This window comes from Lotus japonicus, chromosome 3 (assembly GCF_012489685.1).
Source record: "Lotus japonicus ecotype B-129 chromosome 3, LjGifu_v1.2".
In the NCBI taxonomy this organism is placed as follows: domain Eukaryota; kingdom Viridiplantae; phylum Streptophyta; class Magnoliopsida; order Fabales; family Fabaceae; genus Lotus; species Lotus japonicus.
The window spans coordinates 70,689,694-70,750,641 of NC_080043.1; the positions used below are offsets into that span (position 1 = coordinate 70,689,694).

General features: G+C 35.6%; 5 protein-coding genes across 17 annotated transcripts; 3 read left to right on the plus strand and 2 right to left on the minus strand.

Annotated features, from left to right (window-relative positions):
• Positions 1-10,646: 10,646 nt before the first annotated feature.
• Positions 10,647-13,097, minus strand: LOC130744631 (protein FAR1-RELATED SEQUENCE 5-like). The gene has a single exon (XM_057596801.1). It carries the CDS (start codon positions 13,095-13,097, stop codon positions 10,647-10,649), a length of 2,451 nt encoding a protein of 816 aa, XP_057452784.1.
• Positions 13,098-19,373: 6,276 nt separating this feature from the next.
• On the plus strand, positions 19,374-21,811 carry LOC130745600 (uncharacterized). Of its 10 annotated transcripts, none has more exons than XR_009021818.1 (6): positions 19,374-19,643; positions 19,751-19,883; positions 20,615-20,673; positions 20,763-20,854; positions 21,208-21,268; positions 21,384-21,811. XR_009021818.1 is itself a non-coding variant. In XM_057597943.1 (5 exons), coding segments are annotated over exons 1-5 (375 nt in total). In that variant the 5' UTR covers positions 19,374-19,556; the 3' UTR covers positions 21,386-21,811. The 10 variants fall into 10 exon arrangements, 5 of the variants coding, with proteins under 5 accessions (XP_057453926.1, XP_057453925.1, XP_057453927.1 ...); XR_009021817.1 differs by having other exon boundaries at positions 19,780-19,883; XR_009021819.1 differs by lacking the exon at positions 20,615-20,673 and having other exon boundaries at positions 19,780-19,883.
• Positions 21,812-28,113: 6,302 nt separating this feature from the next.
• LOC130742468 (agamous-like MADS-box protein AGL11) lies at positions 28,114-33,759 on the plus strand. 3 transcript variants are annotated; one of them, XM_057594575.1, is made up of 8 exons: positions 28,114-28,263; positions 29,022-29,216; positions 32,059-32,140; positions 32,503-32,564; positions 32,706-32,847; positions 32,955-32,996; positions 33,094-33,251; positions 33,520-33,759. In XM_057594575.1, exons 2-8 carry the CDS (start codon positions 29,035-29,037, stop codon positions 33,521-33,523), a joined length of 672 nt encoding a protein of 223 aa, XP_057450558.1. In that variant the 5' UTR covers positions 28,114-28,263; positions 29,022-29,034; the 3' UTR covers positions 33,524-33,759. The 3 variants fall into 3 exon arrangements, with proteins under 3 accessions (XP_057450558.1, XP_057450559.1, XP_057450556.1); XM_057594576.1 differs by having other exon boundaries at positions 28,139-28,263; positions 29,033-29,216; XM_057594573.1 differs by lacking the exon at positions 28,114-28,263 and adding an exon at positions 28,336-28,861.
• Positions 33,760-35,209: 1,450 nt separating this feature from the next.
• LOC130745601 (regulator of nonsense transcripts UPF3) lies at positions 35,210-44,110 on the plus strand. Of its 2 annotated transcripts, none has more exons than XM_057597948.1 (14): positions 35,210-35,510; positions 35,623-35,729; positions 36,561-36,656; positions 36,770-36,868; positions 37,097-37,176; positions 38,660-38,758; positions 39,843-39,975; positions 40,083-40,183; positions 40,548-41,046; positions 41,212-41,301; positions 41,422-41,540; positions 41,617-41,665; positions 43,464-43,606; positions 43,697-44,110. In XM_057597948.1, the coding sequence occupies exons 1-12, from the start codon at positions 35,365-35,367 to the stop codon at positions 41,653-41,655; spliced, it is 1,608 nt and encodes a 535-aa protein (XP_057453931.1). In that variant the 5' UTR covers positions 35,210-35,364; the 3' UTR covers positions 41,656-41,665; positions 43,464-43,606; positions 43,697-44,110. The 2 variants fall into 2 exon arrangements, with proteins under 2 accessions (XP_057453931.1, XP_057453930.1); XM_057597947.1 differs by having other exon boundaries at positions 43,464-43,600.
• Positions 44,111-45,294: 1,184 nt separating this feature from the next.
• On the minus strand, positions 45,295-50,539 carry LOC130745603 (putative methylesterase 12, chloroplastic). The gene is made up of 5 exons (XM_057597949.1): positions 50,007-50,539; positions 48,604-48,843; positions 48,370-48,513; positions 47,413-47,547; positions 45,295-45,861 (listed from the first exon to the last, which is right to left on the minus strand). Exons 1-5 carry the CDS (start codon positions 50,259-50,261, stop codon positions 45,589-45,591), a joined length of 1,047 nt encoding a protein of 348 aa, XP_057453932.1. The 5' UTR covers positions 50,262-50,539; the 3' UTR covers positions 45,295-45,588.
• Between the last annotated feature and the right edge of the window lie 10,409 nt (positions 50,540-60,948).

Consider the following 60,948-nt stretch of genomic DNA (forward strand, 5'->3'; position numbering starts at 1 on the left):
CTTCATGTTGTAGTTAAGGGCATAGTCAAAAAACTCCCCTAACAGTCCATCAGTTTCAGTCAATTTTGCGGTCCCCCAAAATTCCTGTACAATTTCTGGGTAAATATGGCCATAGGCAGCAGTGTTGATTGCATCCAGTGATGAAAGTGTGATCAAATCAGCATCAGGAAGTTTCCAAAGAGACAAGTCCCCTGGATCATAGCACATGTGTGGACAGATAGCTCTTGGAGGCATCTTGTGAAATATGGCAGTAATAATTTCTGCAAACAAATCATAATGTAGACAATGTATACATCAGAAAGCAAAATCGGGTTTGAACAAAAGGGGTTTGTTTGTTCAGTTTAACAATAAACTTAAAGTATGTCACCAACAAAAAGTATGTTTGAAATAATTTAAGGGAATAGCATCAGCAATTATGGTCTAAACAAAAAAGGCAATATCTATGCTACAACAAGAAACACGCATCTTAGAAAGAAACAGATTGCATGTTGAATTCGAAGATGATACAGAATTCAAACAATGCATATTTATCTTGAACACTCAGTTATTAAAAGTTGAAAATTGCACCTTTACACTCGGTTAATAGAATACGTGAGGGAATATACACCACTACATCACTATATATAGGCCAAAACGGGGGAAGTTACCAAACGGTTTGCAACCAAGTTACGGTGTGTGTGTGTGTGTGTGTGTGTGTGTGTGCGCCACATCATTCCATAAAAATAAACTGCAACTTGATTCAAGTAACTGCATGCAATGAGTGTATAAGGCAGTTGAGAGCAACATTGTAAATAGGCAAATAAGTATCAAAGCCGAAAATAGAGGATGAGCAAAGCTTTAACAAAGGCACAATATGGTTACTTAGTCATGAAATCAGATAAACTACAAATCAAATCAAGCATATGCAGGAAAATTTGGGGGAAATTTGAACCTGAAAACCTAATTAAAAAATAAATAAGTCAAAACAAGAGTCAAAACAGGAACAAGAGTCCTTGATGGTTGGATGAGAAATTCGTGAGAAAAAAATGCAGAAACCCTATCAAATGCCAAAAGGGGCTAACCTCAATTTCGTAATCTCTGCCTTTGAAATCCCGATGGTTGGATGAGGAAAGAGTGAAAAACCCATAAAAATGATCTCTGAGGTATTTATATGGCGTTTTCAATTCCTCACAATGGCCAGTAGAGTTTTAGGCGTGTGTGTAGATTCAATCTGCAGCCTTTGAATACTGTGCAAAATTCTTCTTTCCCAATGCCGGAATCATTATGTCTGACCCTGACATTTATTAAAAGTGGGATTAGTTGGGTCATGATTTGTAGTAGGAAAACGCTGATAAACTAGGGAAGGAAGAAACTATCTTCTGGCGCGTAATGGAGATGGTAGAGAATTTGTGTTTAACAGCTAGTAAGACCATTTACTTAGATATATATATTTTCAATTCAATTTCTACTCAAACAATTGTCTTGGTTCAGTGGCCAAATTTTTATAAAATTTATAACATGTAAAGGGTTCAACTCCTACATAGGACCTATTTTATATATATATATATATTTTTTTTTTTTTTTTTTTTGCAAATTCAATTCTTTTTAGAATGACGCCTTTAAACTATTTTCATGGTTCCAAGTTATTCAAAACACCAAGCTATCCAAATCGCTCGCTCACACTCGTGCATGGCTCACACAACGATATAGTACGAGTCATGCGTAACACATATTAGGGTTAGCATTGCGGTTCATTGGCCTAACACCATTAGTCCCACCGAACGACGAATCAATGCTTCGTAGGTTATGTCAGATGATGTAGGGTTCCCGCGATATAGTGGCTCACACCAAGCTATCCAAATCGCTCGCTCACCCTCGTGCATGGCTCACACAACGATATAGTACGAGTCATGCGTATCACATATTAGGGTTAGCGTTACGGTTCATTGGCCTAACACCATTAGTCCCACCGAACGACAAATCAATGCTTCGTAGGTTATGTTAGATGATGTAGGGTTCCCGCGATATAGTGGCTCACACCAAGCTATCCAAATCGCTCGCTCATCCTCGTGCATGGCTCACACAACGATATAGTGCGAGTCATGCGTAACACTTATTAGGGTTAGCTTTACGGTTCATTGGCCTAACACCATTAGTCCCACCAAACGACGAATCAATGCTTCTTAGGTTATGTTAGATGATGTAGGCTTCCCGCGATATAGTGGCTCACACCAAGCTATCCAAATCGCTCGCTCACCCTCGTGCATGGCTCACACAACGATATAGTGCGAGTCATGCGTAACACTTATTAGGGTTAGCTTTACGGTTCATTGGCCTAACACGATTAGTCCCACCAAACGACGAATCAATGCTTCTTAGGTTATGTTAGATGATGTACGCTTCCCGCGATATAGTGGCTCACACCAAGCTATCCAAATCGCTCGCTCACCCTCGTGCATGGATCACACAACGATATAGTAAGAGCGTTCGAATCCTAATTTAACTTTTTTTTTATAAGATCAACCTTAAGTCACCTACTTAAAAAACTGCAAAAGTTAGCTTATCAAAAAAAATTATAAAAAAAAACTGCTAAAGTTTGGATTTGAACCTTGGACCCATAGCTAAATTGGTGTGGCATTAACCACTTTGACAGTTATCGACTTTTGTGATCTGTTCGATTTAATAGGTATAAGTCTAATAATTTAACACAATAATCATAAAACAAGAAAGCAAATGAAAGGAAAAAAATTGAGACATGAACTCGAACACCGGACCAGCACGCGGATTTTTTAAACTAGTATAATGAAAGAACCAACGAACCAGCACGGGGACCAATGCGATTTTTTTTTCATCATTGCTTCTTTTTACCACCTTTCCGTCTTCAACTGCACCTGTTACATCAACTTACATGACCAGATATCAATGTCTATTCAACGAATGCTTCATATCTCATTGAATCTTCCATGAATGCTTTTTTCTCCTTCTCCTTGATTTTAATTTCAAAGGTGGTTTAAAAGTGGAACACGTGTAAACATCTCATTTTGCATGGAACTCCAACCATCATGTCTTTTAATTCTTCCCCTCTATAAAGTCTTCCGTTCTTTAGTTTGGATTTCCCATATCATATTTTATTCGGTTATAATGGATCATGATCTTAGCTTTTCAGGTGAAGTTGATCCGAATGGGAGTCCTTCGTATAACCCTCCTACTCCTTCTGAGCCTCCTATTTTGTCTGACGATGAGTAGAGTTCTATTCAAGAAGGTCCCATGCAAGTTGATGTTTCTGAACAAAATGTTGTTCATGAAGTGTTATTTGAATGTGAATTTGACACACAAATCACTTCAGAGTTTTTTTCTTTTAATGAAGTTGTAAGTTTCTTTATGATTATCTTTTGCTATATATGAATTTGTGATATTTATGTCTTCTAATCCATATTCAATATTTTTTATTTTATGCAGCCCGTGCCCAAATCTGGTGCTTCGTTCCTGAAAGGAGTTGGGGTTGACAAGTGGATTTTTATCGGTCCTCAGCAATATCCGAGGGAATTTTCCATGCACCTTCTTCCCAACTCCAGCATTGCTAAGATGGGGGATGGATGGAGTAGTTTTTGCGATGTTAACGATATATGCGCTTCTGATCTTCTCCGATTCCGTTTTACCAATGCAGTGAATCGAATTGCTTATATTCACAGGGTGTAGGGCTTCAAGAGCATGTTTAGGAGCGTTTTGGGTATGGGGATTTCTGGATCATGTGTTGTATAAATTTTCTTCTCCGATAGTGCATGTGATTTTATCAAGTAAAATTTGCAAGAAATTTCTTTGAAACGTGTGTTCAATTGATTTTCCCCTTCATCCTTATAATTTAATTTTTGTCATCATAGTCTCTTAATTAATTCTACCAGTAGTGCTTCAAAAGCATATTGGTTTTGGATCATTGGAAAATTAAAAAATTAAAAAATAAGTTTTAAGAAACCTCATACTCAATCAGCCAATTTGAGTTATTTTTAAAATTCGTTAATTTAATCTCCATAAATATTTGGAAATGTTAACTAAATAAACCTTTGATCTTCTCCATTCCAGTTCACTCTAAGCAGGCCGAAAACAAATTAATAATTTCATTCATTTCAACCTTCCAACTTCCAAAAGTTGCAACCATTTCAACCTACACAAACATTTCTGCCATAGTCATATATCTTCCCAAAGAAATCTATTCACACCATCTCTATTCACACCATATTTTCCCAAAGAAGTCTATTCACACCGAACATGGCTCCAGCTTTATTATTTTCTTCTATCTCCATTCTTTAATCTTAGAAATATTGTTGCAACCCTAGGTAGGAGTAAAAATCAGGCCCCAGCTTCATATGTATTGCTAGCGTGAACGTGCTTTGTGTAGTTTAGTATCATCAAACAATGTATGACGTTATAGAGTACCCATTTTCATGAGAACATGTGTAAATAAATCAATTTTACTTTGTTCAGGTTTAAATAAAATATGGCGTTTTTGAGTAAACATTTTAATGAGAATAGATATCTTATGTGAAAATAAATCAATTTATCTATTAATGAAAAAATAAATTTGATATTGTTAATTTTAGTATTTTAACACTAGTTTCTAGAGAGAAACAAAGATGCAGACATTGTTGTTTGGGGCTGCGAAGTGGATGAGATTGAACTTTATGAAAATTGTGATTTTATATACATCTATTTATTTATAATTGTCATTTAAGTATAACAATTTTGAATATAACCCAATTTATTTATCATTACTCTTTAAGTATATACTCTGTAACTCTGTTGTCCAAGTTCCGCCACTTGATGCATTAGGGTTCATGTGCTAGAATGTATTAGACATTTAGACTATATAGTACGAGTACAGTACGAGTCATGGCCTAACACCATTTAGACTATATAGTGCATTAGGTTAGCGTTACGGTTCATTGGCCTAACACCATTAGTCCCACCGAACGACGAATCAATGCTTCTTAGGTTATGTTAGATGATTTAGGGTTCCCGCGATATAGTGGCTCACACCAATTTATTCATGAGCGTAACACCATGATTAAGGTTAATTAATCTATGACAAAAGAAAAGATATTAATTGCCAAAAATAAAATATATTATTTTTTTATATAACTAAGTTTAAAAATGTTAACATATTAGTAAAAATAAAAAAAATGTCCAAGTTTAGGTTTGAACCTTGGACCTAAGGTTAAATAAGTGTAGCATTAACCACTTTGACAATGATTGTTTTCAGTTATACGGTCAACTCAACACTTATATGTCCCAATTACTAAAACAGAACTTATAAAAAACCAAGAAAACAAGTTTTCGTCTTTCCCACTGGTCTGTTACGATCATTTAATAATTAGGTGAAATTTCTTTCTTTGATACATACTATTTATAGAATAAAAGCCATATAAATTCATAACGTCTCCCTTGTCCCAGTGGTTTGCACACTATTTATTCAACCTTGTTTGGTAGGGTTCGATCCACCCAACCTTTTTTATTTTTTAACATTGTCGTATTATTTTGCTCCATCTCGTTAAATATTTACTTTGGGATTTTGTTTACATCTAATTATTTATCATTAAACTTCAAGTATAACAATTTTAAACAGAAACTTTAAATATTTTTATTGGGATTTTATTTACATCTATTTATTTATCATTAGTATTTAAGTATATCAATTCTAAATATTATCTTTAAATACTAATTTTGAGATTTTATATACATCTATTTATTTATAATTGTCATTTAAGTATAACAATTTTGAATATAACCCAATTTATTTATCATTACTCTTTAAGTATATACTCTGTAACTCTGTTGTCCAAGTTCCGCCACTTGATGCATTAGGGTTCATGTGGCTCACACCAAGCTATCCAAAATCGCTCGCTCACCCTCGTGCATGGATCACACAACGATATAGTGCGAGTCATGCGTAACACATATTAGGGTTAGCGTTGCGGTTCATTGGCCTAACACCATTAGTCCCACCGAACGACGAATCAATGCTTCTTAGGTTATGTTAGATGATGTAGGGTTCCCGCGATATAGTGGCTCACACCAAGCTATCCAAAATCGCTCGCTCACCCTCGTGCATAGATCATACAACGATATAGTGCGAGTCATGCGTAACACATATTAGGGTTAGCGTTGCGGTTCATTGGCCTAACACCATTAGTCCCACCGAACGACGAATCAATGCTTCTTAGGTTATGTTAGATGATGTAGGGTTCCCGCGATATAGTGGCTCACACCAAGCTATCCAAATCGCTCGCTCACCCTCGTGCATGGATCACACAACGATATAGTGCGAGTCATGCATAACACATATTAGGGTTAGCGTTGCGGTTCATTGGCCTAACACCATTAGTCCCACCGAACGACGAATCAATGCTTCTTAGGTTATGTTAGATGATGTAGGGTTCCCGCGATATAGTGGCTCACACCAAGCTATCCAAAATCGCTCGCTCACCCTCGTGCTTGGATCACACAACGATATAGTGCGAGTCATGCGTAACACATATTAGGGTTAGCGTTGCGGTTCATTGGCCTAACACCATTAGTCCCACCGAACGACGAATCAATGCTTCTTAGGTTATGTTAGATGATGTAGGGTTCCCGCGATATAGTGGCTCACACCAAGCTATTCAAATCGCTCGCTCACCCTCGTGCATGGATCACACAACGATATAGTGCGAGTCATGCGTAACACTTATTAGGGTTAGCGTTACGGTTCATTGGCCTAACCCCATTAGTCCCACGCAACGACGAATCAATGCTTCTTAGGTTATGTTAGATGCTCTAGGGTTCCAGCCATGATTAAGGTTAATTAATCTATGACAAAAAAAATGATTTTTCGCAAAAAATAAAATATATTATTTTTTATATAACTAACTATAAAAATGTTAACATATTAGTAAAAATAAAAAACTGTCCAAGTTTAGATTTGAACCTGGGACCTATTGCTAAATAGGAGTAGTATTAACCACTTAGACAATGATTGTTTTTTGTTTTTTATAAGACTCAAAATTTATATATTCAGTAAAAAAGAAACTTTTTCACCAACTTTTTATATTTCCCATATGATCAGTTACGATCATTCAATGCTTATTCGATTATTCGATTATCAAGAACAAAAAACCATCACAACCCACTCATAGGAGAAATCGAGAGGGTAGACATTCTTCTAAGCAGTGGACGGCGATTTTAGGGTTTTTTTGCACGGACATTTGAGACGCTTGCAGACACTCATCTCTGGTAAGATTCTTTCAATTTTACAGAATTTTCACTCCATTTTGATACTTGATATTCCTGATTTCTTTTTGATATTCATGAAATTTGGGTCGCCGATTTAGTTGTGCATGGAAAACATTGAGTTCACAAGTTTTTGTCAGATTGAATCGCTTTCCGTTTCCCTTTCCCCCTGATGTTCATGCATGTTCTATTTCTAATGGGTATTGATTTCTTTATGTAACTTGTCATTACGAATTTTCCACCCTTCTTCGGTATGATAGTGACCTTTGCCTCCAGTACAAAAGAACTAATTAAAGTTATATGCCATGGTCCATCACAAATTTTTCATCTTTGTTTAGACTGACAGCGACCTTTGACCATCTGATTATGTCTTTATGGTATATGCCATATTCATGTTCAAAGTTTCCACCTTTTTCAATACTGATAGTCTCTTTTCCATTTTTTACCACACATTTGTTTATGACAAATTTTACTTAAATTACATAGTTCCAATTGTAACTCATTTCCTGTCAAATTTAATACTTTGCCTTTTTTCACTTACTGTCAGATTGAATATTTTGCCATTCTCCCTTTCCCCTGATTTTTCATGCATGTTATACATCTAATATATTGTTCTTATCTTACTTTCCCTCTTCATTGTGATGAAAATCATATTGAATAATCTCTGTCCAATAGAATACTTTGTGTGTGTTTGTCCTTTACCCTGATTTTCATGCATGTGCTACTTGTAAACGATTTATTATGTGCTCTTTTCTTACTTTTCCTCTTCATTGTGGTGAAAATCATATGATTTACTTCATGTTTTTTTGTGCAAACATGTTTATAGAAGCAAGTACTGTGTTCTACCATGGCACCCAGTCAAAAAAGGATCCCCGAGCACGATTTCGTTGCATGTCATGAACAAGCTATGGTAATAGTCTGCATTCTAACTAGATACTATCTGTTCATACACATACATGTATATTTTAGTCTGATGATTTCTTACTTGGATTTCCTCTCTGTAGACTCACTTAGAAGTCCCTGAGACATTGGTCAAGATGGGCAATTACCGGGTGGACTGCACTTGGTATCTGACTGACCCTCTAGGTGTAACACACAAAGTTAGGTATGAAAGATTGCATGGAAAAGGGTACTTGACAACAGGATGGTCACGGCTACGCAATGTCTTTTGTTTCACTGGTGTGTGCTGGTTCCTCTTCAAATGTGTGGGCAGGTCAAGATTTAAGATTGTTATTTTCAATTCTAAGCATAAGCAAATCAAATATCATGGCTGGCCCGTGAAGACAGAGGAAGATGATGTTAATAAGCTTCGTGAATACCTGTCTGTTCCACCACCTACAGTAACACCCCCTTTCAAGCGTATTCCCAACTCCACCTTTGTGCTATTTAACCATGAATCTGAAAATCCCTCCTTCACTGTTACCCTCAAAGACCATCATGCCAAAGGAAGCCAACTGGTAACTTGTTGTTCTTTCTATATTTATTTTCATCAGCATTTTTAATTCTTGTACCATGTAAGCAAGCATATAACTCATGTTTTATGCAATTTCTTAGGACCTACCCGTGAAAATTGGGAAGCACTTAAAGAAGTTTGGATCTGATCCAGTGTTTCTGAAAGGTCCATATGAGGGTCTAAATGATAAACTGGTGGAATGCAAACTCATTCATGGCCAGGCGAAGAGCAAGTTTGGTAGTGGCTGGAGGGAATTCGTAGAAAGTATCAGCTTGCAGAAGGGGATGTCTGTGCTTTCAAGTTTCATTACATGAATCAGAGAATTGTGGACATCATGATTGCCTTTGCTGATTAGGGTGGAGTGGAGATGGAAACTGGACTGGCTGTGTTTTTTTTTTTGCTGAAATTTATAATTTGAACCTAAGCTATACTATTTGGTAACCGTACTTTTATGTTCACCGACATGTTCGGTGACGTTTTGGAACAATTTCGGTAGCTTTTGCTGATAATCTTGGTTACTGTCCTTAATTATTAGCGATAATTTTATGTTTTACTAGTTTAATTTGTCATGTTTGAAGTTGATTTCTACTGATGAAATGTGCTAACTGGACCAAAATGAAAACCTTTGGCGACTATAAAAGGATCTAAAACGCAGTTTATATTGATCAATGGGCTAACAGACCAAAAATAAAAACTTCATTGCTCGTCTTCACAACAAAAGGCCAAATCCAAAAAAAATTTGGGTTCAGCCATTCTTATTGTGAACAAAGGCAACTTTAATGCAATCAGTGATCAGCTATTTTTTTTTGGTTGTTGTAATTTTATTGTTTGATCATTTTATTTTGAACCTCACTTGTAACAGGCTCCTGGTTTTTGGGCTTGACCCTTTTGTGAGATGAACAACACTCTGACCCAAAAAAAAATGCATGAAATAAGTGGTTCACATATTGTAAAGTCTGCACTTATATTGTTTTTTCAGAAGATGTTTTTAAAATATAATTTAATAATTTTTTTCCTTCACACAAATACATAATTTGTTCCAATATCAAAATCAAACTGACTTAAAATGAAATGCTTTCAATTATTTCCTAAACTTGAATTTCTATTGTGTCTCCTATCGACTGCCGCCATCGTCGATGAGAATGTCGGGAGTAAGCCAGAAGGTCCAGCTTGAAATAGAGTTTGCATCTGAACTCCTTGGTAAGGAACCTGGACGTTTTGGTGCTGTATAAACTGTGGAAACACCTGAACTCCATCAGTCATATTCACGGCATAAGTAGGTTGCAAAAATTGAAGTCCAGCTGAAGCACGAACAACAGGATAGTGGACTTGTTGTACAATAGGCTCCATGTTATAAACCTGTACCTACCCAGATTATGTCCACGAGAAAACAATTTAATGAGAAACTTGAGTAAACACCACTGAAGGGAAAATAAATAAATTATACAACCATTCTAATTACCTGATTCACAGATTCTTGGGTCAAAGGTATTTCCTGTGGATGCTGGGGCAACAAAGTAACTCTGTTGTTATCCACATCACCGCGACCCGCATTATTCGGTGAACTCTGAGTCTGCACAGGTTATGACCAGGAATCAGAGACTCACACATTGATGCATTTAAGTAAACTTAAAAATAAGAAGATAATGAAAAATACTCATCACTTCATTCACAGATACTTGGCTTGAATGAATCATGACTGGGACTTCTCGCTGCTTAGATTTACGCTTATTTTGTTTTGTCGACACCGTGTTCTGATTTGAACGCTTGTTCTGCAAAATTTGTAAGCACAGATCACTCTAAAAAGAAAACTTGAGCACAATGCAAAAAAATTTAAGATGAATGACAAGCATTTCATTTACAGATACTTGGGTGGATGAGGAGTCATTTCCCTGCTTCCGTTGCTGCGATTTAAGTTTACTTGCCACCGAAGCCCCCTTATTCTGCCAATCTACGCTGCCAACATTTGTCTGTAAATCATTTCAATTTTAACAATTATATATCCAAATGCACAAGCAACATGATTATGATCAGACCAGGCAATAAATATGGTGAATATCAGAATCACCTCGTCGTCTGTGTTGTCCTCAATTCCTTCACTTGCAGATTCACCTGTTTCACTGTTATTGACTTGATCAGGATAAAGCAAAACCGGGCACGTACGAATCGTGTGTCCAATACCCCTGCAATTTGAGCAATGACTTCTCTTGGTGACAGTTCTGGTCTTCTTGGGGGCACCTCTACCCTGTACAACAGTTGGATCACCCACATTAAAGGCTGCACTCTTTGTTGTACAACCCGGTTTGCGACTCTTCTGAACATCCCTCAACAGCTTATAAATGTCTTCCATTACACTTGAAAAATCATCATCCTTTTCGCATGCTATTTCTGCGAGATAGTTGCATGCGGCAGACATAGCTCCTTTTCGCAACAATTTCATATTCTGTGAATGAATACTAGGCTCTGAAATTGAATACACATGAGCAGACTTGGCTGTTTTCAACCACCTCTTAGAAACTAGATTGCTTGGAAATTCATCAATATACTCACTTCTCATCCCAGCTATTATATGAGAACAAGGGATGCCATAAAACTCAAAATAACCACATTCACATACAAACTTTTTCTGGTTCTTATCATAAACAACAATATATTCTTTTCTGCGATTGCTAATTTTTCTCATTTTCATCATCACAATATTGGCCACCTCAGAACGCTCCACATTTAGCCCCAGGGCATCTTCAATTTGACCCTTGACTTCCCAAAACATGCTCCTTGTTAATATTTTGGCAGCTCCATACTCAATGCCACTAAGTGCAGTTGTCATAACAGGCTCACCATAAGAAGACTTAAAATCAGATTCCAACTCATTGTGCCTGTATTTCTTCACTGCCCGCTCAAAATTGAAAAGAAAATCCAACAAGGAACACTTACAATGCAGATAATTCTTTATGAATGAGTTAATACCTTCACATAAGGATGTCGTCCTAATACCGGCAAAAAATTTGTCTTGCATGAAGGTGCTTGCCCAAGAAGCTCTTGTCTCATACATCGTATCAATCCATGGATTGTTGGCTATACCATATTTCTCAACCAGTTTATCCCACTTCTCTCCAAACTTGTCAGGGTTTAAGTTAGCGTACACAAGTAACTTGAATTCATCTGCAAAATCAAGATTTCTAATATTTTTCAAAGCATTCTGGTGAATGTGCCATGCACATTGACGATGCGTGGTATTCGGCCACACAACTCTAATAGCATCCTTCATTGCTAGATCTCCATCTGTAACCGCCACCTTAGGATGCCTGTTAAACATTGCTTCAGTCAAGGTTTCCAAAACCCATATGAAAGTCTCAGTTTTCTCATCATGAACAAGTGCAGCAGCAAAGATAGTTGTTTGCTTATGGTGGTTGTATCCACAAAAAATCACAAGAGGTTTGTTATACTTGTTCTTCTTGTATGTGCTATCAAAGGCAACCACATCTCCAAACACGTTATAATCCATTCTACTGGTTCCATCACACCATAGCAAGTTAAGGAGATTACCTTGTTCCGATTTGTTGTACTTGAAGAAAAATAGTGGGTCACTGTCAAGTTTTCCTTGTAAATAGGACAGCGCCGCAACTGCATCACCATCTTTGACTCTTTTCCTTTTTTGCTTGTCTAGGTGGTTGGCCAAGTCCTTGCCGGTAAAGCCTACGGACTCAGCCCCACCTTTTTGGCCCATCATCACCTCCATAATATTGCGGGTCCTCACACCAAATAGGTTCATACCTTCTGCTTGAGCTTTGTCCCCTTCACTCAATTGCCGGAATTTTGGAATCAAATGAACATGCTTATATGGTGTTAATGGGTGATTGTGTTCATCGCAAAAAAAAACCACTTTCCACCTTTTACTGCTAGAAAAACAACGAAATCGAATTCTAGCAAGGCAACCCACTCTAGTAATAGGCTTAGGTTGTTTTCTTCTGCCACTATTATGCATATGCTTCTGATGCCTTTGTCCAGCCCTATTGCACACCACCTGTCGTGAGATAATCTTGCCATCATCATCCTTGTATACATCATCTTTTCTTGGAGAGAATCCACGAATACGAGCATATTTAGAATAAAATTCACATGCTTCCTCCTCATAAGAGAAATCCATCCCTCTAATGTCGTCTGCAGACAATTCAGTAATCCTTTTCATGACTTTAACTTCTACATCAGAGTTTTTTTGACTGTCATTTCCAGTTTCAAACATCTCATCGACATCCACAAAATTTTCCCCATCATTATCCCCTTCATTCACACCCTGCTTCAAACCGTTGGCAGGGCTAGAATTCAAACTATCATCCTCATCGATGATATAAAGCTCGTCATCAAACGGATTAAGCCAATTATCTCCTGAAGAATCATTCATTTTCCCAACTCTGAAATAAAATCAAAACCGACGATTCAAGACATTTCTACCTAATAAAACCATACTTAGGGTAAAAATTATTAAAAATCATACCAGTTCAGGTAGCCGCAACTTCGACAGACAACTTCGATCCCTGCTCAATAGAGTAGTGTACAAATCGAAACACCCGTATCAAAATCTTACAGCGACACAGATGAGCACAACCAAATTCATCAGTGAAAGCACAGTCGAAGAAGAATCACCTATGAAACCCTCGAAATCACACAAACCAAAGGCTACCAAAGACGACAGTTCAAATAGATGAAATGAAATCAGGAAATCAATCTAGGTGACTTCAGGAACAAAACCTATCTCATGAACCCTAATCTAATCTTTCACGAACCCAGAATGTAAATTACCTCCAAGATCTTTTTAACTTAGCTTTTGTTTTCTTTTACCTTAGCTAAGGGACCAACTTATAAATAAATGAAGTTAGGGGGTAAATTCATGAATTACGAAAGGATATTGCTATTATTCCGGATTTAAAAAAATCGAAACAAATGAAATAATGTCATTGGTCCACGCAATTCTTGTACGCTACCCATAAAAAAGTTGCGGGCACCACAGAAATTGCCAAAATATTTAATTCTGCCTCCTATTATATACCGACAATGAGATAAATTAGCCTCACCTTTACGATGATTGATTATAGAGATATTTGTTAACGCATTTTTTTTATTAAAACTATTTCCAACTCACAACAAGGAAAAAAAAATAGAAGAGAAAAAATAATAATATCCGGTGTAAGCGTAAATGAATCAAAATTCTAACATGAGACTTGGATCTTTCAAGAAAGAATGTTGATAAGCATTTGAGCTTTAGTAGTGAAGAGTCAAAATTCCCTTTGGTGATTTCTAAACCTAAAAAAGGATTACAAACACTAAAAGAATTTACAAACCTTGTCATGCCATCATTGTACGATATATTTGGGTACATGCATCCAATCATTGGAGCAATCTTTTAGTATTTTTGTGTTTTCAGCTAGAAAAAAAGGCCTCGTGAGACTATCAGCAATGATGTTGAAAGAGGAGTGTTGAATGTTGAAATGGGTATGTAATGGTGTTTAATGGAAGTGTTGAAAGTTGAAAGGGGGAGAAAGGAGTTGAAAAAATTAAACACTTGTGAAACCTGCGCTCGGTGACACGTGTCACGGTCTGGTTGGTGAATGTCAGGCGCGTGCCACACACGCGCCGACAAGGCGCGTTAGGCTGCAGAATTGGCAGAAGGTGGGTGCGTGAGGAGAGAGAGAAGGCCTGCAGTTGATACACGTGGCACATTTTTATTCGTCCGGGCAATTTTCTTTTATCCTAATCTTTCCAACTCAATTATTTCATTCAAAAAAAAAATTAAAATATTTAAAAAATTTATCAAAATTCATGATTTTTTTTCTCTATAAATAGAGACTTGGTTCGTTTGATTTGGACACAGAAAAAAAACCAAGTTTTCCATCATCTTATTATCTTTCTACTATCCCCTTTGCTTTGAAATGGATCCCAACAAGTACCATTTCAACACCCAGAATTCTTCTAACCAAATTCCCAACAATTATCAACATCCAAATCAGTCCCAACAACCAAATTCCCAACAATTATCAACATCCAAATCAGTTTCCCAACTACCAAAATCCCAACATTTATCAACATCCAAATCAAATTTCCAACTACCAAAATTACAACAATTATCAAGATTCAAATCAATCCAACTACCAAAATCACAACAATTTTCAAGATCCAAATCAATCCAACTACCAAAATCACAACAATTTTCAAGATCCAAATCAATTTCGCAACCAACGTCCTCATCCCCATCATGGATCTATGTTCAGATATCCATCTCCAACACCGCCGTCTAATGATGGTGCACCTGAATTTCCCGAATTTTCAACACAAATGACTCTTGGTGGCATGACAGCTGGTAATGAAGCCACTCCAAATGAAGAGGATTCAACTCCTACGAGCAGGAGAAGTCACTTACCAGCATGGAACACTGATCAAAATAAGGTGTTAATTAGTGGGTGGCTTAAATATGGAACAAACAGTGTTGTCGGCAGAAACAAAAAAGGAGAAACATTTTGGGGTCAAATTGCTGAGTATTGTAATCAGCATTGCTCATTCGATCCTCCGCGGGATGGAAATGCATGCCGAAACCGTTATAATTATATGAGCAAGCAAATAAATAAATGGATTGGCGCTTATGAAGGCGCTAAGCGTATGCAACGAAGCGGTAGGTCGGAGAATGATATTTTGACCCAAGCGCAAGAATTATACGCAGATGGGAAGAAGGGTCAATTTAATTTGATGGCAGAATGGCAGGCTCTCCGTGATCAACCACGTTACTGTAGTCAAGCAGGAGGAAGTGTTGGCTCAGGAAGTAGTGGATCTAAGAGATCTCGCGAGAGTGATACATGTGGCTCAAACTCTATAGGATCAATTCCCCGTCCAATGGGTAGGGATGCAGCTAAAAAAAGGGTAAAAAGAAGAGCACAACAGCTGCCTTGGAGGCGATGGAGAAAGATTGGGCTGAATACAAACAAGTCAAAGAGATAGAGGTTGAACAATTAAAGCAGATGGCGGCGATGCAACAAGAGACTAATAAATTGAGGAAAGAGGAGACTGAAGCTAAGAAAATGGAATTATTTCTAAAGTTAAGTGAAGAGGAGCATCTCAGTGACCACAAGAAAGAGCTGTTGAAGCGGTTGTCCCAAGAGCTCTTTGGAAATTAATTGTCTGTAGTGTTTGCTTTATTAATTTTCAAGTGGTGTCAAGTCTATAGTGTTTGCTTTAATAATTTGTCAGTGTTGTCAAGTCTGTAGTGTTTGCTTTAATAATTTGTCAGTGTTTTGTCAAGTCTGTACTGTTTACTTTAATAATTTGTCAGTGTTGTCAGTGGCTTTAATGTATGCGTTACCGAGTTTGAATATGCATCACTCAATTCGAATCTAGTCCTTATCCGATAATTAACTATAGTTCATATTATTTCGAATCCGTTAATGTCCACCATTGAATTTATCTATATATATGGACTCATAGAGCCACCATTGAATGTATCTCTTCCCATCTACTTCAAATTTCACAAAAAATGGATCCACCAGAGTTTGATCTCGAAGCTTACCTTGAAAAAAGTAAGAGAGAAGACACTTATATACTCAACCACTTTAGGGAGCGTCGAAATCTAATATTGGAGGATAGCGCACCTCGTGGTAGAAAATATCTCAGTAGAGATCATGCAGGGGCAAATTAAAGGCTAATTGCCGACTACTTTGCCAATGAGCCTACATACGACGATGGAATATTCCTTCGCCGGTACCGGATGCGAAAACATGTTTTCCTTCGAATCGTTGCGGACCTTTCAAGTAGTGATAACTACTTCACCCAACGAGTTGATGCAGCGAAGAAAGAAGGTATATCGCCCTTAGAAAAATGCACCACAGTAATGCGAATGTTAGCATATGGTGTGTCAGCAGATGCAGTCGATGAGTACATCAAAATAGGAGAGACTACAACATTGGAGTGTTTACGTAGATTCTGTAAATGAATCATACGATTGTATGAGCAAGAGTACCTGAGAGCACCAACCCAAGAGGACCTGCAAAGAATACTACAGGTTAGTGAAATGCGGGGGTTCCCAGGCATGATCGAGAGTATTGACTGCATGCACTGGGAGTGGAAAAATTGTCCTAAAGCATGGGAAGGTCAATTTGCTAGAGGGGATAAGGGAACCACCACAGTTATTCTTGAAGCAGTTGCATCTCCTGATCTTTGGATCTGGCATGCCTTTTTTGGATGTCCGGGAACGTTGAACGATATAAACGTTCTAGACCGGTCACCAGTGTTTGATGAATTGGAACAGGGAAACGCTCCAAGTGTGAATTTCATCGTGAACCAACGTCCCTATAATATGGCATACTATCTAGCTGATGGTATCTACCCTTCTTATCCAACTTTCGTCAAATCTATTAGACTTCCTCAAACTGAACCCGATAAGTGCTTTGCAAAACATCATGAGGGATGTCGGAAGGACATCGAACGTGCATTTGGAGTGCTTCAAGCTCGTTTTAAAATCATCCGTGAACCAGCTCGCTTCTGGGACATAACTGATTTGGGTATCATCATGAGGCCATGCATCATATTACATAATATGATTGTTGAGGATGAACGAGATTCATATGCTCAACGCTGGACCGATTTTGAGCAAGCTAAGGGAAGTGGATCTAGTACACCGCAACCATACTCGACCGAGGTGTTACCCGCTTTTGCGGATCATGTGCGTGCTAGATCCGAGTTCCGTGATCCAAATGTCCATCACCAACTGCAAGCAGATCTAGTGAAGCACATCTGGGCAAAGTTTGGAATGTATCATGATTAAATATGCTTTGTATCGTACTAATTACATTATTTGTGTGTTGTGTGTTTAGTTTGTTGTCTTGCATTTTAAGTTAAGCAAATAAAATGTATTATTGTGTGCTTAGTTTCTTTTCTTCCATTTGAAGTTAATAAAATAAAATAAATTATTGTGTATATTTTTTTAAAAAAATATTAAATTGTTAAGTGTTTTAATTTAATTTACGTTAAAAAAATATTACGTTAATTTAATTTAATTTAAATAAATAAATAACATTAAATTAAATTAAATCGATAATAGTTTATTTCATTTAATTTTTATCGAAAATTTTAATTTTATGAAATCATAAAAAGAAAAATATAAAATTAAATCAAAATATGAAATAAAAGTGGTGGGGTAGGGGGTAGGGTGTTGAATGAAAAACCATTGGAGTGGGTAAAAGTTGAATGAAGTGTTGAACTGTAGAGAGAAGGTGATGTGGAGTGTTGGGAAGAGAAAAAGTGGAGTGTTGAGAGTGTTGAATGTTGAAACCATTGAAGATAGTATGATAAAAGAACCATTTAAAAAAAAATTGATGGGTGCTCAATATAATTAAGACGCCAATGAGATATTATGAGTAAACAAGTAGACGTCATTCTTTGCTAGGAGGCAACATTTCTCACAATAGAAATAAGAGACTTGAAATTATTGAATGAGCAAAACTATTAGGAAAATAATTTTTATTTTTTTGGTCACCATTAGGAAAAAGAATTCAAATACCCGAATGAGAACCTAGTTATGTACAACAGTACAAGTAGTGTTGACAGAGAGGGCCTGGCCCAAACCATATTGGCTGGAGCTGCGGTGTTCACAAAGGCTTAAAGCGAAGAGCAGTTTCGGCCCAAAAAATGCAAATACGGAGAAGGACCATTTTTTTGGGTCCAAACTGAGAAGGATTGTCAAAATGAAATTTAACAAATTTTGTTTCCTAACTAACTTGCAATTGTAAAATTACACCACTCATTCTAATCACACATTAGAATTCCTGAAAAGGGGAATAAAAATGGTGTAAAAAATATTGACTCATTCTCTTACCATCTTAATCTTATGAGACTTTAAACTATACATAAATTTCGCGCCGCAAAACTGCTTGACATATGTGTTTAGCAGCGTTTTTCGACTCATATACAAATTTGTTTAATATGAGGTTGTTTACTTGTGAATTTGGTAAACAAATAAAAGAGAGCGATTGTGAAGTTCTTTGGTGAAAACGCTATCAGAAGTAAAAGTTCAAACGAAAAATAAAGTTAAGGGACATAATTGATTTAAACAAAACGTTGAAAGCAAAAGTGCAACAAAACAAAAGCAGTAAACTGGGAAATAAACTTCATTGATGCTGAGTGAAAATACAAGAATTGGACTGTAAAAGACAAATTTGCGTCGAAATCTAAAGGCTGGTTCAAGCAACTACTTACTCAGTGGCAAACTCTTGTGGCTCATTAGGGCTCATTGATTCGGACATTGGAGCTTTTGAGTATTTCTGAGTTGTGAAAATTGCGAACCCTTTTTCCTCTTCTCTCTCTCTTATTTATAGGCTCCTTGCTGCAACCAATTTGTTCTCCAGAAATGCCCCACAATCTTCATTGTTTCCCGATCTTTTGCCACTGCTCACATTCGCCACTATCCCACGTTCTAACACTACACACTACAAAAAAAGCGGAATTTAGCGGCGGTTTTTTAGCGGCGGTTGGGGTAGCCGCCGCTAACGCACCAAGTTAACTTAAAGGTTTGTATTTTAGCGGCGGTTTAAACCGCCGCTATGTTTTAATATTAGAATTTTCTCAAAATTTCGCTCCAAGCAGCGGTCACGATTTTAAATCCCCGCCATCCTCAATTGAACAATTGAAACCCTATTCCCCCAAATTTCCCAATCCACGTTCCCTATTTCCTTGAAACCGCTTCACATATCGTTGTTGACGAGCAGGAGGAGGAACCACCAGCTTCACCGCGTCCCCAGTTCCTCCACAACTTCGTCGAGTCTTCATCGCTTCAAAGCCTCCTCAGGTCCTCATCGCTACCCTCGGATCTCTTCCTTCATCGATGTCCTCGAGCTCCATCTTTGTTCGTCGTTCCAGCTCGCTTTCTACTCGCCAAAAATCTCCATTTGCACTGGGTTTTCTTCCTCAGGTAATATCACTTCTGGAGCTTGACTTTGTTCGATTTTAGTTGATGTTGTTTGGCACGCCGTTTAGAAATTGATCTCTCTATTTTGCGTTTTGGTTTTGACCATTAAGGTAATACTTAGAAACAAAGTGACTTTCAGGGAAGGGGATCTTGATTTCTCTACGGCTCTGGACTTGATTCAATACCGATCTTGGATTTGGCTTAAGGCAAAGGTTAAAGGTCCTTTCTTCTCGCTGTTGAATGGTAAAAAAACCCACCTTATGTTTGGGTTCTTTGTAAATTTAGTCAGCTATGTTGCCCTCTCTGTTAATTACAAAGTCTGGAATGTTGGGGTTGTGCTGTTTTGCTTCTGAAGAGAGACTCGTGGTGTTGTTATCCTATTTTTTCTTGTGGATCTTTTGCTGGTTTTCCCCTTGTGCTGTAAAGATTGGTACCTTTTTAGCATTGGTCTTGTTAAGGCCTCTTAATGATTAACGAGATTCTGGAATGTTTTTTGGCTTTTGAGGCTCTGTGTTGCTGGTGTTTATATGTTTGCAAGGGCTCTTAATCTTACTGGTCTCCTGGGTATGTGGGTTTTTTTTTTTTTTTGAAAGGGATGGTGTTTTGCTTTGTTTGATTGGAATGGCTCTGTTGCCTCATTTTTGTAGGTAGCAATAGGAAGCAAAAAGCTCCTCTTTTCTTTGCGTTGCTAGGTTCTGGACCTCTGGTAGTTCTTAGTTTTTGTTCTGTTTGAGTATCAGATTATTGATTATTTACTGGTTTAGAATTAGAGCAGCACATTTCAACAAAGGTCCCTCATGGTGTAAGACAAGGAATTAAAGCATGAATTGAAGTCAGTGATATATGTTGACGGCTTTTGATCTCACATTCTTTTTGAATCTCTTTAAGTATGAGTGGCCTCGTTTTTGTTTTTTATGACACAAGGTTATTACTTGAATAACATTATGCTTCAACAAGTGACTCTTTTGATACAGGAGGTATGTGAAGGGAAGGGTTAGGTATCTCTAAGAGAACCTTAAGAAGTAAAGGCTTGGTAAAACAAATTTTTGTTACCTTATTGCTCACCAGGATGTAAAATGGCTTTTGTGGAAGTCTGATGGTATTTTGTTTGGTCATTTCTAGGATTTCTGCAAAGGCAGTTGCATGTTGCATGGAAATTGATAATATCACGTATAGAAGGAGAACCGTACTTCTTTACATTTGGAAAATCAGAGGTAGTTAATCCATATATATGTAGATGTGCTTCCTGTTTAATGAAAACTTATGAAAGAAGTAGAAATTGCTTCTCATGCTGAACAACTATCAAATGCAAAGGGCCTCTCTTTTTTAATATTTTCAGTTTGTTTCTTTTTCTCATTAGGGGGACTCACTCCTTGCTGCTCTTCCAATGACAGTTTCTCTTTTATGTTCTTAATTTTCTGATGTTGGAAAGGCTTATATGAGCAAATTGGCATGACAAGTTAGCTATAAGAATCTCTTTGGTTTCTCATGCTGCAATTTTAAAAACATGTATGAAGTCACTTTGTGAAAATTGATCTATCAATATCTAAGACTGGCTAATTTTCAGGTTTTTGGTGCTCTTATCATTGAAAAGCTTCTTTCTGTTCCTACCATGCCCATGTACCAGTGTAAGTTACTATTTACTCAAATTTTGTGAGAATAACATGAAATTTCTGTTTGAGTCAAAGTCACTATTTACTCAAATTTTGCTCTTATTCTACTAATACCATTTTTTATTTCCAGAGTATAGAACATTTGAGCCAAAGTCTATGAGGTCTCATCACCAATTTCTATATGTTTTCTTTTGATTATATCGATGTTGATTGTCACCTCTTCATCATCCTCTCATCCTCTCAAGCATTCAAATTAATTGTTGGAGGTAAAGATGGCTAGGTGGTGAAGCTTTCAGAAGAATACATGCTTTGGGCTCAAAAAATTCTGTTTCAATTCAATGACACCCTCTGTGAGTCCAATTAAAGTCTCCTGTAGAAACAACGTCTTTTTACTTTTATGAACCTTCTGCATTTCAGTTTTTCTTTTGATCTACTCCATGTCAGAATCATATGTAACAATTACAAGTAGTCTTGTTTACAATAAAAATTCATCTTTGATTGTTTTACCAAATTCATTACATAACGGAACGTAGTCTGCAACCTTTTCTTTGATGTTCATCTTTGATGGTTTCCTTTGCTTGACATAGGCACATAGCTATATATATATATATATATATATATATATATATATATATATATATATATATATATATAGGGAGAGTGAGAGGTATGATTAGATTGAAAGTCAATTTTTTTATCAGGTATTGGCAACAATGCTTAAATGATACCTATATATATATATGTTGCCATATAAATTTAATTTACAATTAAAAAGTGTTGTCTTATTTACAATTTTATCATATATGATGTCTATAAATATTTGATTTTTTATGTACTGGTAGAAAAAGAAATCAGATAAAAAAAAAGTGCCTAAAATCCGCAAAAAAAAGTTAGGCTTTAGTGGCGCTTCCAACCGCCACTAAATGACCAAAATAAAAAGCACTACTCTATATATAGCGGCGGTTGTAACCGACGCCAAAACACAACGTAAAATATAGCGGCGGTTTTAGGCGACGCTATCACAACCGCCACCAAATATTTAGTGTCGCCAAATTTAACGTCGCTTTTGTAGCCGACGCTAAGTGTTTTAAGCGAGATTTAGCGGCGGTTAGAACCGCCGCTAAAGACAAAAATAATCGCCGCTAAAACCCGGATTTTTTGTAGTGACACTTGTATTTTGCGACTGTGTGGTAGAAGTAACTGCCAGTAGGTTTGTCTTGAGTGTTTTCGTCGTAAAGCTTGGTCTGACTGGCTGACGGTGAATTTCGGCTTTTGTTGGTACATGCTTGTCGAAAAATGCTGTTGCTCCATACTTGGTTGTTTTGTGGCCACCAAGCATCCCTACTTTCCCGACTCCGGCTTTTACTTTGGCTTTTCGCCTTTGGTGAAAAACCGAGCTAACAGAGGTCAATTAAGCCAATCTTCAGTTTGTTTAACATAAGGTTAAAATTGAAAGCAGTCTAGGCTTGAAAATCTAGCTTTTGAATTGATCAACAATTCCATGTCTCACAGTCGTCATTAATACATTGCACGTTTAGTCATAGGCATAGACGAAAGGAACCGAACCAATCTATAGATGGAAAATTGTAGATATGAGCAACACCATGATCTAGTTATATACATACCATTTCCTGTAAATAAAGTACAAAGACCTAAGAGCTGATCATGATTCATGATCTACGTGGATGGAGTGTGGGTCTTCTTGACTCTTGAATGATGAATCTTCAATTCATCGCGTGCGTGTGAGTGACAAGGACAGGCAAATTGAATTAGTAATGGGGGAGGGTGGTTTGGCATCCATCGTGATCGAGCAGGAACAAAGGTAGATAGCGATTTCCACCAATTTCGTTTTCGGATCATTAGCTTCTGCTTCAACAAACCTTGACAATTTTATTCACTAGGCAACATACTTGGTCGGTTCATTTCTACACGCACTTTTATTAATCCCTATAACAACTATGCCACTAACATACTACTACAACTCTAGCTCTTGAGGAGTTTGGAGATGCCTAAATTCTAGCAAAAATTACGCTGAATATAATGTTTTCTGTAATGTCATGTTTGTTTGTGTAAATAAAAAATAAATGCAAAATAATTACACCCTCCGGTCATATATAAGCAAAAAAGATATTTTAGGTTCATTCATTTAATGAATGTATCTAATCATTAATAATGACTAGATACATTCATTAAATGAATGAACCTAAAATGTTTTTTTTGCTTATATATATGACCGGAGGGTGTATATATATAAGGTTGAGTATGCACTAAATTGATAGTGGAGTTCGGTCAATAATGGATACCCCCTGAAACTACTGATGCAGAATGAACTTGACGTAGAAGCTCACACCATTTAACATTAGTTCATATATATAGTTAGATGTGGTTGGCCATTTACCATCTCCCAACTCCTAAGTACCTAGGTTTTTTATATTTTTTTCAATAAATTCTTCCCTAACTTAGCCTAACTAGCCTATATAAAAAGGAGCAAATATATGTGTTGGACATTCAAAACTCGAAGCAAATTTTGGTTAGAGAGTTCAGAGTGCTTTCTCTTTTTTTTTTTTATGGCTTCTGGGCCATTTCACATTAGAACAAAGCTTCCCACTCCCCAACTTCTCGTGCTATCAGTTAATCGGCTAAAAATTGACCATTGTGTTTTCCTCGTCGGAGTAACTTCAACCATCTATTTGAAACACCATTTCTAGTCTCTTTTTTTTTGGAAAACTGACACCGTAGGCGTGCTGTGAAGAGAGGTAAAAACATTAGAAAATTGAGTTTCGATGTGAACGGAGTTCTTGAGAAGCAACATTGTCTAATTCATTTTTGATTGCATGAAGTTCCAATGTTGAAGACGATTATGTCATCGCCAAATCATCATCACTACTACCTCATCCACCGACTTTGATAGTTAACTTAGATGATAACTTTCAAAAATTACATTTTGGGTCCTAAATGTTCCCATAATAATAATTTACCCCTATACTTTCCATTATTATTTACTAACCCCTAAACTTTCCTAATCATCAATATTTCTTCACCCTTTCTTTTGATATTTACACTTTTGCCTATAAAACATTTCAATTGCACTTTACACCCTTTCATTATCGAATAACACTTTTCCCCCTATATTTTATGAATTTCCTTTTAATCCCAAATCTGCACATTTCCCTATTACCACTATATGATTCCACATTAAAAAAAGATCATTTCACCAAAGCATCAAAATCAAAGAAATCCTTATGACTTTGAAATGGAAGAATTACAGTAGGGAATTCAAAGATTAGAAGAAGTTGTTGAAACTCAATGAACAAACGAAGTATCGATTCAAAAATTGATGGAAGTGACACCTCATTCATTGTTATTTATCAAACACGAAGACAATCCAATCAAGTCCAATTCAACAATCGGTAGCCTTATGATAGCGTAATTTTTACTAGTGTGAAAAATATGAGTAAGATAATAGTCTCTAAAATAGTTGAATATTAGATGTTATATTTTCGACCAAAATTTGGAGATCTAGATCCTATATCACATTTTAAACTAAATTTGGGAAGTCCAAGACCATTATTCCATACAAAAATAGAGAATGGGGGGGGGGGGGGCACTTGGACTGTGACACGACCCAAACTCTACCGGAGGCAGCATTGGGGGAATTTTCCTCGATGGGCATACGAGGATTCTTTCACCAGTTGAGGCGTTAATTTACCCACTAAAATATTGCTAGCTGATAAAGCGTTCATAATAAAGTTGCTATTGTCTATTCTTGGTTCAACACACAAGAGATCAAAAATTTGTTTCAAGATCTCTCAAAAATCGGCTAAACTAAAATTCATTTCATTCATAGGTTAAGATGATATGGTTAAAGACAAAAAAAACATCTAAGTTAAGAGACTAAATTTTCTAAATTTAGGGAATACTAGAACATCATTATGTTATAAATTGGAAAATATGGAGAGGTTCCTTAAAGCCTAAAAAAGAAGTCGAAAATCTAATGTTTGCTTGAATTTGGTTAAGTTAAAAGGAAATCCACAAAGATATTAAAATGATATGATGTGAGTTATATGCCTAATTAAGTTATGAAGCCACACTACTAGAAAATACAGAATTTAGCGTAGATGATTAGCGGCGGTTGCATATAACCGCCACTAAAATATAAACTTCGTGTTAGGTGCTTAACCGATGTTAGATTACTGGCGCTTTGTGTAATTACTGGCGATGTAAAACCGCAGGAAACTACGATCGCGTGAAAATGATTTTATTCCCTCCTATGTTTCGCGCTCACTGTTCTTAGAATTTTTAAGATATCCTCACTATTTTCATCCTCTCTCCCAATATACCTGCACCTAAGAAACTTTCACCATTTTCATTTAACCCTAAAAGTCAATAATTAACCTAACTTGAACGCACCAAATCTGATGAGAAGAATCGATCAAACGCCACACATAATTTTGATACCGATCTCGATTTCAATCTCTCAGAGTTTAATTGTCCTCAATTAACCACACCAAACCCCCCCTTCTCTCTTCATTTCTTCTTCGATTTTCCATCTCTAGGGAAATCCCTTTTGTTCCTGTAATGATAATCTTCCTTTGTTTACAAATTTCTAGGGACTTTGAATCGAATCAATCAATCGATTTGTTCTGATCTCACAAGGAGATTTGTGAGAAATAATGCCAGAAGAACACAAAAATAAGGCTATGCAATTCTGCTCTGACAATTGCGGTTACTTCGGCAACGTCGCCACGGAGAACCTCTGGCAATTGCGGTTTCTTGCCGCTATTTGTGATACTAACCGCCGCCAAATGCCCATTTTTGTAGTAGTGCAACAGAGATGAAGACATAATTCAAATTATTTCAAGGAGCAGTCGGTCGAGAAGTCAAGTTATTAAAGAGAAGCGTTCCAAAAACACATGGGGAATAAAGATGATGAAGTGCACCCAAAATCGTGAGAAAGCCTTAGAAGACTCTACCAGCTCAAAGTCCCTCAAATAACGACCAAAAAACTATAAGTGGATACAAATGTGTTCAGTTTGAAGCTCTTTCAAAAGACACTTGTTTTGGGTGCTTCGAGAACATAGATGGAAAATTGAATTTAGTTGAAGTTCTTTCGACCAAAATAGTATTTTCATCTACAAAAAATGAGGCACTCTCATCGTCAAAGAAGTAACATACTAACGGATTACCAACGAACATCAGTAATTTACAAGCACAGAGAAAGTCATCAATAAATTACCGACATATATGACTATCGGTTAGTTACTGAGGGCTTAGACCTTAGTTAAAGTACCGGCGATTTTGTATAAAAACATTTGGCAATAGTTACAGAGGAGGTAATTACCAACATACACGTATTCGTCTATAACCTATTGAAAACTCGCTATCACTCATAACTTTTCACCAAAACCGGTGGTCCTTGGACGTAAAAAAAGATCCATATATCTCTCGTTCTTACTAAAACACCTCGATATCTGCAATTTGTGACAGTTAAAAATCGCCACAAATTATTGAGCATGTATTACAGTTGGTGATGCATGAATCAATGCTGTTTTTTTTTATATGCCAAAAAATATATTGATATGAAGAGAGATACATCTTACACTATAAGATACATCTCAAAAGCTCAATAGAAAATCCGCATGGAGACAAGGCTTTAATTTGTAAAAATGTCTCATTAAAATCTTATTAGGAAAATCCACTTAGGAAAAACCTAGTGAAGGAAAAAGAGTAAATAATTTATAAAGCATAATAACACCACCAAGGAAACAAAGAAATCAGCAATCTAGATTTGAGCCTCTTTACTAATGTCCTCCAAAGTAACTAATAAAATCCACCATGATACAGTAGCAGCAGTTTTCAATTTATCGCCTTCGCTGCTATTAAAAAGTATTACATCGATATAAGGGGATAACAATGTAAAGATAATATTGAGCAAATAACATTAATGTATGCATAAACTGTCTATCATTCTATAACTAGTTCTTCACTCACAGCCTCATTTAATAAGACAAGATAATATGGAATAATAAACCCTATCCTAATCTTGTTTGTTTGTAGATTTTTCACTGTTTTCTTTTGGTTGAGTAATCGGGGTATAGTGCATGGTACGTGGAAAGCACCAAAAGTCCATAAAACCCTAACTTGAACCAGAAACGTAAGTGTAATTCTACAGATATTTTGATTCTTTCATCAACTAGCTAGAGTCGTTATGTGGGGGAGTTCAAACTTCAAATAAAAACCCATATGGTCCAAACTTTATGACTTTTTTTAACTTCTCTATTTATGAGAATTTATGAGACTGAGAATGATAGATTCTCCATAGGGTCATGTTAGTCATCAGATCTTAAAAATCCTTCGGTGGAATTTGTACAAAAAGGAAAAAGTAACTGCAACAGTAGTAGATTTAGGTTATGGGTGATCATGACCTAATGGGAATGAAGAGCATATTGCACTTGTGATGAAAGGATTAGTCAGTGATACTACTCACAAAAAATTATATATATGAGTAATTTTTTAATGTTAGAATTGATTCTGAATACATACAGAGAAATTAATCTTAAAGGTAGGAAAAAAACATACCCTGGTATAATTAGTCACTGCATCAGTACATTTTAATTTTTTAACCAAGAGATAGAGACACGTATAATTCATTTTCACTTGTTCAACCGCGTGCATCCAAGGTAGGAAGATTGAAAATGTAAAAGTAAAACAAGAGTTTCCTCTTATGGTTCAAAGTTGCACCATCCCAGATGCATTGTTTAGCTAAAACATCGAAGTCTAGTGTATAGTTTGGGCAAAACGCCATTTATAAGCTTAGCTGTTCCTTTTTCCATCTTCAGAACCTATCATACTCTCTTTCTCTCTCATGTGCTGGTTTCAAAGTTTTACAAAGAAAAGTAAGGGCTATAATATAGCAGAGATAGAAGTGGAACAAAGTCTATTGTGAAGTTTCATTTCTTTGGGATTCCAAATTTTTCCCAAAGCTGAAGTTGCCGGAGTCTAGATCACAGGTCTGTTCAATTTTTTCTATATTTTCTTTCTTTTGTTTTCTTTTCTTCTTATGTTTTTCATATAAGCTAACAAACCCCTTCATGAAATTTTGCACAAACTTAACTATAAGCTCATATTTTTTCCCTTGTTCCAAGATCTTTAATTCTGTTTCATTCTCCATCCAACTCATTCTCTCATCAATGATATATTTGATTCCTTTCCTTTCCCAAGATCATATCTCGTTTCCTTCTTGGCTTCCCAAAATTTTCAGCACCAAAAGAGAAAACATTGGAAATTAAAACAAAATATAGCCATAAATGTTTGAAATTTTTATGTTAAAAAAATGTTTGAATTTGAGTCTGATCATACCTGTGCTCAGACCTTGCATGTTTTTATGTTAAAACAAAAGAGTCTTTGCTTTTCCTTTGGAGTTTCAGACATACACACACTTCACACAAGGGTTTCAGAGAGAGGTCGATTTTGTTTGTTGTGTGTGTTCTTTCAAAAGCACTGACACAGACAAAAGAAAAAGCGTCAAAAAAAAGATTGTTGAATCCAACATATTATTTTTCTTAGATCCTGCCCTTAATTCTCATCTTGAAACTCCAAGGCTATGAAGTATGCATATATTTAAAAACCTTCTCATATCTTGTATCTTTGATCTTGATTTCATGATTTCCTGCTAGATTTGACGTACTAGATCTAGTTTTCTATTTCCACAAATACTCTCTAATAATTTCTTGGCTTTTTTCTTGTGAATTTGTTTTGATACTTGAAGGACTACTTCAGAGATGGGGAGGGGGAAGATTGAGATCAAGAGGATTGAGAACACAACTAATCGCCAGGTGACATTCTGCAAGAGAAGAAACGGGCTTCTGAAGAAAGCTTATGAGCTATCAGTGCTGTGTGATGCTGAAGTTGCCCTCATTGTCTTCTCCAGCCGTGGCCGCCTCTATGAATATTCAAACAACAAGTATGTTTTCTACTCTCCTCCCTTCATCTCTAACATTAGTACATTACTATAATATAAATTCTCTTCATTTGGTGTCATAAAAATTAAGAATCTAGCATAAATATATATAAAAAAAATCCTCACTCTCCTTCTAATTAACTTTCCTTGGTTGAAAGAAATGATTTTCCGGATAATATAGGGATGTATCATAATGGGGAAATAAATCAAAATTGTTAGATCTAACATAATTGGTCAAAATTTTCTTTTTCAGATGACTATTTTTTTTTTTTTGAAATTGAGATGACTAATTATTTTCCTTGGTTGATTAATGATTGCATTAGTAGAATAAGTAATTTTTCATTTCATGATAGATCTATTTTAATTTTAAATATTAGCATTCGTCAGTAAAAAAACCTTCTGTGAACTAATAAAGCTTATAGTGTAATTATATTTATGATTGGAAGTTTATAAATGTTCACTTAATTTGAGGTAGCACTTCAACCAAACCCTAGTTCTGCTTTACTGATCTAGTCTAATCTAAATAAATGTTTAAGGTCCATTGCTAAAATGCTTTCAGTTCATATTAAGGAAAATTATTGATTTGCTGCTTTGGTTAATATCTTCTTGATATTTTGGTAAAAGTGTTATAAGAGACAAATTAAATATTATAAGATTCTGAGAGTAATATTTGAAGAATAAAAGTAGAGATATCCGATGATGTCCAGTCATGATATAATGATGAGGTTGACCTGAAACTTGAGTCCTTGTAACCATAAACTCAGAGATCTCGTAACCAGAAAGCATATCTGTTTGCAGTTTCTTGAAGTACAGTATCTATATATCAAAACTTGTCTTTTCTGCTTCCACTTTCGGCTATTAAATTCAATCTTCTGTTTCATGTTGAAGAGACACAGAGTGATCATGATTCTGTTGTCCTCTGGTTTGGGTTCCGTTCTCTATTAAAAAAGGCTGTTCCCTTTACACGGTTTTGCAAAAAAAAGGTGAAACACTCAAGTTTGTAGGATTTCCATTCATGTTGTTTAAAACTCACACACTACATAACAAGAGTACACTCAACATTTAATTATATGTATCATATTTCAAAAGGCTATAACTATATACTATACTACACTTCTGTTCTATTTATTAGTAACCAAAATCATGGTGAATAGAAATAACTTCGCTTAGCTTTTATTATTCACTATGATTTATAAACGAGTTTTCAAACATAAGCTTCAACTTAACATGTTTTGATCGACTTCTCTCTCTTTTAGCAGAATCAAAATTTATTTCAAGAATAGATTTTGATGTTTTAAACTTGTACTTAATTTTTTTGGTAGAAAACTGGGACTTAATTAGTTGGTTTTGATAATATCTAGAACACTATAAATTTGATTCACACTACTCCTTAGCGGGCTATAGCTAACAATATTTTAAGAACAGTACTCAGTGTGTATCAGCGAGTCAACTCTAATAAGTTGCATCCAAAGGGAACCATGTCAACCTCTGCTTCCATGTCTCATAGGCACTTCTATTTCTTTCCTTTTAAGTGATAAGATGTATGAGAATCTGTGCATGCATATATAGCCAGAGAGAGAAAGAGAAAGAGATAAAGGTGAATAGAGAAGTCTCAGCTAGCCCATAAATTGGTCCATCTCATTTCTCACTCAAATTTCTCTGAGATCCAATTTGCTTGTTCAAATTTCCTTTCCTTCTTCAGTGAAAAGAAACCACTTTTCTCTCTTGTTCTCTCACTTTATACATTGTTTACGTTTTAAACACAGCCTTTCTCTTGTTAAGTTCATAATAGAGGAAGGAAAATTAAGGTGAGTTTCCAAGAGATATGTGTAGAACCTTTGTCCCTTTTGGAGTACCTTTGCGTCAGTTAACTTAAAAAATATTAAAGGGCTGGGTGGGAATAATTGTGTATTGTTTATGCTTACATGCCTTACATTCATAGATTCTGTTGAATTGGGTTGAAGTACCCCTTGTACTTCTATTCAATATAATTCTTATTGCCTATCAAAAAAAAAAATAGATTCTGTTGAAAGGTACCATGAAACCTTATTGATTTTTAAGGCTAGGTTTGATACGAGTTGACATTACTATAAACAAACGTTAGGACTAATTATTTCGAGATAAATAGTAAATGAATTACTCTATGAATTAAGAAAAAAATACTTTAAGTTTAACTTGTATCTAAACACACATTGAGCCGTTAAAACTAAGGTTTTACTATTTACCATAGTCCATAGGTCAAGAAAAAAACCACTAGTAGTTTATAATAAAAAACTTTCTGTTTTAACACTTAATGAACATATTGTAAATAATTTACACTAAATATTTTTTTTATAACAAGTAAAAACATGGTTCATAAGTTTTTAATTGAGCTGACATGTTTACATGAGAAGTGATTCTTGATATAAGCATTTATTTAAAGAAAATAGAAAAAGGAGTGTGTTTATTGTGTTTTTTTTAACATAAGGAGTGTGTTTATTGAAAGCAGAGAGAGATTTTTTTCTTTCAAATAAAGGGGTTCACCTTAAAAAAAAAAGTTTAAGAGTAACTGTTAATTAAAAATTATGATAATGTTCATATAATAGCTATGAATTGTAACAAAAAGAAATTGATTATTATTTTTTCAATCAATGGTTATAATTCTAAATTTTATTTCCCTTATCCATCTCCTAGTCAAAATCCATGAGGGGAGATATGATTTAATCAGGAAATAAGTGCTATAAGAAAAGTTAAATTGAAGTGGTATACAAATAATCTTTTTTTATGTCTTAGGCAAATGAATTCTCCTTGAAACCATATATATGGTTCTTTCTTCTTATAGCTTTTTACTTTTTTTTTGTTACAGCATCAGGTCAACTATAGAGAGGTACAAAAAGGCTTGTTCAGATCATTCAAGTACGAGCACTACCACAGAAATTAATGCTCAGGTATTTGATATAAAGCTTGTTCTGTATTCCCCCCCCCCCCCCCCCCCTATAGTTTGGATTAAAGTAAATGTATTCACTATGTTAGGAAAAGTTAGAATTTTGTGGTAAAAGTTCATTTTTTTTGTTTAATTTCTTTTAGCAATAAATAATTGACTATTTACAAATCTAAGAAAATGAAATCAAAGGAGGTGTGACTAGGTAGTTGTTCACCATATCCCTTAACTATATGGTCATAGGTTCGATTCTCGCTCATGGGATTAGTCACTAATGAAGGAGTTAGTCTATTTTGAATGATTTTGTTTATGCTTTAATCTAATTCTATTTAACATTGCTTGTGTATCATTTTGAAACATGTATGACAGTACTATCAACAAGAATCTGCCAAGCTGCGACAACAAATTCAGATGCTGCAAAATTCAAACAGGTAATTAATTAATACCATCATATATATGGTTATTTGTGGTGAACTAATTAATTGATTGCTTGACCTTATTCTAAGTACCATTTTGAAGCCTAAGTGCAGCCATTTGATTATTTATTTCGTCCCTATTCCTTAATTTTGTAGGCACTTAATGGGTGATGCCTTAAGCACCCTGACGGTGAAGGAGCTTAAGCAACTTGAGAACAGGCTTGAAAGGGGAATCACTAGAATTAGATCCAAGAAACATGAGATGCTACTAGCTGAAATTGAATACTTCCAGAAAAGGGTAATTCATGAATTAATTCTTCTAGTTTTATATGTGTCATTTCTTTCTTACTTTTCTTTTGGGTTTATAACTCTCCAACCAAAATTCTGTTTTACTGTATTGACTAGGAGATTGAACTGGAAAATGAAAATCTTTGCCTTCGGACTAAGGTAATTAGATACACAATTACTAGAATATTTGTACTAAATGCATGTTTTTTTAGCTAGAATAGTGCTTTATTTTACCTCCAAGTTAATTAATTTTCAGATAACTGATGTTGAGAGGATTCAGCAAGTAAACATGGTTTCTGGACAAGAGCTGAATGCCATTCAGGCATTAGCTTCTCGTAACTTTTTCAATCCACCCATGATTGAAGATGGAACTTCCTACCCTCAGCAGCCTGATAAGAAGATCCTTCATCTTGGGTAACTTAATTTTCTTCTTCCACTTTCTTTATTTCCATGTCATTTTTTATGTCGACGGATGAACATGTTTGAAAATTATTTCACGATTAATTCTAAAGCCATAATCAATTTTATTGAGAAACTCATATGAACAGTTCCGTGTTTCAGAATTGATTATGACAAAAGAATAATTTATCAGAATATTGGATATAGCATGTTTTGCTTTGTTACTTTTACTTACCGCCACCACTTTTCTATTCTTTCTAATTTGTGACTTTTGCTTATGCAGGTGATCAATCATAATTGCAGTGGTTATATTATATTACTATATATTATGTATCCATTTTGCTAGAGGCTAAATGCATTGTTACTACTCTTTTAATTGTGCTCGTTAGCCCAAGTGACCGATTACGTCCTTAACTCTATTTTTTTGCAATATTTTATATATGCGAGTACTGGTGAGTGTATGACGTTGTGATAACATATCTTGTTAGACATAATAATTAAAAAAATTGTGTTTTGTGTGAAGATTAGCTAATATTATTAATAAAGGACAATACAATATATGAAACATTTTCTTGTTAAAGAAAACTCGTGCATTTATCTGAATACGCAGATGATATTAAATAATAATTATAATAAAGCAAATAAGGATGAAAGTTTAAGGGTATCTTTGCACAAATATAGATGTCTCCACAAGGATTATGATGTTTATAAATACTAATTTGATTAGTTTCATACTAATTGAACATGTTCAAAACTTCAAATTGCAATGACTTCATTGTGAACAAATGTGGACATAACACACGAGATGTAAAATATGGGAAAAAACACACTACGCTTTTTAATTTTAGTGGTCATGTCCTATATATGCTCCTACTCAATGTAAAATATGGGAAAAAACACACTACGCTTTCTCCAAATGCTAAATCTAAGCACTCGCTCAATAACAAGACCAATGAGGCCATTCGTGAGGCCAGAAGCAAGAAGAAGCCTTCTTTTGTTTACCTTCTTTTGTTTTTAAAGTCGAGTATGAGAAGTATATGATTCCTTGAAGTGGAATTTTCTATTACATGATGTGTCGAATGAATTTTCCTAAAATTTGGACAAATTAAGTGGATCAAATGTTTCTATAATTTTGCAATTGTTTCGATCCTTGTAAATTGTAGATTTTGTAAGAAATTTAAGATGGAGAAAGAGCTTGGACAAGGGGATCCAATGGTACTCTTTCTTTTCCTCATTGTCGTCAAGGGTCTTATAACAGTCTTTTTAAGCAAGTTGTTACATTTAAATTTTCTGGTATCTGTAATGGAATTAATTTGGAGGTTGATATATCAAATAAGTTCATTTATGAGAAGGAATTGATGGAAGAGTGTTGTGATTGATTTTGTATAAACTTGCCACATCTGCGTGCAATGGCGGAGGCAAAGGGAGACCCGACACCGTCATGTTCACCCCATTATTTACAATTTCATTTGAAATGATAATATAAAATTACTTGTTGACACCACTTTCTTTATGTTTTCCAATAGCAAAACCATGTTAGCCCACGTTAGTCCCACCCAACCCAAAGTTCTCCCTCCACCACCGTCGGCCAACGTAGCAAGTATCAGATTACTTCTCCCACATGCTCACTCATGCCTCCACCTCTCCCTCGTCCACCTCCTCCAAAACATGCACTTATGCCCCTCTCCACTTATCGGATCTACTTTTATGTGTTTTTGCCTCTACAACCTGCTTCACATGCCGTGCATGCTCCCACAACCCGCGCTCTCGTCAGATGCAAACCAACACCTCGTGGTTCCTCAAATATAAATCTACACATGAACTATTCTGATTGACACATATCTAATTATTTAACAAATGAAATAAATCAACTAGATCAACACATACTAATTCAAATAAATTTCATTTAATAATTATTTTTTTTCAAATTAAGATTAATAAAATATATAATATAAATATCAATATTGAGTTGGGCGTATTGGGTCATAAAGGTAGAAGAAGCCTAGCCCAGTTTGTGGTAGGAGAAGAAGAAGAAGAAGAAGCGAATGCGAAGCAACGAAGAAATCGTGTTCGTTTCTGTTGAATTGCAACAGTAGAAATCGAATTCGGAAGAAGGAAGAAGAAGAAGATGAAGGTTCGTTCGGAAAGGGAAAGAACCAAAGTGGTGATTAGGCATTTACCTCCATCTCTCACTCATTCTGATCTCATCCAACAAATCGATAACCACTTCGCTTCTCGCTACAATTGGTTCTCTTTTCGCCCCGGCAACACCAGGTTCCGATAAACCCCTATTTCTCTTTGATGAATTGATTGCTGCGTTGTTGCGTTTCCAATTTCAAGGAAAATGAGTTTACGAATTCTTGAATATTTGATGTTGTTTTTGCAGTCACAAGCATCAGAGATATTCCCGAGCTTATATTGACTTCAAGCACCCTAATGATGTTTTCGAGTTCGCTGAATTCTTTCATGGCCATGTTTTTGTGAACGAAAAAGGTAAAAAAAATGTCACCCATTTGATCAAATTCTACTGGGTTTTTGTTCCTTGCTCTTAGCTGATGTTCGTGGTGTTTGTGTTTTTGAAATGCATATGTATACTGTAGGGAGAGGGTTAGGAACATGGTTTTTAAATTGATTGGACTTGAGTAGTTATATTTTGCATTTAAGCTTTTTGACTTGTTAAATGGGTTAGTGTTGGTTGTCTTGTAACTTCATTTGGGCGTTTTCGGGTGACGTAATCGCTGGGGGTAGGGGGCAGGGGCTTAGTTGTCAATCCCGGGTTCCATGCCCTGGGACGGATTTTTCCATAATAGCGGGATAGTGAAGGCCCCATTTTTCCAAAAATCGTCCCCAAATGTAAATGTTGGGGGTATATCCAGGTTTTCGCAACGGGACTTTGATTTTGTTCGACCTTTCCCTCTCTTCTACCCACTTTGACCCTCTTCTCTTCTATTCTATCTTCACACATTCCCTCTCTTCGACACAGAACTGGCTGGCAACCACCACGACAAGACCTCCGACCTTTCTTTGGCCAGCGTCATCTCTGTTATACCAACTTCGACCCCCATTTCCTCTGTTCTATCCTGTATTTATCAATGATTTAGTATGTTTATATATGGTATAAGTTAAAAAAAGTATAGACAAAAAAATCACTATCCCGGCCATCCCGCTATCTCAGTTTTGAGGCTGGACGCAACGAGCTGAGAACTGGGATTGACAACTTAGGGTAGGGTTACATATAAAATATTTAGTTCTGGTATTCTGATTCTTTTAACTTTTGAATGCATTCATGCTATGCAAAATCTCAATGTAATGATGTTAAACCAGGTGCCCAGCATAAAGCATTGGTTGAGTACGCACCTTCTCAACGTGTTCCGAAGCCAGGTACCAAAAAGGATGGTCGTGAAGGGTCTATATACAAAGGTATTTATATAGTTGTAGTTTATGTTTTCTAAATAGATAACTTTTTTAATGCTACCTATAGGCTTACATGTGTGCTCTTTTTGTTTATGATTATAAATTTTTAATAAGGACAGATCCAGACTATCTTGAGTTCCTCAAACTCATTGCAAAACCTGAAGAACATCTTCCTAGCGCAGAAATACAATTGGAAAGAAGGGAAGCTGAGCAAGCCGGTTAGTTATTAGTTCACCAAATTTATTTGATTTGCACTTACTCAAACAGTCTACCAACTGTCTTGTGTTCATCCACCACTGCCCCACAGTGTATTACTTCCCAATAACACCGTCGTAAATGGTTTTTAAGGATCTTACTATAGGGTTCCAGGTTCAACGTGTCCATGGGGACTTATCTAAAGACAATTTTCAGTGCAATTGTGTCTTATATTGTCTCCTCCTTTCTAGGGGCTAACAAGGAACCACCCGTTGTCACACCCCTTATGGAATATGTTCGTCAGAAACGTGCTCTTGGTAGTGGTGTGCAGGTAAATGATTCTAGGTCTTTTTAGCCTTTTTTGTTTCTTTTTTCTTGTGTCATAGTTAGGTTCTCAATCCCATTCCCATGGATACATATATTTCGCAGCTTATAGCTTTATTGGTGAAAGGAAGGCTTTGTATTCATCTTCTTTTTATTTTGTTTATCCTGAGTCGGCTGTTAGATGTATAGTGAATAAATTGTTATATTGCATTTTGGCATGCATGTACTTGATCGAGGAGAAACTTTCATATTGTATGCTTTGCATGTGTGTTTACTAGACTGCTGCTGTATTTTAGTTTTGGTTTAAATCAACATAATCTTGAACTAAAGATTTAGAAAAATTATATCTAAAAATTGTAAGATATATGTGGAACATTTTTTACCTTCCAAAGACAGCAATGCATTATTTAAGGGGCTTAGGAGCACATTTTGATTTCTTATTGCTTATAAAAGGTTTTGATAGAAGACAACACTGGAGAATAATGTGAGTGAAAAGGGCCACATGCTGTAATTTAACCAGTTAATAGTTATGTAAATATGGTATTATTTTTACTTTATTAACCTTGGACAAACATGTCCTCATTAATTGAAACGTAAATTGAGTTGTAAAGCCACTTGATGCAAATCTTTCAAATACAATGAAGGTGATACATGGTATATATCGTGAGGACTGGAAAACTTTGGGAGCCTTAAGAGACCTGTGAATGTTATGGGCCTGCATGCTTACCGTCTACTGTGCCAATGTATATATGATATTTGAGTTGTGGACTTGTGGTTGTTGAGTTAAGCTGGAATTTGCATATAAAAGACATTTGAAAAGTGAAAACTTCTTGTGCATTTAAGTTTCCCTCCTTATTCGCTCTATTTGTTGTTATTTATTACCGAATGCTAAAAGATACTAGTACTACTAACTGTTCTGAGACTGGAACAAATTGTGTGAATGATTCATGCTTTAAGTTTCTCATTTTCCACTTGTTTAAATTCCCGATGGATAGGATATGCATAACTACTTGGATAATATATTCATATTAGGAAAGTTTTCTAAATAAAATAATTATATTCGAGCAACTAGGACATTGGATTGGATTTCGAACTTTAGGCTTGCCCAAGCTTGGGGTTACAACTTGTAACTGTTTTATTGGTCATATGCTTTGTGCATTCTGTGCTTTTCAACCTGTTGGTTCCAGATCTCTAAAGTTCAGCATATGTTTTGTTTTTTATATATTATTTTTCTCTTTTTGCTTGCTTCTCTATATTTTTGGTCTGCAATGGGTGATGAATTTTGATTTGAATAAGAATATGGAAAATGTACTACCTCAAAAAATTTACAGATAATTTATACTATGCCTTCATATCTATGCCTTCATATCATTATGGCTATTTACAATCGCTTGGGTATATATTGGGATAAGATATTATAACTATTTACAATCGCTTGGTTATATATTGGGATAAGATACTCATCTTGTGTTTTTAATAATCAATGATAGGTTTCATCAGCAGCAACAAAAATTAGCAGAAGAGCTAGAGCTGCTTTGCCAGGCAAGCCTGGCTCTGGTAATGCTAAACGGGGATCTGAGAAGAAAAAGGTAAGCCTTTATAATGAAATGTTATTACAAATGTTGGTGCAAGTTCATAATCACTTGACTCATTTTGAATGGTTTTACTTCATTTTTGTTAAAATTGTATTTCTTTGTTAATAAAATAAATACACGATAACGCCATGCTGTTACTGTTATTGCCTCCTAAGTAGCCCCATAATCTAAATTCTGTCTACCATTTTAATGTTCAATGATAGTATTAATGTACTCAGTGGCTTAGCAAAGTATTCATTTTCAATACTCAATTGTGAAGGAAATTGTTAAACTATTTCACTTCCATTTCAATCTCCTTTCATGTCCCATGCTCTTGTTTCTTTTATTGAAACCAAGCAAAGCCAAATGAGCGAGATGCAAAGAGGCAATATGACCCGATAGAAACCGAGTTATTAATTCACTGCCTAAGAACTAGTTGGAAATTGAAGCAAAGACTCAATTAAAACATTTTAGGGTGAGGGAAGTCTGGTAGCAACAGCGAAGTTTGTCTTTCCTATATATAACTCATGAAAGCCACACAAAAACACTGCCAAAGGATTGGAAAATAATCTGAAAGTATTGTATTTTCTAATTTTTAACTTCTAGGAATTTAATTGTTTAGTTAAAAGTTAGCAATTTATTATTATCATTTCTATAATCTGAATAAGGCAACATAATTCCATTCTTGTTAAACCTATTAAATGTTGCAACCATCTCCAATATCACACTGAAGCAAAATACTGCATGCTTCTCTTATCAAGAGAAAAAGGAGTGTTATTATCTTTTTTGACAGTTGATGCTGTGAGAACAATTGTTGAATATTGCTTTATAAAGGACCAAGTAGCTTTCTTTACTCTAGCATTTTAAAATGCTGTGGTTTTAGCTTCTGTTTTCGGCTAAATCTGCTTGTGCAACTGTAGATCAATTACAAACCATTTCTTCCATGTAACAAATTAATGTCTTCTCTGCATTTTTCTTTGCATTCTGACTTTTGTTTTTTCTTTTCAAGCTAGTCTGACTTCTATATATAATGTTCTACTTATGCTAGCAAAAGAACAGTGAGCTCTTTTCCTTATTGAGTATTGGTTTTGATTGTCAGTATGTTCAGAAGGACAATGCCAAGATTGCTAATCGGAAAGAGTTGCGAGACAAGTCAGCCTTTATTGCGGTACCGCGCCGAGAGGATCAATCTGCTGAATCAAGTGCGAAAGGAACTTCTGAAATTGAAACTTGTAATTCATCATTTCTATTTTCTTCCTTTAAATTTTGTCAGACTTAGATTAGCTTCATGTGAATGTTTCGGTTTTCTTATCTTGTTTGTGATTGATGAATTATGCAGTGCATGGCATTGAAGGTCCCATTTCTGGAATTCCACTGACTTCTGACTCGGGAAAGAAAAAAATTCTTCTTCTGAAAGGAAAACAGCGTGAAATTCCAAATGTAAGTTATATTTGACCCATAAAGATTTCATTTCTTTTCAATCATACATTGCTCATTTCTTTTCCCTATGATAAGGTTATGTTCTTCATAGTAAGCTAGAAAAAAGTAAGTTCGTTTGTGAACATTTGATGTAAGGTTTGAGAGTTCGTCTGTAGGAGTAGACATCACATCAGAATCGTTCTGTTTAGAAGTAATTTAATTGTTACTTCTATTCTGCCTGAAAGTTATTTTGGAGCTGTTAACTTAAATCATTCAAATGTACTTTTAGCTCCCCCCCCCCCAAAAAAAAACATACAAACACTAAAAAACGAATAAGCTCATCACTGTCAATTTGTTATGGTGAACAATTTGATGGAACTTTCAGGCCGCTGAAGGTATGGTAAAACAGCAAAATGTACAATCTGGAAGTTCTCTAGTTTCAACATCTGCAAAACAGACCCAAAGGCGTGAAGGTAGTGGAAGATTGATCAGAAGCATACTTCAAAATAATGAACCTCGTCAAAGTCAGTCTGCATCTGGTACACAACCTAAGATTCAAATCTTAACTTCTGAGAATGGGAAACGACCACCTCGTCCTTTCATTTCAAGGTCTGGGTTAAGTGATCAAGTCTCTAGTCATGATGCTGGGCAAGTTAATTCTGAAGGAGATTCTAAAAGGGTTTCGGATGAAAAGTTCATAAAAAGAGATCTGCATGGTTCAGGTAGTGTCAGTGAGAAAACAGAAAGACGTACTAGAAACAAGGATAGACCTGATCGTGGTGTTTGGGCACCTCTTCGTCGTTCTGATGTTTCACATTCTGGTAATGAGCACCCATCATCCTCATGGTCGCAAACTACTCTGTCAAATCCTGAATCAGTTGAAGGTATGGCCTGACTTGACAATGAGTTGTTTACAAACAAAATAGATGATATATTTCTCTCCAATATTGAGTACGAATACTGTGAAATCATTTCCCAACTTGAAAATTTCAAAGTAAAACTGGGTGATTAAAATCTATTGTCCACTGGTGATTTTCTATACATCGCAGGAGAAGTAAAAGAAAGTGTTCCTTCAGGAAATAGGAGTCCAGAATTCTCAGCTTCTGCAGTTGGGCGTGGCAGTCCTTCTGTTGAGAATGGTTTGTGTCCCTATACTGATTATGGCTAATAAACAAAAGAAGCATAATATAAACATTATAAGTTATTGTCTTGATTCTAATGGATATATGCTTCAACCAAAATTTTGAAATCTTTTCTAGGTTCTCAAAGAAATTTTACTCGCCGTGGAGCTTCCTATATAGTGAAGGATGAAGGTGCAGTGAGTTTGAGTGAAGGTAAACCTTCCAAGAAAGGTGTTGCTGGGAATAGTGCTCATGAGGTATACATCTCATATACTGATATATTTTGTCATGCCATTTTGCTTGATTTTCACCATGTAAAATGGTTGTCTGCAGAAACAAGTTTGGGTACAGAAATCATCTTCCGGGTCTTAAAATATCTGTGGTAAGTCATTACTCATCCATGTCTAGTTTTATTATTCATTGTCTCTCCTAAATGAGATTCAGAGCCTTATTGTATGAACTGAGAGATTATAAACTCATTCTAGCATAAAGATTAATCTCTCTGAAAATCTTCAGTGAAGTTAATGGTATATCCTGTCCCCAAGCTTGGTGGTACTTTTGAGCCTTTGATTAAGATATATTTGTGGAAAATATAGTGTTTACCAATATAAGCTCTTCAATTAATGTTATTTAAAGAAAGGCAGAAAAATGTTCCATTAATCTTATCTAACCGGTTCCAGCCTTTGCTTATTCCAGCAATTTTTCTTATACAGTTATACCAGAATTAGTGACTAAAACATCTGGTCATCTTCTCAAAGGATTCTTTTAATGATATCTTTTATGTGGTAATATTATTAAATTCAAGATATTCACTAATTTGGATAATGGAACTGAATTACTACTTGATAATGGCATCATATTCATAAATGTATGATTATTGCGTGCAGAAGAATAGTATACTATGTACGTTTTTGTTGATCATTAGTTGGTTATAGTTATAGAATTGTTCAGAAGCTATATATAAGAATCACATTGAAGTAGGTATAATTGTTTCACCTATTGAGTCTAAGTGAATGTTGAATGGAGTGCTAATACTCAACTTTGATCTATTGTTCCTAATCTTCTTAAGACCCCGTTTGCTCCAGCTTTTTTCCTGAAAAAGTTACTGTGATTGAAAAAAAAATTCAGTTTACAAAATTTAGTTTGTTTATATTTTGTAAAAATCAAAATCTAAAAATATCAGATTCTTGATTTTGTTTCAGAAGATGCTTTGAGAGTTTGAGTGAGTAGCTTTTGGAAATAAGCTAAATTATAACTAAGAAAAAAAATGCTTTTATAATTGTAAGTTGTAACCTAAAAGAATAACTTCTACTTTACAAAATTACAAATGATGATCACTTTCTGTAAGCTTAAACAAATTGGCCCTGAGACAATCATGTAAATCTTTAGCAAAATGGAATATCAAAATTGCTGACATTGTTGTTGATTACTGGAATTAAAGATTACAGTCTGAAGTGGGTTAAACCTTGAGGCTTGAAATTTGATTTCACCAGAATCTCAGCTTTTTAATCCTTTTGTTCTGTGTTTATATGTAAGTGCATGTGTGTTGAGATGTCAATGTGGAACTGTTTGTAAGTCATTTTAGGGGTCAATTACTTTAAATAATATCAGTATTTTAATTCAGAAAATACCAAAAAAAAACTTGTATCCTTATTCCTCTACTGTTTGGCTATTAGGAATAACCGACCCTAACACTTTAGCCTTCAAAGGTTGGTACAGCGTCCTCTGCGCCTACTTTGTGATAGCCGCTTCATTCACGTATATTGCTTCTAGGAGAAATGTTTGCATAAACCATTTAACTCAAGTTGCTTACACTATAGCAAATAATTTATTGACATGTCATTACTTATAGTAACTAATGTTAATTAACTATAATAGTTAAACATCAATGAATGGTATGTCAATAATTCGTTAACAGTGAACCTCAGCTGCTTCCAGTTACTTGATTATTTGATGTACTGCTATTTGTGTTGGTTACAATTTATTACTCCATAGTATGATTTTTTCGCTGCAATTTTTACCATCATGCAATTTGGTTTTCTTGATTAATGTTTATAAGTAGATCATGTGCTTTAAAATGTCAATTTGTTGCCTTACCTTTATTTTCTATGCAAATTCATCAGTTTTGATAGTATTGTTTGCATTCAATATTGCTACTAACTTTCTAGTGTTACATACAGACAATGGACACTCAGTCAAGGCAATAATGCCTTGCAAAGATTTGAGGTGATAATTCCTGCTACATTGAGCTACGGTCTCCGTTTAGGACATCATCCACAACTATTTCAGATCAACCTGAGCCTATGCAACTTGTAAAGTATGTGTAAGTTTTACTTCTGTTAAAATAAGATTACTTGAACATGCTTTTCAGTCTTCTGATTTTTTAATCTATTTCACCACATGTGGAATACAGAATGATGATCCAGTTGCCTGACGGAGCCTTGCACAATGAAGAAGGGAATGCAAAATTACAGATCTCTTGACATGATTATCTACTGAAAATAGATTGGCATTGTTAACCATGTTGGTGGGTTAGAGACCCACCCTTGTATGGTTCGTGTGTCTCTCCATAAATTGTGAATATTTCAGTGTTTGGGATGCAACTGTGAAGTACTTGATACTTGTTATGGGATAGTTAGTCTGTTAGAAAGGGTGAAGAAGCATTTTGTCCTGTTCAGTGGACATGTAGTTGAATTGTGTTTTGTCGAAAGGCTTATTGCTTGATTTTAGCGTGCACATGCTGTACATGTATGTTATTACTGTAAGTATATTAATTAACCTGTCTTTGGTACATTTATCCTATGATGAGGAATTTCTACCATTTTAATAGAAAAACTATTAAAGAGGAATATCATAATTACGAGAAGAAAAACAATTGCTCGGACACTGGTCTGTACCCATTTGCCCCTGGATTATGTGGAACTCGCTATGGATTTCCTGGGCTATGTAAAACTTGGTTGGAATGCTATAAGACAAGCTAAAAAAAAATTCTTCCAAATGGGGTCTTAAACTATCGGTGGGTTATTTGGTTAGAACTAGATTTAAGTCAGTTCCGCATAGGGCATTAAGGCTTAAGCTAGCTGGTACTCGTTTTTTACTTTTCTTTGCAGCTATGTTGAATTGTTTGGGCTCATGCCCTTGACCAAGAAAGGAAAGAGTCATAGTTATAAAAATACTAGTAACATTCTCTAATACACTCTTTTAGTTTGATGTGGGTTCAATTGATTTATATGGTTTCCAAGTTTTATTTAACTTGAATTTCAGTCAATAAAAATATATGATAGAATGGGTTTTTTGTAGAAAAAATATTGGAGATTGAAAAAAATGGAAGAGTATAGTTTTTTTTTTTTGCTTTAACCGCAAAAATTCTTTATTGAGGCCCTTTCAGGAAAAAAATATGATAGAATGGGGTAATATTGTTCAACTTGGTGTGATGAAAGTCAAAGCTCTCCCCAAAAGTGATACTCTTAAAAGTATTTACTATTTTTTTTTTTTTTGAATTCAAAAGTATTTACTATTTAGTATTGGATGAATGTGGGGGATTTAATAATTGAAATAATGATAAAGTGAAAAGTTACGATTTTATTTTTGAAATGAGTAGTATCCTTTTCGCACTATCTGTGAGACAATATGTTCTTTCATGCTCCTTTTCTATGCTAAAGAAGAGACGTATAGGGAAAATGGTAGTTGAATTATCTACTTACATGAAGCTCTACGAGAGAAAATTAAATAATGATGTGATCACTGAAGAGTATTCTCATGGAATTTATAACAAGATTTGGATAGGAATGAACTATTGATTGTTGCAAATTATTGTTTCCAATCGTTGTGTTTGGAAAATAGCTTGACTCCTCACATATCGTGAGAGTAACAAAGACGTGACTCATGACTTTGTTCATCCCATAATAGAGAAAATGTGAATGTGAGGTTCATCCCACAAACCTCAAACTCGAAGCCTTTGCACTTTTTACTATGTAATAAAAATAAAAATTAGTTGTCAAAGCCAAAATGTAAAGTACAAAAATTAATATTACTATTACTATTACTATATACAATAAGCACGGAAAAAAATAACAAGGCTTACAGAAGTTACTTATACTTACTAGTTGAATACTAATGTTGTTTCAAAGGCAATGAAATCATGCTCCCTTCCTCTATTATATTTCATGATTATATAAAAATAAATAAAAAATACCTCTCCCAATTGGGGTTCCATATATGATGGTCAATAAATGCCATAGCAACTCTACTCTTTAATGTAAGTTGGGGGTGGAAAGATAAAAACAAATCATGGTGACCATTTAGCTATGGAATTTGAGCTATTTCCACCAAAATTTTGTGGAGAGATTGTGGCTTAGAGAAGAATGGACAGTGATCACTGCCTTTGATTTTGTAAACTCCCTCAGGTGGGTTTTCCCTCACTAGCTTCTCTTGCACATCCGGTGAAAGCGCACGATCATCGAGGGTTTGAATGTAAAATCGGCGGCCAGCACCATATTTGTCAGGAGATAAACACAGCTTCTCCATGATTGGACCAAGAGGGCTATGTCTCATTGAAACCATGGCTAAAGCAATATCCTGTAATGTACCATGTAAGTTACAATATATGAAGTCTAGCTGGAAATTAAGTTACAATCTAATAACAGTGTATCTTTCTGTTATTGGTCAATCACGCTCTTATGTCAGCAAAAAAAAGCATCAAGTAGTTTAGATAACATTCAAGAACATTAGAAGATTGTTAGAAGAAATCAAGTAGGACAACAGGGAGGATAAGACATCCTCCAAAATAGAAAAATGAAGACAAGAACAAGGAAAGAGATGCAAACAAAGATGTAATCAAGAATGCAACAAGGATGTTCAGTCCATCTGCATATCAGTAATTGCAACTCCCCTGAAACAGCTCAGTGTGGGAGCAATAACCCTACCTCCAAAATGAAACTAGGGGCAACCGAGGCCCTAAAAAAAATGGGCATTTTTATCTAACCAAAACAAACACAGGACTGCAAACATAGTGCACTGCCACCAAATTTTAGTCCCATTCCAAATCCTTGAAGCAAACTAAGAGATACTGCTCCAAAGTGAGGTGGCACACCCAAGATTCATGCAGATACCAAACAAAAATAGACAGACTTCTGTTTCTGAACTTGACCTTAATGTAAAATAAGTGTGAGGGGAGAACCAGAACCACTGAGGGAGAGCCTATAAATTAGAAGCACGTCATTTTATTGGTCTTATTAATTGCTGTTGTGGATAAAAAAGACTTGACCTTAGAGGCTTAGAGGGATTTCAGATTTTCAAATGGGCAATTAAAGAAAATGAGAAAGAAATGGAAAGTTCGAATCACAAGAAAAGATACCAGAAGACTTAAAAAGGCCATATTCTGTTATCTTGATAAAGGAATAAAAGTGGGCAGAATCAAGTAAAGCAAAAGGGATTGAATCACAATGCTTTCTCTATCATTCAGGTCTCATCTAAGTGAAAGCCCAATAAAAATTGGAATCTTGAATTGACTAATAGCTTTAGACGGGTGACTCGTATGACAAACCAAATTATTAAGGAAAGAAAGCCCTCCAGATAAAGGAATAGTTCCCACCTATACAATACTAAAAATCAGATCCAAGAATCATCACCCAATCTAAACAAAACAAATACCTTGGAGGCTTGGACAGATATACTTCCAAGGATTCACAAAAAACTAAAAATCATTTTGGAAAATTTGTTCAACAAGCATGTGTCTCTTGAAGGCAACAAATAATGTGATGATTATATATACCCTAATCAAGGCAACAAGCTTTCCACTTCACGTACTTATCAGTACAGTTATACTTAGTCTTAGATGAAACCGTTATTTCTTTTGTATTTTTTAATATTTGAAATTACGATTTTACAAAAAGTTCTATACAATATTTTTGTCTTTCAACCCCAAACATGTGCTAAAAATAAGAGATAGACAGAGAGAGAGAGAGAGAGAATGAAACCAGGAGAAAAAATTAACGAAAGAGTTTTTTAGCTCCCAACTTTACTATTTATCACAGGTTATACAGCTTTACGTAGCTAATTTAAATGCACAGTCAAGAGACAGAGCTAAAACATTTAGATGGACAAAGATTAGACTCAAATCCTGCATACCTTTGTTGGGGATTGGTTAAAATATAACCCTTTCATCTGCTCTTTCTCAAACATAAATCCTGTTGGGGGCTTTTCTTTACCATTCCCATATATCAGAAACTTCGATTCTTCCATAAAACGTTCAGCAGATCCTAGCTGCAGCATAGTTTGTGAGAACAATTATCAAATCTTCCAAGCAAAATGCAAAACAAAGTGAAATTAGAAGGAAAAAAAATGCAGATTCAGAAATGAAAATGCATCAAACAGAACTTTTCCTTTGGTAGAAGCTATATATGTATAGTAAGAAAATATTCCAGTACCACTCTAATTATGAGCACATTTGAATATGCATTGTTTCAAAATCCCAGAAGTGCTTTTCATCCTCAGAAACTTTAAAACTTTTAATCTCAAAACGTTTTGTTTCTATTTTTTAATTTCACTTTAATTACAAAAATGCTACCTTAGTTTCACTTAATTTCCTATTTTCAAATATTTGTAAAGAAAATCGTAAAAAAAAATTGTAATTGTTTTCAGAGTTTTTCAAATATTAAAAAAACTTTGAAAAGAGAAAATATTTTCTCAAACTGAGGCTGAGCAGGCATTTAGCTTTTCAAAGTTTTTTTACTCTCACAATAAAGTGTTTTCAGCTAAAAATAAACTAATTACCAAGGCAGAAAAATCATGGTCGCAGAGCAGCATATTAGATCAACAAAATATTCACTGGAAAGTTGACTAAGACTTCAAACTATAACCACTGAATCCAAGTTGTGAAATTAAAATAATTGTGTGATAGTAGATTTGTGATATTATGTTCCACATGATAACACAATTGCTAAAAAAGTATAGTTGGCAATGTTCTAGCATGTATTGTTATTAACTAATTGAAGATTGATTTGAGGATTTATTCACCATTTATAGTACTATGAACCTTGAAGATTTCAACTCTTAGCATAAGTAAATGAAGAAGCTAGTAGGTACCTGTTCAGCAAAAACATCAAAAGGCCTTTGGCCATCGGTCACCATTGTAGCACACAGGAAAATTGCTTTTGAGATCTTCTGTGGATAATGCTCCAACGCGTAAGAAATGCAAGCACCACCAATGCTATGACCAACAAGAATAACCTGCAAGTTTCCATTTTGCATGAAATATAACAGAATGCAAGACCATAACAAGCTTAAAGTCAAATATATTTTCAATTCACATATCCGAACCTTTTCATCTTCAGGAAGGTTTTCAAGATAAACAGTTAAAGGTTTTGAATATTCTGCCAATGTAGTGACACTGTTGGTGTCTGTGAGATCAATTCCAGAACCTGTAAGATCTAAGGCAACAGGAAGCAGTCCTGCTTCTTCTAGAGAGGCAACAGTCTTGTACCAACACCATGCTCCAAAACCTTCTCCATGGATTAATACAAACTTCTTTATTTTAATGTTCTCCAGATCTTCTGGAACCTGAACATGATATGGCTGGCAATGATCAGGGATATTTGGAATAAAATTCAGGAGGGAAGCATATTCTAACATGCACAATCGAAAAGAATTAATAGCATGTTTGGATCAATTTCTCTTTTCTCATAATCAATTTTGGTTTCCAGAAGCTACTCACAGAAGTTTCTCCCCAGAATTTATTTTAGCTTTAGAATCAATTATAGAAAAAATTTCAAACATGCACTAAAACAGTATTGTTATACTCTATAAATAATTTCCGACACATGGCTAACAAAGTTAGTTAACCAATCTTTTGTGAAAATACAAGACTGAAGAGTATATTTACTTATTACTCATTTCCTTTCAACTCTAGGTCCATGCTAATATTTGCAACACTCAAGAATATATTAAATATAATTCTGTGCATAAACTCAAACTTCTCAAAGATGCCTTAAAAGAAGGACTAATTTTATATTAAATCACAAGCAATCCCGCTATATAAGAATTAAGTGCATGTTTGGAAATCCTTCCACACACACAATTGAGTCTAAAATTAGAATCCATTATGGGGATAAACTTTTGTGAGTAGGGTCTGGGTTTGAGAATTGATTCTGACGAAAAAGAAGTTAATTCAAACATGCACAATAGATGATGATTTCAACAAAAGTACCAATGGTGAGAATGCTCATAAAAATAATGGCTGAAGTAATGCCAAAAGCCTAAACTTTCCCCATACACAATTGTGCTATACTCTTCTAAAATAGCAGAAAAAAAAAAGCATTTTTCCCATGATTCTTAAGAATAACTTTTGTAAAAAAAGCATTAGTATTTAGTGGAGTCAACCCTGGGCACCACATCCCACACAAGTCAGGGAAGTGGGGTATGTAAACCAGTACAAAATACAGGCAATTAATCATAAACAAATCCCATCTTCTTTTCATAACACAGTGAATTGGCCCTGTACTTTTCTAGATACACCTTTTTAGGCCCAAAAAAGCAACCCTTGATTTCTTTTTCTAATGCAAACTTTTCAAACATGTTTCCACATTCATTAGTAGTTTTCACTTCTACCCAACACCACTCAAGGATCTCAATCATGATAACCCACTTTCTAACTCTGCTCAAATCATTCAAAAATCAAAACTTTTCAATCAATAACCCACAAAATCAAACTTAAAAACACAAACCTGCTTGTTGTTGACTGGAACTGAATCAGGTAAAGTTCTCCTTCTAGAGCTAGTGGAACCAATTCTCCTAGACATGGAACCTTCAAACCTCTGAGACAATTGATGCTGCTGAAGGGCCATGGAAAGTGCTTGAAGATGCAAGTCTTCTTCAGTCATCATCTTCCTCTGTGATCTACCACCACCACCCATTCTCTTGCTTCTGGATCCAATCTCTTTGGAGTCCTTCTTCGTCATGCACACAAAACGATTACCCATGATTTCCAAACTCAATTTTTCCACACAAAATTGCTGGAAATTGAAGAAAGTCACGATTTTTCGTTCTGGGTATGTCGTTTTCCGTGGTTGGGAGAGTTGTTGAGTGAAGGAGTTGTTGTTGGAATAAATGCGAGAAAAATAAATAAAAATAAAGAAAGAAATATGAGAATGAATGAAACGAAGACTCAACTGATTTTAGAGGTTATTAAATGCTTTTTTTCAGGGTTTCAATTCAACGACACGATACTTGATTTCATCATTTCAATGCTAATTCTCATTATCTTTCTCTCTCTCTCTCTCTCTCTCTATTGCTTTCAATCTCAACCTAACCAAACAGTAACATGTTTTTCTAAGTCTGAATTAGTATAATCTAATTATTATTGATATGTATATATTATTATAATTTTATTTTGCAAGTGGAACAAAAAAATACTATAGATTTTATTTAACAGTCTCCATAGCGATACTAATTTATTATTTTATAGTCAGCACATTAAGCAATAAGAGACTCATGAATGAGTTTTCTCTTATTCACATGAGTTAAAATTGGAAATCTAATCTCCAACTATTTACTTAAGAGATGAAGTAATTAACCAATACATTAACTTACATACCATGTGTGGCTTTCAGTTTTTAATAGGTTCTTAATATTTTAGCTAATAACATTTATATCTTTGATAAGACTAGACTAACTCTTTTAGGTAATGACAAATTCACTTTATAGGGTGCGGGGGTAATTGCTCCCACAATTTTTTTTTGATGTTTCTTTAATATTATGTGTTGTTTGTTTTATTTGCCTCAAACAATTTATTTTCTTACTATTATATGTATTATTTACCATCACTTTTTGTTTATATGTATATTGTCTTCACAACTCAAACTTTTTTGATGCGTCAATGCTTTTAGCGGGATTTATTTTCTGGAAATTTAAACCTTAATTACTTAAAAGGAAACGATCATGTGTCTCTTAAAGACTTGCTCCTAGTGAGAGGGTTTTTTTTTAGTTGTTTTTCCGGTTAGTGTCATTTTCTCTTTTGATTATATATTTTTCTGTATTGGGTTGAAGTACCTCTCGTACTTCATTCAATAAAATTTGATTTATCTAAAAAAAAAGTGTCTCTTAATTAAAATCTCATTAATTTTATTTCCTTTTTTCACTTTTAGTTTTACATGAACTGTGGTGAGTTTAATTTTACACGAGAACAGTGATGTAGATAACAACATGACTTTGACTAGACAAAGTGAAGTGAGAATGAGGGCATAATCTGTAAGCGGTTTTCAACGTGCAGTTGAGTGCAACAGGTGTCATCATTATTTTGTTTTGCTATTATTTTATCCCACCTAAATTAATTAATTAAAAATGGCTTCATGATCATAAAGGTCAAATTCTACGTCCTCTAATAGTAAAGGTTGAGGAACGAAAGTTCGTGGGTTGAAATAGTATCTTGAACGTGTTAGTTAAACAGTCGAACTCAAACCCGTATTCAAGTAAACTCACTCTGCCGAACAAGTGTGCCTCTACATTAAATAATCTTACTAACTTTATATAATTGGAGGTTGCTCCATTATCCTATGGTGTAAGACGGGTGCTCTCTTTCGTAGGCAATTTTGTTTGAGTCGGGAACATTTATATCAGGGTGGGGTTAACTCTCTCAATGGAAGATTTTTTATCCACAAGACTCGATTAAAAAACCTTACTTAAGGAAAATCAAGCATGTAGCACTTGAACAAAGTCTTTTAATTTTGTTTTTGTTTAATTTCCTTCTTTGTACTATCGGTTTGAGTACCCCTTATACTCCATCTTATTATAGTTTTGCATATAAAAAGAAGTGTTGTAATCAGGAGCGGACCTATGTGTACTTGAGGAGGCTCATTTGAACCCCTGAACAAAAAAATTGCACTTAATTTCATATATAATTTTTTTGAACCCCTGAAAATTTTTAATTATATAAGTAGACTAAGTTTTGCACCTATTTACACCAAAGACTCACATATTTACACAATTATGACTTATATAATTTCTGATGTATAAACATATTAAAGTTGTTTTTAATTATATTTTCACCGATGTGTTCATTTGAAAAATTTGAACCCTGACCCCGGAGTCCTTAATCTGCCACTGCCACTGACTGTAATTATAAGTATAATACTAATATAACTCTTATTTAACATGGTTTTTTTTGTTAATTTTAATAACATATCGTGCAACTTAATACTTCACAATTTTAATTGAAGAGATGGAGTATATTAAGAATTGATGTCGATAGTATCTCTGGTTGGGATTATAAATTTCAATGAAGCCAACGAATAATTATATCTTCACACCTCATTTTTGAGGTGTGGAGAGGTGGAGGAAGAGAGAGATATGAAGAAAGGAAAAAGAAAGTAAAGATGTGATAGGTGATTTGATTGATAGAGAAAAGAAAAATAATAGAAAATGAAGGTGGAAAATGAGTGGAGAGGTGTGTATATATCATAACTCGAAGCCAACTAATGCAGAATAGGGAACATATGAATAAAATTTATTATACGACCATTGAACAAAATACCTTCACCTTGAGTTACAGAAATTAATAAAGGTCATTTTTTTTGAACGTATTAATAAAGGTCATTAACTGCGATAAAAATCTATTTTTTTACATTGGAAAACTTATAAAAATATATCTATATGAATATTAGTAATAATTGTGAGAGATGACCAGGGAACATGGCTGGTTGTGTTAAAAGAAAAGTTGAAGGCCTTGAAGGGACAGTTAAAGGTTTGGAATAAGGAGGTATTTGGTAATGTCCATGAGAAGAAGAAGGAGCTGATTGATTCATTTAATGAGCTTGATTTGAAGGCGGAGGATGAGGATCTTAGTATAGAGGATGTACGACAAAGACAATCGATGTTGGCTGAATTCTAAAAAATCTCTAAGCTACATGAGTTCATTCTCCTTCAAAATTCCAGGACACGTTGGATAAGGGAAGGAGACTCGAACTCCAAATACTTTCATGCTGTTGTTAATTGGAGGAGGAGAATAAATAGCATTGGGGGGCTGAACCTTGGTGGTAGTTGGGTCGAGGATCCAGCCATGATAAAAAGGGGGGTTGTGGAGTTTTTCCAGGAAACGTTTAGAAGACAACAAGGTAGGGGTCCCAAGTTGGATGGTGTACCTTTCAAGACAATTTCAGAAGATGATAATGTATTTCTATGCTCTAAGTTTGACTTAGATGAGATTAAGGAGGCGTTGTGGGAATGTGCTAGTGATAAGAGTCCTGGACTAGATGGGTTTAACTTCCGGTTTTTAAAATCATTCTGGGATATTATAAAGGGGCGCGTTTAGAAGATGGTGGAGGAATTCCATCAGCTTGGGTCTTGGCCTAAGGGGTGCAATGCGTCTTTCATTACCTTAATCCCAATGGTCGAGTCTCCCCATGGCTTAAACGAGTTTAGGCCTATTTCGCTCAATAGGGTGCATGTTCAAGATTATTGCAAAATTATTGGTGAGGCGTCTGAAATGTGTGCTGCCAAAGGTAATTAATACCGATCAATCAGCGTTCCTTGGAGGTTGGAGATGCTAGACAGTGTTGTTGTGGCTAGCGAGGTAATCCATGAGGCTAAGAGGAAAAAGAAACTTATACTTGTGTTTAAGGTAGATTTTGAGAAAGCGTATGATACAATTGATTGGGGATTTCTTGAGTATATGATGAGACGAATGGAGCTATGTGAAAAGTGGATCCATTGGGTGATGGGATGTTTGAAATCTGCCTCTGTGTCTGTATTAGTAAATGGGAGCCCAAGTAAGGAGTTCATTCCGGAAAGGGGCATTAGACAAGGTGATCCTTTAGCACCTTTCCTATTCTTAATAGTAGTGGAAGGGTTGAATGGATTAGTGAAGAGGGCGATTAGCACTAATAAACTCTCAGGGGTTGATGAAAGGATATTTAATGAAGAATTCTTCCTCCACTAACTACTATCAAATCCCTTTCAAGACTCAATCGTAGTATAGTATCGGGTTTTGTCGTCTCCACGGGGATTGTGTTGCTACGTATTAATCTCACTAGCTAGATGATTGATGAATGGTTTAAAAAGTAAAATGTGGGTTTATTTAAATAAAGGAAAAAAACTATAATTAAAGCGATAAAAGAAGTTCACGGAGGTAAACAAAGAAGAAAGCGTATTTGGAAAATGTGTTCACTTGATTTACAACTTATTCTCAACCAATATACTTTTATAAGATGAAATTAACATTTAAGATGTCGATAAGAGTTATTCACCTACTAATTTCTTAGCTAAGCGAATCTACAAATTAAGAACCTAGCATTAATTCCTTAAGCCCTAGTGATCATAAAAGGAGCATTATAGCACATACCAACTCGATAAGACATTCTCAAGCTCTGTTCCTAACCTGAGAAGTTCATGTCCTAGTGGATAGAATCTCTGACTGTCACTCAAGAAATCCTAATAGTTCCTACTAGATAATCCTATCCTAGAGAGGTGAGTATCCCGACTTGTCACTCGGTTTAGATCTCTTTTCCAACTCATGATATTCATACCTAAGAGTTAATGTCTCCTATTGTCACCTAGAAAACCTCAACCCTACCTAAGACATGTCTTTCTTAAGATGACTGATGCAAGAGTGGTTCCTCTCATAAACTAAATTCACACCAACTTCTCAATTGTCATGCAAATCCTAAAAAGCATCATATTGGCAAAAGATACATGAACGCGCAAAGAGAATCAATAACCTAAGACATAGGAATTTTTCCCCTTCCTATGAACTAAGCTACATTAACTCATATCAATTTCTCAATCTATTTATGAATTAATATAAACTCTTTAAATTACCAATTAACCAATTGAAGCATTAAACATAGAGAGAAACACCAAATAATGAAAACTCATAATTATAATTGCATAAAAGTATATTGAACAAGAAAGAAAATCAAATAAGTCATTCCAAATACCAAAAGAGAGTCAAAACAATAAAATAGGTAAAGAGAAAAGCAAAACCCAAAATAGAACGGAGCCATGAACATCCGGAGAAGCTGTCACCTCCTCCATGGCCCTGACACCGGCCCTCAAGGGCCTAGCCTTCCTCTCCACCAAGAAATTGCCTCCAAGTCTCCCAAAGGTTTTTTATTTGGTTTAGGAGAAAAGAAAGATGAAAAAGATCCTCAAAAAATAGGTTAAAAACTGATTTTATAGTGCTTTCTCGGGTTCTGTGCGTTTTTGTCTTATCTGATGCAGAAAATGATCTGGCGTAGTCAGGCACACCGTAACACGGTGCACCCGCGTGCATCTGGTGCATTTTCTTCCCGCCACTGACACGTGTCACGATCCCAGCGCAGGTGCATGGTAAGCTCGTGCACTTGCACATCGCATGATTCCAGCCTCCATAATTCTATTTTAATTCCGAATTTTCTCTATCTTCTCCTAAAATAAAGCAAATAAAAATAGATAAAAGATAAAAATAAGATAACACCTTAAAATAAAATTATCTATTCCTAAATTAAAGTAAATAAATCCTAATAATAATTAAATAGAATATAAAGCTAATTTAAATCCTAATAAAATCTAGAAAAATAATATAAAATGTAGAAAAATACTAAAACTAAATAAAAATATTAAAATGCATGAAATAAGCCTAAAGTGTCCTAAAATGACTAAAATATCTTAAATATTATAGTAAAATGCATTCAAATAAACTAGGAAAATAGCCTTAAATCCCGGGTCATCAGGGGTCAAGGTGGGCATTAGTCAAGAGGTGGAAGTTTCACTCTTACAGTTTGTTGATGATACCCTTTTCTTTGGAGAGGCTACTTTGGAAAATGTTAGAGCATGGAAGTGTGTATTGCGGTGTTTTGAATTAGCTTCCGGGTTAAATATTAATTTCAAGAAGAGTTGTTGTGGGGGGTGGCGGTGGGGAGTGAGGTAATTAGGGGTTTTGTGAATTTTCTGAATTGTAAGGAGATGGTTCTTCCATTCACTTACTTAGGCTTGTCGATTGGAGGGAATCAGAGGTTACTTGATTTCTGGAAGCTGGTCATCACAAAGGTAAGGAATAAGCTCTCTTTATGGCGTAGGAAGTCATTGTCTTTTGGTGGTCGTAAATGCCTAATCAAGAGTGTATTGTCTGCGCTCTTGTTGTTCTACTTATCATTCTTCAGAATTCTGAGAGGTGTGGCAAAAATTCTTAAGAGGTATCATGAGGAAATTCCTTTAGGGTGGTGTGGAGGGTGGAAACAAGGTGTCTTGGGTAAGTTGGGAGAGGATGTGTTGGCCTAAAGAGTTTGGGGGTTTGGGGTTAAAAGACCTAAAGAAATTCAATGTTGCATTGTTAGGAGAATGGAAGTGGAGGCTATTTCAAGAAGGGGACAACACCTGGTGTAGAATAATTCGGGCAAACTATGAGGATGCCCAGCGTGGTGGTGCATTGTGTTGTCCCTCCAATGCATCAGCTTGTTGGAGAGATGTGTGGTATGTGTGTTTTGGGGATGGGGAGATATGCTGGTTTGATGACAGTGTAAAAATGATAATTGGAGATGGCAAAATGTAACACCTGACACTCTCACTGACAAGGTAAAAACCTCATAATCGATGCGAAACCCTAGGAGTATGAATAGAATAGATACATATAGTATATACATATATATATATATATGCGTGCAAGTGTGTATGTGTGTGTGCATATGTGTGACATTTTATCTTAGGATTAAATTGCGCGTAGTCAAAAAGTCGGAAAAGTCAGCATAGGACAACCGACAATAGAAAGTACCAAAGACAATGGTCATTATAAGCCCAAGAGCCATAAAACTCGAGACACCTAGATAAAAAGGATAGGAAAAATAATCTGATCACATCTCTTGACAGTGAAAATGTCATTGTCTCAGATTGATCGAAACCCTAACCTAATATAATGAATGATACTTTGATCATTCAAATAAGATGATCCTAAACTTTTAGAGGGGAAATACCCCAGGACACAGGGAAGCCCGTCATAGAGCAGTCAACTAGAAGTAGAAGACTGTTGGATGAAAGAAAATCAAACTCTCCAAATTGTTGACCAAGCAACACTAGCGGAACAATCTCTTATTCTTTCCAGCTGGCGAGAAAATCATACAAGATACTTAAATGAAATATTTTACTGCATATAGGTCGAAATCATTGTATTACTTAATTATTATTGTACTAGATTAAATTAATTGGGAAAACAAAGGCATTCTTTGCATCTCTAGGGTTCGAACTTCGGGAACACAGAGGTTACAGGACTAAGCCACTACTAGCCCAAACAAACCTACTTAAACTAAAGGCCTTAATGTAAGTAAAAAAAACTCTTAATAATCTGTAGTTGGCCTAAAATAGTGTAATATAGTACCATTTTTGTCCCGACCTGAAGACATAATAAAATAATTGACCAACTAGTGTGAGGCGTCACTACTACTGATTGAAATAGTCACTATGCAGCCATTAAAACCTACAATCATCAGCACATATTCCCCATAAGCATCTCTGAAGCTTTAGAACGTGTTCATCAGACCACATGCAGCCTAGGGCACCATGCTAATCCATTTGCATGTAGAACCATTGGTGGTGCAACTTAGATTAGGAGCTAAGCTTGATTTTCAACTTTAACCACCATTTAGCCTATAAAATGACCCCAAACCGAACCTATGAGTCCTCTGCAACTAATTCTAAGTCCCTGAAGCTAAAGAGGGTGAGAAAAGAGCTCAGAAAGAGGGAGAACCCGAGAGAAAGTTCACAAACTTCTCCTCTTCGATTCTCTCAATTCAGTGAGTGTTAGTGAGAAATTCTTGTCCCATTAAGCTTCTGGAGGGAAGAGGGAGCGATCTGGGTTAATTTGACGAAGCTTTGGACGCCAGAAGCTCAAGAACGACGAGGTTCTTCATCTCCGGCGAGTTCCAGCACCTACAACTCGACTTTGCTCGCGATTCAGACTGTTCCAGTAGCACCCAATAGCACCATTCTCTTCCTTATCACCTGTAGAACAATAACCAACGTCCAGAACAGCTCAGACACGACGATTTCCCATCGTCGACGAAGCTCCGGTCGTCTTCTCCAGCGAGCTGTTCAGTGAGTTCTCTGTAACTCGCTATTTCTTCGCGTTTTTTGATCAAAAACTTACCCTTATGCATGTTAGACCAATGTTAGGAAGCTTTAGACTAGTTTTGAGCATTGAAACCTTAGGAATCGACTAAACCAATAATTGAACTTTGGAGCTCGATCAAGCTATCGGGTTGAGCTCCTGGCTGTGAATTGAGATGCCAAATTGATTGGTTTATGTTTCTGGAAGGTGTTAGAACATGTTAGTATAGCTAGAACTGAAGATTGAGCCCTGAGGTGAAAACCCCCAACTTTCACTTCTCGGCCAGTTTTGAATTGAGCCATAGGACATGAATCCTTGATTATTAGCCTCTGAAACTAGCTTAGATGAACTCAGAAGTTTGGAAACTATGGGAATGGAGTATCAGAAGTTAATTTTAGCTTAGTTTATGAATTTCTTAATTTGCAAGTAAACTTTGAATTAAATTTAACTTAAGCTAAGAATAATCAACTTAATTAAGTGATTCTGAATCTGATTATGTGTTAGGATTACTGGAAATAAAATAAGTAAGGATCAGAAGTCAGTAGGTTAGGTTATGGATTAAAAACTTGAGTTAGTAACTTAATGAATAAGTGATTTTAGCAACGACAAAAAAATGACTTTAAGTTATAAATCAAGTTAGAAAATTTAGAATTGATTAAGGATTTAGTAGTTAATAATTTAGGGACATAAATAAAAATGAAAGACATAACCAGGTCAAGAAAATTAATTTGATCAATAAAAAAGTATAAGACAATTGAAAAGAAAATGAAATAATTCATAAGTTAGCTTAATGCTTTAGCAAAATGAATTTATAATAACCCTAGCATAATCAATGATGGAGAGAGTGAAGATTCAGGCTCTCGAGACCAAAACCTATTAAGAGTCAAAGTTAAGGGGGGTTAGACAAGACCTTGTCTTGGTACATAACTTATGGAGCTAATCCTTATTGCGATAGAAAGCATATTGTTATTGCTTATGTATTATTGGATGCATGATTGAATGATATGATTATGTCTTGATGAATTGTCTAATGATGCTGAATTGTCATGATTTGATTATAATGCTTGTGCTTGACTGAAATGTTGCATTAATAGAAAGGGAATACTAGTACGTCATGGGATATGACGGTACTTAGGATTTATAAGTCATTCGGCATGGTATCAGGATTGCCCCTGATACTTAAGCATCTGAGGTAGTAGGAAGAGGGAAGTTGATCCCCGGCTTAATGTGTTATTGATACTTGATTTTGAACTAAAACCTACCCATAATCAGTTAGGTATGACCTTTAGGATAAGTATATTAAATAAATGGAATATGTTAAAGAAATAGGCAAGTGAACCTTTTCAACTATGGAATTAAAAGTACATAACCATTACCGGCGGAATAAGTTTTCCCGCTTGGATTGCGAACTACCCGATCTAATTAGAGATCATTATTCATAAAACATGAAATACACTTACTCCACGGAGTAAGGATACAGATGCTTGTTTCTAGTTTACTAGAAACCTAATGGATGAATAAGGGGGCGATGGATGGTGTTTGAAAACACACCCTAGGAGCAACAAGGGGTAGGAAAGTACTGTCACTACCACTATGGAGAGTGGGAATACAAAGACACCAAAGGTGGTCATGTTCAGAGATGAATTGACCCGGGATCTACACGATGGTCCCACCTCTCTATTAGCTACCGGAAGGGTCCCAGGAAAGGCTGGCCTAATATGAAGTAACAAGGACCGGTAGTCGTGTATTTATGTCTGTGAGCTACTGAGCGATCATTGTCCGGTAAAGAGTGGACTGGCAGGAGTGTCCATGTTCCCGAGATGACTTTCCGAAGTTAATGAAGCTAAGGCTTCAGTCCCTTAAAACATACTATTCACATGATAAAGGAATAAAATAAAAAGGTTGGCGATGAACTCACCATTTCCTAAGAAGTAGTGAGAGAAGTCAATTCAAAGGACGAAGGTATAAGGAGAACTCAACCATATTGCATGATATTCCTTGTGTTTGCTAATATGTATGTGATTAATGATATGTTGTCTTGAGTACTAAGGTTTGTTTCATATGATGTGTATCTTGTGCAAAGTTGCGTTTGACTCACCCTTGCACTTATTTTTCCTATAAGCAGACAACAGGTGTCTAGATGAGTTTCCCTCCAGTCATCGCAGTCCACGCTGACTTCCTAGCACGCTCTGGCTGGCATATGGACCCCACTACTGGCTACTTCTCATACCAGGGGCTAACTATTTTATGGTGCAGGGAACCTAGTGCAGGTCACATTGGCTTTCCAATGACTCGCCCGATGGCATTTTCATTCTTTCGACCTACCCACAATCAGAGGGTCAGTCCGCTTACTTCTGGCAGCCCACAGCTGCCGACCCCACCAGCAGACATACCCATGGAGCCAGGGAGCCCGTACCAACTGTACCTATCAGGGCAGTGAGTCCATCTCCCGATGTTGGACCACATGCCCGAGAGTCCGTAGGATCACCTCCATCCATGAGGCGCGCATCATGTTTCCGAGTGACGGCCCGCAAACGGGTCAGGTCGCCCATATTCTCTAGGGATGCCAGGGTGTACCGTCGCAAGTTTCAGAGAGG

What these genes read in the sequence shown, in the direction of transcription:
- LOC130744631 (XM_057596801.1), bottom strand. Translation starts at nt 13,097, where the DNA reads ATGAATGATTCTTCAGGAGATAATTGGCTTAATCCGTTTGATGACGAG.
- LOC130745600 (XM_057597942.1), top strand. Translation starts at nt 19,557, where the DNA reads ATGTCCTCGAGCTCCATCTTTGTTCGTCGTTCCAGCTCGCTTTCTACT. An exon ending in CACTGGGTTTTCTTCCTCAG is followed by an intron (nt 19,644 to 19,750) that starts GTAATATCACTT and finishes TTGACCATTAAG; the next exon opens with GTAATACTTAGAAACAAAGT. An exon ending in TTTCTTCTCGCTGTTGAATG is followed by an intron (nt 19,884 to 20,762) that starts GTAAAAAAACCC and finishes GGTCATTTCTAG; the next exon opens with GATTTCTGCAAAGGCAGTTG.
- LOC130742468 (XM_057594573.1), top strand. An exon ending in CCACAGAAATTAATGCTCAG is followed by an intron (nt 32,141 to 32,502) that starts GTATTTGATATA and finishes CATGTATGACAG; the next exon opens with TACTATCAACAAGAATCTGC. An exon ending in TTGAATACTTCCAGAAAAGG is followed by an intron (nt 32,848 to 32,954) that starts GTAATTCATGAA and finishes TGTATTGACTAG; the next exon opens with GAGATTGAACTGGAAAATGA.
- LOC130745601 (XM_057597948.1), top strand. Translation starts at nt 35,365, where the DNA reads ATGAAGGTTCGTTCGGAAAGGGAAAGAACCAAAGTGGTGATTAGGCAT. An exon ending in AACAGCGTGAAATTCCAAAT is followed by an intron (nt 40,184 to 40,547) that starts GTAAGTTATATT and finishes TGGAACTTTCAG; the next exon opens with GCCGCTGAAGGTATGGTAAA. An exon ending in CAGTCCTTCTGTTGAGAATG is followed by an intron (nt 41,302 to 41,421) that starts GTTTGTGTCCCT and finishes AATCTTTTCTAG; the next exon opens with GTTCTCAAAGAAATTTTACT.
- LOC130745603 (XM_057597949.1), bottom strand. Translation starts at nt 50,261, where the DNA reads ATGGGTAATCGTTTTGTGTGCATGACGAAGAAGGACTCCAAAGAGATT. An exon ending in ACCTTCCTGAAGATGAAAAG is followed by an intron (nt 48,514 to 48,603) that starts GTTCGGATATGT and finishes GGAAACTTGCAG; the next exon opens with GTTATTCTTGTTGGTCATAG. An exon ending in TTAACCAATCCCCAACAAAG is followed by an intron (nt 45,862 to 47,412) that starts GTATGCAGGATT and finishes GGTACATTACAG; the next exon opens with GATATTGCTTTAGCCATGGT.